At 34.8% G+C, this 60,948-nt stretch overlaps 1 protein-coding gene and 3 long non-coding RNA genes across 4 annotated transcripts; all 4 read left to right on the top strand.

Moving 5' to 3' along the window:
* The first annotated feature begins 495 nt into the window (after nt 1–495).
* Nucleotides 496–7,548, top strand: LOC100854575 (putative disease resistance RPP13-like protein 1). The gene is made up of 6 exons (XM_059741816.1): nt 496–4,937; nt 5,258–5,404; nt 6,087–6,204; nt 6,301–6,419; nt 6,548–7,384; nt 7,478–7,548. The coding sequence occupies exon 1, from the start codon at nt 538–540 to the stop codon at nt 3,796–3,798; it is 3,261 nt and encodes a 1,086-aa protein (XP_059597799.1). The 5' UTR covers nt 496–537; the 3' UTR covers nt 3,799–4,937; nt 5,258–5,404; nt 6,087–6,204; nt 6,301–6,419; nt 6,548–7,384; nt 7,478–7,548.
* Nucleotides 7,549–8,208: 660 nt separating this feature from the next.
* Nucleotides 8,209–10,255, top strand: LOC132254880 (uncharacterized). The gene is made up of 4 exons (XR_009467398.1): nt 8,209–8,300; nt 8,861–8,960; nt 9,102–9,238; nt 9,360–10,255. It is a non-coding gene; the product is annotated as an uncharacterized LOC132254880 (long non-coding RNA).
* A 32,137-nt stretch (nt 10,256–42,392) lies between these two features.
* LOC104881241 (uncharacterized) lies at nt 42,393–46,614 on the top strand. The gene is made up of 6 exons (XR_009467453.1): nt 42,393–42,980; nt 44,223–44,914; nt 45,001–45,090; nt 45,509–45,624; nt 45,713–46,072; nt 46,217–46,614. It is a non-coding gene; the product is annotated as an uncharacterized LOC104881241 (long non-coding RNA).
* A 1,108-nt stretch (nt 46,615–47,722) lies between these two features.
* On the top strand, nt 47,723–50,755 carry LOC132254976 (uncharacterized). Its single transcript, XR_009467454.1, has 2 exons — nt 47,723–48,523; nt 48,869–50,755. It is a non-coding gene; the product is annotated as an uncharacterized LOC132254976 (long non-coding RNA).
* Nucleotides 50,756–60,948: the final 10,193 nt, after the last annotated feature.

Here is a 60,948-nt window from a genome sequence, read left to right as displayed (position 1 = left end):
ATTTATTTATTTTAAATAAATATAATTTATTATAATTTATTTTAATTAATTAATTATATTTATATTAAATATAGTGCGTTTTAATAAAATTTAAAAAAATATTTTTATATCAAATTAAAAATATCAATTATTTAATTTCGTATATTATTATTTTTAAAATAATGAAATAAGTATATTTAAAATCAAAATAATATAATATTTTTATTAAAAAAATTAAAGTTATATATAAATATATATAAAGTTAAAACCGCAGTTGGTGACTACGACCACTACGGCTTTAAACTTAAAGTTAAAACCGTGGTTGGTAACTACGGTTTCTAACCACTTTAGAAAAATAAAACCGTAGTCACCAACTACGGTTTTATGATATGACAGCTTATGTGGCACAGACATATTAGATTGGGCATTATTTTGAAAACAACTTTATTTTTTGAAATTTTTTTTTAAAACACGCTATTTTGGGTCAAAACTCCCTTCTTTCTGCTTCCACTGCTTGATTTGCTCTCTCTCTCTCTCCAAACAAAGTACAAACCAACCATGGAAGCTGTGGGAGACGCTCTTCTTTCTGCTGCCATCGGCCTCTTGTTTGACAAGTTGGCCTCCACTAATTTGCTCGACTTTGCACGCCAACAATGGGTGTACTCTGATCTCAAGAAATGGGAGATAGAATTGTCGGATATTCGTGAAGAGCTTAATGACGCGGAGGACAAGCAGATCACGGATCGCTCTGTGAAAGAGTGGCTGGGCAATCTGAAAGATTTGGCTTATGATATGGAGGACATCTTGGATGAGTTCGCCTACGAAGCTTTGCAACGGGAGCTCACGGCCAAAGAAGCTGATCATCAAGGCAGGCCGAGCAAGGTACGCAAGCTCATCTCAACTTGGCTTGGCTTTTTCAATCCTACTGAGGTTATGCGTTATATTAAAATGAGGTCCAAGGTGTGGGAAATCACTCGCCGCTTACGAGATATTTCGGCTCAAAAATCTGAGCTTCGTCTAGAAAAGGTGGCTGCGATAACCAACTCTGCTTGGGGAAGGCCAGTCACTGCATCTCTAGGATATGAACCTCAGGTCTATGGCAGGGGGACAGAAAAAGATATTATAATTGGTATGCTGCTTAGGAATGAACCCAGTAAAACCAATTTTTCTGTAGTTTCCATCGTGGCCATGGGTGGGATGGGGAAGACCACACTGGCAAGACTGGTGTACGATGACGATGAAACCAAGCATTTTGATAAAAAAGCCTGGGTTTGTGTCTCAGATCAGTTCGATGCAGTGAGAATAACAAAGACAATTCTCAACTCGGTGACTAATTCTCAAAGCAGTGATTCACAAGACTTGCATCAAATCCAAGAAAATTTGAGGAAGGAATTGAAGGGAAAAAAATTTCTGATAGTTTTGGATGATTTGTGGAATGATGATTACTTTGAGTTGGACAGGCTATGCTCCCCTTTCTGGGTGGGAGCACAGGGAAGCAAAATTCTAGTCACAACTCGCAATAATAATGTTGCAAACAAGATGAGAGGACACAAGATCTTACATGAGCTCAAACAGTTACCTTATGATGATTGTTTGAAGATATTTCAAACACATGCTTTTGAACATATGAATATCGATGAGCACCCAAATTTGGAATCAATTGGTAGGAGAATTGTAGAGAAGTGTGGAGGTTCGCCCTTAGCAGCAAGAGCCCTTGGTGGCCTTTTGCGCTCTGAACTACGTGAATGTGAATGGGAAAGAGTATTGTACAGCAAAGTATGGGATTTCACAGACAAGGAATGTGACATCATCCCTGCCTTGAGATTGAGCTATTGTCATCTGTCTTCACATTTAAAGAGGTGTTTTACTTATTGCGCAAATTTTCCCCAGGATTATGAGTTTACAAAGCAAGGGTTAATCCTCCTGTGGATGGCGGAGGGGTTAATTCAACAAACAAAAGATAATAGGAAAATGGAAGATCTTGGTGATAAGTATTTTGATGAGCTATTGTCAAGGTCATTTTTTCAATCGTCGAGCAGCAATAGATCACGATTCGTGATGCATGACCTTGTCCATGCTCTAGCTAAATCTATTGCTGGAGACACATGCTTGCATTTGGATGATGAGTTGAGGAATGATTTGCAATGCTCCATTTCTGAAAATACTCGTCATTCATCATTCATCCGTCATTTTTGTGATATCTTTAAAAAATTTGAAAGATTTCATAAGAAAGAGCGCTTGCGCACATTCATAGCTTTGCCGATTGATGAATCAACTAGTGGACGTCATTCCTTCATAAGTAATAAGGTGCTTGAAGAATTGATACCAAGGTTACGGCACTTAAGGGTGCTCTCATTGGCTTATTACAAGATAAGTGAGATACCAGATTCATTTGGTAAGTTGAAACATTTGAGATACCTTAATTTGTCCCACACCAGTATAAAATGGTTACCCGATTCAATTGGTAATCTTTTTTACCTTCAGACATTGAAATTATCATGTTGTAAAGAGCTTATCAAGTTGCCTATTACCATCGGTAACCTAATCAATCTTCGACATCTTGACGTTGCTGGTGCAATAAAATTACAAGAAATGCCTATAGGAATGGGCAAACTAAAAGATTTGCGGATATTGTCTAATTTCATTGTGGACAAAAACAACGGTTTGACAATCAAGGAGTTGAAGGACATGTCACATCTGCGAGGAGAACTTTGCATTTCGAAATTGGAAAATGTGGTGAATATTCAAGATGCAAGGGATGCCGATTTAAAATCGAAGCGTAACCTTGAAAGCTTGATAATGCAGTGGAGTTCTGAGTTGGATGGTTCAGGGAATGAAAGGAATCAAATGGATGTCCTTGACTCTCTACAACCATGTTCGACTCTGAACAAACTCTGCATTCAGTTGTATGGTGGTCCAGAATTCCCACGTTGGATAGGGGGTGCCTTGTTCTCTAAGATGGTGGATCTACGTCTCATAGATTGCAGAAAGTGCACGTCTTTACCATGCTTGGGGCAGTTGCCATCGCTCAAACAGTTGAGGATCCAAGGAATGGATGTAGTAAAAAAAGTGGGTGCAGAGTTTTATGGAGAGACTCGTGTTTCTGCAGGTAAGTTTTTCCCATCACTAGAGTCTCTACAGTTTTATAGCATGTCAGAATGGGAGCACTGGGAGGATTGGTCTTCCTCAACAGAGTCATTATTCCCTTGTCTCCATGAGCTTACAATTCAGTGTTGCCGCAAATTGATTATGAAACTACCCACTTACCTACCTTCTCTTACAAAGCTCTCTGTACACTTCTGTCCAAAATTGGAGTCTCCACTTTCAAGACTTCCACTGCTGAACGAATTAGATGTAGGAGAATGTAATGAGGCGGTCTTGAGCAGTGGAAATGACCTCACCTCACTCACCAAGTTAACAATTTCTGGGATTTCAGGGCTTATCAAATTGCATGAAGGATTTGTGCAATTTTTGCAAGGGCTTCGGGTTTTGAAAGTATGGGCATGCGAAGAACTCGTATATTTGTGGGAGGATGGTTTTGGATCGGAAAACTCTCATTCTCTTGAGATTAGAGATTGTGACCAACTTGTATCCTTGGGATGCAATCTTCAGTCTTTGGAAATAAGTGGATGTGATAAACTAGAGAGGCTTCCAAATGGATGGCAGAGTCTAACATGCCTTGAAGAATTGACAATCAAGGAATGTCCAAAGCTAGCGTCATTTCCAGATGTAGGTTTCCCACCAAAGCTGAGAAGTCTTACTGTTGGAAATTGTAAAGGTCTAAAGAGTCTACCTGATGGCATGATGTTGTCTCCTTGAAAACTTGAGGATATCGATTTGTCCATCTCTCATTTGCTTTCCAAAAGGGCAATTACCCACCACCCTTGAGAGTCTGAACATATGGGCTTGTGAAAATCTCAAGTCTCTTCCAGAAGGAATGATGGGCATGTGTGCCCTTGAAGAGTTATCGATAAGATGGTGTCAGTCTCTTATTGGATTACCGAAAGGTGGGTTACCCGCCACTCTCAAGATACTCCACATAATTGATTGTCGAAGGCTAGAGTCTCTACCAGAGGGAATAATGCACCAACATTCCACCAATGCTGCTGCTCTCCAAGCCTTGGAAATCTCAAGTCTCAAGTCTCTTCCAGAAGGAATGATGCACTGCAATTCCATCGCCACCACCAGCACCATGGACATGTGTGCCCTTGAATACTTACATCTACATATGTGTCCCTCTATGATTGGTTTTCCGAGAGGTATCACTCTCAAGAAACTCCACATAAGTAATTGTGAAAAGCTGGAGTCTCTACCAGAGGGAATAATGCACTACGATTCCACATATGCTGCTGCTCTTCAAAGCCTGGCAACTTCACATTGAGGATTGTGAACACCTCGAGTCAATTTCAGAGGAGATGTTTCACTCTACTAATAATTCACTTCAATCTTTAATCCTCAGGAGGTATCCTAATCTCAAAACCCTACCAGATTGCCTCAACACCCTCACTCGTCTTACATCGCTTTACATTTATAATTGTGAGAATATCAAGACCCCCCTATCCCAATGGGGCCTTTCCAGACTCACCTCTCTTAAATACCTCGGTATTGGAGACATGTTTCCAGATGCAACTTCCTTTTCGGATGACCCCCACTCGATTCTTTTTCCTACAACTCTCACCTCCCTTGACCTTTCACATTTCCAGAATCTGGAATCCCTAGCCTCCCTGTCTCTCCAAACCCTCACCTCTCTTGAAAATCTAGCAATCTACGGTTGCCCTAAGCTCCGGTCGATTTTGCCAAGGGAAGGACTATGGCCTGACACCCTTTCACGACTGGATGTGTGGAGTTGCCCACATCTAACACAAAGGTACTCGAAGGAGGAAGGAGATGATTGGCCCAAGATTGCCCACATCCCCTGTGTGGACATACATGACTAATCCATCTGAGTAATAAAGAAGGTATTACATCTCATTCCCAACACATCATTCTTCCTCTTTCTCTTCTCAACACCACTTTCAATTTCTCTTACGCGCTACTGTAATTTTCTAATTGGACTTAATTTTTAACAAGAAAGCAGCTCTTGACATGGCTCCTGGCTTGGTATTTTCCCAGTGTCTAATTTTCTCTATAATCTGTCACAATAAAAAATATCTTTAAATATCTAATGTATCAAGACCTTTAAATATCTTTTACACAAAGGCCATACTAGAGGAAGTTCTAGTTTATTGACTTGGTTTGGTTTACTAATTATATGACATTATCACTTCACTTATTGTAGTTCTAATGAGGTCATTTACTGGAAAAACGGTGTCAATTTGAGAAAGGGGAAGAATGGCGTTATATAGATCTCATTCCTAAAATAGTGATCAATGAAGTGCTATTTTAATCAAGGTGCCACTCTGCCACTCTGCCAATACACAGTTAGGTAATTCTTTTGCGCTTAAACTTTTCTTTCTGTTTATTTGATTTAAGATTTTCTTTTTTCTTGAAGCTTCAAGCTTGAAACAAATGTTGAACACATTTTCATGCTCTGTTTTGATTTGGCAGTTTGCAAAAATTAAATGAACCATTTATAACTATTGAAAAATTAAGAAAAAAATAACGTAAGAACCATGGATATTTTGTTTGTTTTTTTTTTGGCAATTTTATTTTTTATTTTTTATTTTTATTTTATAATTTCTTATATAGTTAGCTGCTTTATTTATTCTAGTTAGGTGCTTTATTAGCAAGTCATTCAAATTGCTTTGTTTTTTTTCTTGCTTTAATATACCAAATTTTATGAACAACTTTAATGACTTGAATTTCAATGCTTTTAAATAATTTTATTTACAATTTCATGTGTTTGATTAAACTCATTTAATTGGAATTAAACATGGTTAAATTATCGATTTGATAACAACTAAAACATTTTTGGTTCCTAAGAAGTGTTAAATAAATTCCTCATAGATTTTTTTTCCCCCTCAAATTTCCCATAAACAATCAAACAAAAACAAAAAAGTTTACAAGTTTTTTTTCTTTACTTTCCCGTAAATTTTATGAGAACCAAAATAGTTTTATAATTGCTCATTTTTAAAAATTATTAAATTCATTTTTTTTTTTCATTTCAGTGTTCATTACAAGTAATCGGGATGAGCCTAGATGTTTGAACTCTCCTTTGGTTCAGCAGCTTGCACTGATTGGGCGTCCATGTAAAATGTGCTCTAACCAAGTGGATTTCTTCAAAAGGTAAGCAATAGGCATAAATCTCTTCTTGAGATAGTTGATGCACTTCTTTTTGTCTCAATTTTGATGATATTTTCTTCATGTTTTGACTTTTGCAAGGAAGTGGAATATGAAGAAAGGATAGATTGTTCAGATTTTGCCTGTAGAGGAAGGGAGATTGCTGGGTGCTCAACACTTGATGCTCATTGCTCTGTTCAAGAAGAATAAGAAACTGAGAGGTACAAGGTTCATCTCCCTATAATTATCTCTAAAAATTTTGATTAATTCTTTTGGACATTAATCAATTGAAGAGATTTGGATACTCTTCTGTTAAATATCTACTTGTGTATGTGAACTTTGATTTCAGGATCAGTTTCAGCCATGTCAGGACTCTAATCCATGGCAGGCTTTCTCTGAGGTAGGTGCCCAGACAACAATAGCAAGTCTGTTAGGACCCGAAATGGCCATCACAACAAACCAGCCACAGAAGCAACTTCTGGCCCTGAAACTTGGGGTTTTGGAACAGAGAGTTTTACAGCCACCCCTGGTGCCAGCTCTAATATTTCCAGACCCTCCATTGGAGGCAATAATGCCCAGCTGTTTGTTGACTCAAAGAAGATTGAGGGCAAGCTGGCTACTCAACCTGCTGGATGGGCTGGTTTCTAACTTATTTGGTGATGTTATATCATCCTGAGCACTTCTGGCCATAAGAGATGGGAATAGGTAAAAAAGCAAAACAAAAAGGGATTCATGGCTTTCTGGGCATGGTTATGCTAGTAAGTATTGAGTGTTTGCCTTATGCAATAGAATACAACATCTGCATATGTTCCCTGGTTTCCATGGACTACTTACAAATGTGTACTGTTCTGAATGCCTCGATTTTCAGGTGGGACAAATAATCATTTCTTTTAATATTGTCCTGTCTGTGACCTTATCCTTCTATTTTGCCATCTATTTTTGTTTAATCCATGAAAATCTTGTTTCATATTTCATTTGCATTTGTTACATGCATAAATCTCTTTATTAGATAGTTGATGTACTTGTTTCTGTGCCAATTTTGATGTTGTCTTCTTCTTGTTTTTTGGCTTGTCTTAGGTCTTGAGCCCAAACAACATCCACTGTCTCTTAAGACCATAAATGGTCATCGTAACATTTTATTTGGTATTGAAGTGGTGTCAGGTAGAGGGGTGGATTCTTCATCCAGGTTTTATGTTACTGCTTTTAGAAAATTATTAGATAAATGAGTTTTTGGACTGTCTTCAGCTATTTTTGACTATTTTTCCATATCTTATCTTAGATCTAAATGCATTAGCTGGACAATCGAATGGCGGTTACTTATCTAACAGATGTTGTTTTACTAGACCATGGGTGAGCTTTCTTACCAATTCTTATCTTTAAAGGGCTTCTATATATAAACTTTTAGTGTTTCATTGATGTTTTTAATCTTATTGCAGAATAAAAGAAAACTCAACCCTCTCATCCGTAATTCAGAACCATCTAAAGCCTGGCCATGGAATAAGCTCAAGCCTTTCTGTACAGAGAAGCTGGACTCTCTCAAATTTTTGATTTGTAAATATCCAAAGGTATTTCCTTTTCCTTGCTGATTGATAGTTGTTGACTTGTTGATTATCCTGAGATTCATGTTTGCCTCCCTTCACACAGCTATGATTTCAAAAGTCATTAAATGTGCCAATCCCCGTTGACCTCAATCAGAGCTTAAGGAGTGTGTTAGACTGTTACCATTGATCACCTCAGTCCAAAAGGCATTCCATTCGGGGAAGAGGAAATAGAAGAAAATGGCAGCTCTTGATGTATTTTGATTTTGATCAAGGCTTTCTTGATGTATACTCTGATGTTTTGCTCAAATTAATCCTGATGATTTTCTTGATTGGGTAGGTGACTTTTCCTCCAAGGAAGAGGACAGATTGTTATGATTTTGGCAGAGTTTTCCCAGTAAAGGAATTGAAGGAAGGGGAGATTCCTGGGTGCTGAACTATTCATGTTCATTGCTCTGTTCAAGAAGAACAAGAAACTGTGAGTAGAAGGTTCATCACTTCAGAATTATCTTCTGAACATTCTGAAATATAATTTACTCACCCGGGTTGAGCTCTAAAATTATGGTAATGGTTAGAAAGCAAAGCCCTCTTCCAGAATTTATGGTCTTGTCATTTTGTTTTCTCTCCAGTGTTGAAACTTTCCCAGTCTTCCAGAATTTGGTTGTTACTCCAAACAATGAATAGGATTCATTTATACATTTAATCAATTGAAGAGATTTGGATCAGTTTCAGGATAGTCAAAAGCATATGAAAAGCTGAAGCTGAAGATACCATGCACAAAAACAGGAGAGTTTCCATTGAAACCAGTCCAAATTATGGTACTCTTCGTTACCCAGCTTCTTAAGAAATTGCTGTTTCGCCCAGGGCAAAGTCAACAATCCCTTCAACCGTGAAACAGTTTTGGATAAAGTTGGCCAAATGATCAAATTCCACCAGTTCACTATGATTTGTAATATAACACCATCACCATATTCACTGACAAAATAGGAATGAAGTTATACATAGAAACCCCTAGAGTTCTTGTATAAATGCTATAACAAACACCACTGAAAATGCAGAATGATCCATTTCTGTTCCTTATTATTTAGTTTGAAGGAAACATTGATGAATCCCTTGCTTTGCAGATTGAACCTTGGCATTGAGCTGATGCTTCATAACGTGTTATTATAAGAGACATAGGCTGCTCGAGTTGTCTGAATATACCCCATAGTCCCTCTGATGCCTGTGAGTGTTCTAGTCTGGTTGATTATCAGAAGCTTTCCCAGTCCGAGTTTGCAACTTTGGCTGTAGAAGAATCATCTAAGAGTTATGTTCTGAGGGCTTTATGTCACAATGGATGATCTGTTTACTGCATTCTTCATGTAGGTACACAAGTCCTTGGGCGCCTTCAGAAAGGAAGCTTGATAAAGAGCCATTGTGCATAAAAAAGAAAAAAAAAAAAAAACCAGTAGTCAGTGTTCACCCTCATGACAGTAACGCAGCAACTGTCCTTGATTCTTATGGTGAGTTTGGCCTATCACATTCACTTCTGCTTTGAATTCTTTCTCATCTTCTCCCACCACCTTCTCCAACTTCTTTTCAGCAACAGAATTTCCAGAACCTGATGGTAATGTCCCTTTATAGACAGTGTCAAAGGCTTCTACCATCGCTTGTACTCAGGACTCTGTGATAAAGCTGCAGATTTTTGAGGTTCAAGTGGTAGAAAACTAGAGAAATTGCAGCCAGAGAAACGAAGAAGAAAAACGCAGAGGGGCCTAAGAGGACTGAGAGTATTAGAATTGCTTTATTTTGGTTGCCTCTGCCTGAAGTTAGTTCACTGGACTTCAATATCTTGATTAGAGCACTTCTGGAAACATCAGTTTGATCCAACCTCCCATTTGAAAGAGGTAGTCTTTTCCTCCAACAGCTTCCAGTTCCATTTGCAAACCTCAGGTCCTCAAAAATAGCAACTGCACAGTAGGCTCCAACACCAATCCCTGGGTTGGCAATATGGTATTAGTTGGGTGCTTGAAGCTCTCCCATATACTGGTATACAATTTCCATGTCCAAGCATGGCACCATGCACTGCTTCGCTGCTCACATTACCAGTCTTTGTCTTCATCTCTTAGCCTCTGGAGAACAAGTTGTCCATTGGTAGTAAGCTCAACTTTTGATCCTCTTGGCACCGGTTAACTTCCATTTGCAGTCCAGATAGCAAGAAGGATATTGATCCTTTTCACTTGGAGAGGGTCAGAATCCAAATGCAAAATCACCAGAAGGCGAACCCCATGTGGAGTTGTCATCAGAGACATAAAGAGATGAACCCAAGCTTATATTACTATAAGCTTGGCTGATGAGTAACAAGTAGAGGTAGAGAGACGATGTATGTAAGTTTGTATGTGAATAATTGGCCACCCGACTGCTTTTCTCTGCATGTTGATTAAGTTGAAAGAGTCTAGTGAATATTATTTTCTTCTATAATTGAACATTCTCCTGTAATTGAATAGTGTGAAAGCAATTTTTTCTTCTTCTTCAACAAATGAATATTGAGAGCATAGGATTACAATAAGTGACAGCTGATAAGATTTCCTACTATTGAACCTGATATATTTCAGAAGCTCTGTTGTCTTCTGCAATATCATGTTGATATATATCATGCTCACCAATTCTGGGAACATCTTAAACCTACTCAAGCTTTTCAAACTCATCCCCTTGATCTAGATCCTTCCAGGGTGATATATGTCAGAAACATATATGAACCTGGCATGAACATTCATCTGCCCATATACAAACCAGATGACAAAGGAGAGTATACTTTGCCAATCTCTAAGTATCACCAAGGAGACATGTACAAACCAAGCAGCTTATCCCCATGAAACAACAATTCCTAAAACACATTGAGTGGGAGTTTTAGGTCTTTATCTGCAATTTGACTCCAAGTTTTCATTGAGAACATCTTTCTTTCCTTAGTCTTTTAAAGCTAGTGATCTTGATAAAGCCTCTACAAACACTGTTTGGGGTCATTGTGGTGTAAACCAAAGTGTCCCCAGTTATATGAATGTAGGCCACCATAGCACCATAGATTCATGGAGTTTTGCATGTTTCTGCAATTTGGATCAAATTAAGATGAAGTTAATGGGCTTCAAGATGAAGTACAACACACTTTTTTGCCATTTTTTCTGTGATCAAAATAATTGCTAGCTGTAGAGGTTTAATGGCATTTGTCAAATGTAACTTCTTGGCGCCCATTTGGATGGTGCAGTTTGACTTGTATTTGTTACATATTTTGCCTTGATTGAATTATGATTAATCAGCATTGAACCGCCACCTAGTCATGTCCATCCTGAATACTATTAAAACTCATTCGATTTTTTGGGTCTTATAGGGTGTTTGGTAATCATTCATTAACTTAATAACTTAATTTAATTATTAAATAGATTAAATATATTTGATAAAATAACTTAATATTATATCTTAAAGTTACTTTTAATTTTAAGTGTTAAATCAAAGTAATTAATTTATTCTTAATCTCAATTTTATTTTGTTTCATTTATCTGCATCTAGTTATCAAATTAACGAAGATAAATATGACAATTTGATAATTTAAAATGACTTTTAAATTAATTTTATCAAATAACTTTAATACTTAAAGTAAATATTAAATAATAAATTTTAAGTAATTTAAATATAATCTAACTTAAAGTCAACTTAAGTTATTAAGTAATAAATATTAAGTTTTATCAAATAAGCCTTAATCAACAGCTTAAATATGGGATCTCCTCTACTTAGCATTGCAATTAATGTTAAAATTCTCTATTTATTTAATGACATAAAATTTTATGAAATAAGAATATTTACACAATATGTCTATAAAAATATTTCGATAAAGTTTGTATTATTCATTTCTTACTATTTTATACTCTTGAGCTATCAATTAATAAGGTCAATAATTTAATTTAGTGTAATTACTCATTACTTGAATTGTCCAAAAATATGACAAATTACTACATCTCAACCATAATATAAGTTTTTATATATAGAGTAAAAATGTTCATACAATATGCCATCTTTCGATGAATCTAATTCAAAAATGTAATCTTATCTTATAATTCACACCTTCTAATCTTTTTATTTTATTTTATATTTTCTAGGTATTAATTAATGAGATCCTTAATCTAAGCAGTTTTTTTTTTCTTTTTCTCTCTCTCTTTATATATATAACAAATCTAATCAAATTTTGTACATGGATATATAGAGTTTCTTTTTCTATCATTTATTTTAATTAATGTAACAAAGGTGTATATCTTTTTTTGCAGATGTTTAAGGGCTAATGGAGTTGTGTTTCATACTAGAGATAGACGGGCGACAAGGTTTAATTTTCACTTTATTACATGTACGTTCCTTTGTAAAGGCTTTGAGTATACATTAAGCCAAGTCATTTGAATTGAAACACTTATACAATACCTAAAATTGAAAGATACCTAATTTGATATTCCATATTGAATAAGAAGAAATTCATGATATTATATACATATGAGTTGCTCTTAACCATGTGGATGCAATTTAAAGTGATGATGATCCATTGAAATTAAAGCGGATAATATTTACTTGATTGGAAGAATCATTATACCCTAGTGGCACTTAATTGTTGAGCACTAACCCAAGCATTCTTCTATTAACTTCACGACAAGATGACTTCACGACAAGATGAGTACAAAAAATCAAACTACCCTAATTTTCTTTCTTTATTTTTCTTATATCCTTTGTTTGGTTGTGGAGAATGTGAAGGAACAATCAAAAGTTTTGGCATTAATTTTATATCCACAATAATTGCTTCACTACCTAAACTTAATAACATATATCTATATATATAAATGATTTTTAAGTTTTGATTTCATTCCTTAGTTGGAGGATTATAGCATGGAAAAGTATTTAAGTATATATTAGATGCATGGCACAAACTCTGGTCAATTAAAAGTTTTTTTACAAAATAATTAATTTTACCTTTAAAATAAATTAATATTAGATGAGTAATTTAATAGGATGAGACAATTAAAAAACTAAAGAAGAGAATCCAGCCATTTAATAATGTATGATATTCAATTTTCATACAATATTTTATTAAATATTTGAAATGTAAGCCATGTAATTAATTTTGTATTTTCTAATTTTTGTGGTATTTTTTAATCCTCAAATTCTATTGAATAAATAAAAATATTGATAACAATTAATATGACGACATCTCCAAACTACCTAATGTTATTGTTCACTGTCATGTCCCAATTAAAAAATGTTAACCTGATTGCCTTTCAAAGCTTGCACATTGTGCGCTATTAAACGGGCTTCCCCCGTCTCTTAAGATTGACTAACCCATGTGCAACTGTTGTTCACATGGAACCTTCCCATCACAGTGGAATTTCAAAGATTACCCGGACCTGTCAATCAAGGTTATAGACTCGTTGCATACATTAGTGTAACGCACATGTGTCTAAAACATCTAAGGGCATCACAAACCTATTATCACCTCAAACTTTCTTGGCCTAAGTGATCATGGTCCCTCTAAGAAGCTAGCTATAGAGGTTCACCTCCACATAGCTAGTTAGCAGTCCTTTTAGTATTAGGTTTTTTTTTTTTTTGGGTTTGAAAAGACTAAAGAGCCCATCATATGGTGACATGGCACTATAGTACTATTGGACTCACAAAAAGTGAGTAACTGCATAAACTCCAATCTACGTGTAATGCATGCAAAAGAAAATACATGCAACGTGTGTAAAGCCCTCTAGTTTTCACACCAAAACCTCTCTTAACAAAAATTGGTACCTAAAATACCACCTCAAAGAGTAGGCCATGCCTTAAAATCTGGAGGATAGTTTAGGTATTTGAGAGACTACCACAAATTTAGTAGCAAAATACCCCCAAAAAGTGCGCCATGCCATGGGTTGGAGGGTTTTTTTGGGATATGTAGAGAATAATGTGGGCTTAGCCACGGGTTGTCTTTTTGTATAAAGGAGATGATGCTTTGTAGAGAAGAATCAAAAGCAAAAATGGTGATTAGAGGGTCTCTTCTTGTGTTATTCTATGCTATTGTTCGATCAATGGCCCCAAATATTTCAAATATCTTTAGCTATTGGTCTTGTTCAACTTGCCATGTAACACCTTACGAACTTCCTGTTAAGTAAATCCTTTATTGGCAGTTGTCATAGGGAAATATTCTAGAAACTTTTACCATCTTACATTTAACCTCAAACATTGTGTTAGCATAGGAATCATCTGTTGTGTTGGAAACAACTTTGATACCACTTGTTATGCGGAGACAATTGAACAATAAACAAGAAAACAACAAAATAAACCAAAACATAATTAACATAATTCAAGAATGTGCTTACATCCATGGGAAGGGAAGAAATCAACTCACTGTTAACCTAATTTTTCTTTGCTTTCCAAGAGCCAAACCAAGGCTAAATTTATAGAATTTCCCTTTCAATTTAAGTTACAACATCAATTGATAGCTTACAAGAGGTCAACTCTAATATTTACACATAAGACTCATAGACAGTTTTGAGAAAACAATATTACAATATATGGAATACTCTTAGAAGATTTTAGAAATACCACTTATCATCACTTGCTATTGTTCCATTTGACACAACACTGCATGATTGGGATGCAGAAAACATGCACCTCCATGCACACACATAAATTTGGTCTTGCGAGGTTATCTACTATTCCTCTTACGATAGTTTCTTGGAGTGAATAGGTTGCTTTACTCCATTCCCAGAAAGACTAACCACTAGAAGGTGTCATAAATTCTTGAAATTATGGGATCAAAAATGGTTGCACATGCAGGCTATATTTGTACAATACGAAGTTTGAAAGAGTAACTAGTTCCAATTGATTGTTACCTCTAAAAGTGTTCCAAACCCATAAGGCAGTAGCTTGGAAAGACTTCCTTGGGATAATGGAAGTTTGTTTGCTTGGTTGATAAGAACTTATTTTCCCATTCATCACTGCTGGTCACAAGACCACAAGCATTGCAAAATGATTCCACATCTAATTCCTACAAGAATGCAAATGAAGTCTTCAAGGTTCAAAAGAAATTGGAACTTTGGATGACAAATTTTAGCAATTTAATGCTAGTAAATGCAATCATACCTTCATCATCAAGAGTTTGGACAGGTGTGCAATTGGATACGGATGAAGTTTGTAGCCACAATAATTTACACATGACAATGCCAATGCTCGAACCTTTTATGGTCAAAAGAAAACCAACAAAAATGTATATAAATAAGAAAAATTAAGAAAAAATAACGTAAGAAGTGTTCTTTGTTTTTCGTTTGTTTGTTTTTTTTCTTGGTTTTTTTTGTGTTCTCTGTTTATTTCTTATATAGAGGGCACTGAACAACTCTAGGGCATATTCTAGTTAGTTGCTTTATTAGCAAGTCATTCAAATTGCTTTGTTTTTTTCTTGCTTCAATATACCAAATTTTATGGACAACTTTAATGACTTGAATTTCAATGCTTTTAAATAATTTTATTCACAATTTCATGTGTTTTACTAAACTCATTTAATTGGAATTAAACACGTTTAAATTATCAATTTGACAACATCTAAAACATTTTTGGTTCCTCAGAAGTGTTAAATAAATTTGTCATAGATTTTTGTTTTCCCTCAATTTTCCGATAAACAATCAAACAAGAGAAAAAGTTTACAATTTTTTTCCCTACTTTCCCATAAATTTTATGAGAACCAAAATAGTTTTATAATTGCTAATTTAAAAAATTATTAAATTCATATATATATATATATATATATATATATATATATATATATATATATATATATATATATTTACTCTTTCTTTTCTCATGCAAGAAAAAGGAAATTATGTGTGCTAAATTTATCAAACCAAACTAATCATCATTTTTTGTGTTTTTTTCTTTTCATTTCAGTGTTTATTGTAAGTAATCAAGATGAGCATAGAAGATTTCTTATGATAAACAAAGTTTCGATTATGACCATGGAAGAAACATGTAAGGTAAACAACAATAATTTTATGTCAATGTTTTTTAGATATGAGATCATTTAGAATTCATATGAAGTATTTTATGATACTTGAGTTCGTCAAATTTTTTAGATGTTTGAACTCTCCTTTGGTTCAATTGCTTGTAGTGATTGGGCGTCCATGTAAAATGTGCTCTAACCAAGTGGACTTCTTCAAAAGGTAAGCAATAGGCATAAATCTCTTCTTGAGATAGTTGATGCACTTATTTTTGTCTCAATTTTGATGATATTGTTTTTCATGTTTTGAATTTTGCAAGGAAGTGGAATATGAAGAAATGATAGATTGTTCAGATTTTGCTTGTGGAGGAAGGGAGATTCCTAGGTGCGTAACACTTGATGCACATTGCTGTGTTCAAGAAGAATAAGAAACTAAAAGGTACAAGGTTCATCTCCCCATAATTATCTCTAAAAATTTTGATTAATTCATTTATACATTAATCAATTGAAGAGATTTTGGATCCTTTTTTGTTAAATATCTACTTGTGTATGTGATTTTTGATTCCAGGATCAGTTTCAGCCATTTCAAAAGCTAAATATACTAGTATTGTAAAGTTATATCAATTCATTTTCAATGATGGAAGTCAGTTACATCCTACATTTTATAATTTGAGCAACATAAAATGGTTTTCAGGTGAGTTATTAATGATTTTTTTTTGGCTGAAAGAATGGAATTTGGGTTTTATGTTGAAGGCTCAAAACATGTAGTGAATGGAGTTAGTGCTTGATGATTGCAATCCAGATAAATTATAACAAGAAGCAACAACTTGTATCTATCTTAATTCCTAGAAATCTCGAGATGTCCAAGTCTCATAAGCTTTTCCACTAGATAAAGTACATACCATATTTAAGCATCTACGTATTCATGATTGTTCAATTTTGTGGTCTATAGCTAGCTGAATGATGTATGATGACAACAATAGCCATAGGAATTATCCTCTTGAATCACTAGAGATCGAGGGATTTCCACCTCTCACACCCTTTCAAAGATACGAGTCACCCACTTCCTTTAAAGCAAATTAATAATATTTTGGTACAATCAAATGAGGCCAATTAGGAACAGAAATTACAGAGAAAATGTCATTTGAAGTCTTTCATAGTTGGCTAATTCTTTAATGATTGATGCTTATTTGGATTTAATCTTTCTTAGCTCAGCTGATTTTAACTCATTTACTAGAATTATTTTATTGTCTAGCCATCAAATCCTTGTGGAATTTTTAATGATGCAAATTAGGTACTTGTGGTGATGATATTCTTAAAAATTTTGGCGTCTTTCCCTTTGTGCTAAAATCAAACATGCTCATTCACTATATATAAATCTTATCTTCTTAGACATTAGCTTCATATTTTTGTTTTAGTAAAAGTTTTTTGTTTTAATGAAATTTTTTATTGTACGTGTAGTATGCCCAAATAGGTTGCACATCCTATTGGACATCCTATTGGAGCAGCAATGTCAAAGAAGATGTACATTATACAAATATTTGAAGAGAAGTATCTAAATCTAGAAACTACTAGTGTGTCTACAACATCAGAATTCTTCACTTAAGAAAATGTGGATCTCAAGTCCTACCTCATCAGATTTAGAGTCTCTCATCTCTTTAACAGCTTTGTGTTGTACATTGTCCAGGTTCAGGAATCCTTGGAGGAAACAATTTCATGAATACACTTGCAAGAGTATTAAAACCCCTTATTTTTGTGGAGCCTCCAAAGATTCACTTCTCTAAAAACTTAGTTCATTCATTTTATATTGTACATTGTTAAATGCAATTTCCTTTTGACAGGATTTCTTGCTACAACTCTCATTAATCTTTCAATGAAAATATTTTCAAATATGGAAACCTAGCCTCCTCCCTTGGTCTTCAAAACTTCATTTCTTTAACTTGTAGAGATTGAGGGATGCCTTGTTCTAGTCCTCCTTGCCAAGTGAAAGGTTGTCTTCTAAGTTTTATCAAACTTTGAAATCAAAGATGTTTCAAGGAGAATGATAGAGATTGGCCCCAAATTGCTTGCTTCCCCTAAAATGAGGATACATCATAAACTCATTTTTGAACCATAATAAATTCAAATTGCAAAAATGGGTGTAGAGCCAATTCAACCCTATCCTATCCTTACATTCATTAAGGTAACTCTTATTCTCAATACACATTTCTTACTCTTTTATCTGCATAGTACCTTGTAAATTTCTCATATTGATGTTGTGTTTTACCAGTGGCTCAACAATTTATGGAAGTCTCCATGGAGTTATGTTGAAAGTTTGACTAGGAAGCAAGTTTTGAGTACAATAGTTACAAACTTATGGGTGAGTATTTTGTTTCTTAATGATCTCTCCCATGGTCAATGTAAGCACCTTAAGTTCTACCTGCAATGAAATCTTCGTAATTTTCTTTTAGGTGCTTTTTAAGCAATCTTACTTAGAGATTTGACATGCAATCGTGGGACGTAAAATGACAAGGGAGAGTGTTATTTGACAACAGTTACAGATTGGCATGGATGCCTTCATTTCAATTAAGCATCTTTTGTGATACCCTTCTAATCGAATTTAAATATAATTTTCTAATTCAATATATAATGCACAAAGTTTACCTTAATGAGTGCACTTTATGTTAAAATATCAATCTTTCGTAATCAAGGAAATGACAAATTTTCCTTTTAGAAAGAATGATGAAAATTTTCTTTACTGTATAGTTATTTATGATCTCAAATCATTCCTTTAAGGTTTTCAAATTGTCAAAAGGAAGGATTCAATTTGCTATGTGTTTAATGCTCTTATTATGTTGACAAAATGAGAATTAGATTTCACATTGGAGACTAGAAGTTTGGCCTAAATGCAAGTAACACCTCTTTATTTATTTCACACATGATTAAAAAACTAAGTAGCAAGTGCATATGTCTAACTTCCATTTATTTATTCTACAGTTTCTACAACACACCACGTTCTTATGTCTCTTGGAAAATTAAGAACCTTGTTCAAAATATGGTATGCCTTCCATGCTAAGAAGTCTTTTGCTCTGTGATTGTGGTGGCTCGAATAGCAACTTGCATATGTTTTGATACATGGAGAACTCAAGACAACATATGGTATTTAGTGCCTTTCAAATTAGTGGATTTCATATTAATTTCTCAATCAATATGCAATGTGTTTTTCATGGAACATTGCTAAAAAATTTTGTAATTTTTTTTGTTTATAAATCATTACTAAATTTTGATTGCAAATAATTGTCAGGATTCATTAGCAGGAATTTTATCCAACATACAAGTTTTTAGGTGAGTGATATACACTGAAAATTTTTCTATTTTGTTTGGTTTGAAATGCTCTTCAATTTTAAACCAACATACTGTTATTTGTTTGCAACATGTTATATTTGTAGGAAATTATCTTATCTAGATTTATACTATGGATTTGAATAATGTTTGAGGTGAATGAGACTTTTTGGCATGTCCTGCTGTCTTGAGTTGTGCAAGTCAAAGGCTCGAAGAGCACAAACTCTTATGACTAGAGGAAGGACAATTGAGTTCTCATTCTATGGTGAGCTATGAGGATTCTATTATGAGTTGTATGGTATTCTTTGAATTGCACATAACCTTATTTGGCTTTCAAATACTTAATGCAATTGTGCATGGCCATGAATTGAACTCATACTTGACACAATTGTGAGTTGTATGGTATGCTTTCTTATTTTCTTTTTATTTTATGCATGGGTAAAAAAAGCACTCTTGGTAACCTGAGGAACATTTGGTTATTGCAATACTTAATGTTTTTTGGAAGCTGGTTAAAATATTCATGGGTGAAAAAATCTTTGTTTTTATAGTTTATTTTTTGAAAGTAGATTCATGACCTTTATCAATTCCTTACATATTCCTAATATTATAAAGCTTACTTGTTTTCCGAAATTGCTTATCATATGGTAGAAGTGAATGCATTAAAGATTGTTATTTGAAAGAAATAATTTGTTTGTAGCTAGAGATTGAAGATGAGATTACAACATGATCTCATGTCCTTGGTAATTTGTAGATTGAGGGTTTTCAAAAGGCTTTGCCCTAATACCAGTAAAAGAACTGCCACGGAAGCAACTAACATTAGTACCTTGTATCTCAAGTTTCATAGAGAGTTGATCATTGAATTGGTGCCCAGTCTTTTTCCTAAGATAGGTGTGTTATCCATGCCAAGGGGCTTTGGATTCCTTAATGATTGGAATGAACTCTGGAATTCTTGCATATTTCTAAATGTCATGTCACATCTTTCCAACAAGGCAACTTCCTTCAATGCTCCAAATTGTGGAGATCACGAGTTGCAAAAATTTGTGGTCTGCATTAGAGAAGGATTGTTTGATGCTTTCACAACTGGCTACATCTCTTGTCCTTGCAACTACATATCTTTTAATCCCCTTCAGTGAGAAAAGAATAAAGAACACAAACAAGTTGTCTATGATGACTCACATTCCTAATGTTCTAGTTGATGGTGTACCTTCCTGAGATTGAAGAAGGAGAAATGTCAAAGACATCCCTTATCTGAGAAAGGCTTTCACAGACTCATCACTCTTAAACAACTCAAGATTGATAGTATATTTAAGATATGTTTCTTCTTAGAGGACCAAAGCCTGCCCTTTCTTCCAATGTATCACTCATGTATATTTTCATGTCAAGATTCCAGAATCCATGAATTTCCTAAATCACCAAGACCTCACCTAAGCTCTAGTTGTATTTAATAGATGGAGAAATCCAACTTTGATCCATAATAGTTTGGATTCCAAAAATGGAAGCAGAGTGGATTCACCCTATCTTATCCATATATTTAGTAAGTTTCATCTATTCCCAACACAATTCTTACATTTTATCTTCTTGTTACAAGTATAAATTGTCATACTGTTAAAATTTTCTACAAGTTTAGCTACTAGAGAATCTCTACACTGAATCTTTTTGTTGAAAACTTGACTAGGGAGCAGCATCTGACAACAATTATAAGCTTTATGGCTTCACATTTTCTATTCAAAGTATGTTCCTCTTGCTGGTCATCCCATAGTCCCATGCAAAGATTAGTATTTTTATTTCTCCAATTTAAATTTTAACGCAATAATTTAACTGAGTGAATTCATTTATGTTAACAAGAAGTTCTGCTCGGTGTATTCTTGCAGGATTCTTTTTGTGAAAGGTTGTCTAACTTCCTATTCACCATGTTTTATACTTTATTCAGGTGTAGTGACATGCCAATTGGATATCTAGAAGTTATATGATGTAATGAATTAGAAGCTACCAAGAGGGTGCACAACTTTAAGTCTCTTCGAGAGCTAATAATTGATGGTTGTATGCCCAAGACACCTCTTTCCTAGGGACAGGTTTTTCATTCAATGTAAGAAGGTTGACAGTTCAAAATTGTATATAGGGCTTTGGGATTGTTATTGATTGGAATAATTCACATTCAAGCAAAAACAAGTCTATAGAATTCTTTCAAATTTCTAAATGTCCTCTCACGTGTCTCCAAGAGGCTAGCTTCCTACAATCCTAATGAAGGTGGAGATCTTGAGTTGCTAAAATTTGGGGTGTAGAGTAGATGAATGTTGTTGAATGCAAAAGAAGAATACTACTTCTCTTAAATGCTAGTATGCTGCTTGTCTCTATCTTTCACATCATTGCCAAGAAATGCCTTACCTAATCTTGAAACACCTTGGCATTTATGATTGGAATGATTCACAATTCAAGCAACAAGTGTCTGAAATTCTTTCAAATTTCTAAATATCCTCTCATATGTTTCCAAGAGGTCAGCTTCTTGCAATCCTAATGAAGGTGGAGATCTTGAGTTGCTAAAATTTGGGGTGTAGAGTAGATGATTGTTGTCGAATGCAAAAGAAGAATACTACTTCTCTTGAATACTGGTATGCTCCCTGTCTCTATTTTTCACATCATTGCCAAGAGATGTCTTACCTGATCTTGGAACACCTTGGTATTTATGATTGGAAAGATTCACAATTCAAGCAATATCAAGTCTTTGGAATTATTTTAGATTTCTAAATATCCTCTCATGTGTTTCCAAGAGGCCAACTTTCTACAATCCTAATGAAAGTGGAGATCCTAAGTTGCTAAAATTTGGGGTGTAGAGTAGATGATTGTTGTCGAATACAAAAGAAGAATACTACTTCTCTTGAATACTAGTATGCTGCTTGTCTTTATCTCTCACATCATTATTAAGAGATGCCTTACTTGATCTTAGAACCTTGGTATTTATGATTGGAATGATTCACAATTCAAGCAACAGAAAGTCTCTGGAATTCTTTCAGATTTCTAAATGTCCTCTCATGTGTTTTCAAGAGGCCAACTTCTTACAATCCTAAAGAAGGTGGAAATCCTGAGTTGCTAAAATTTGGGATGTAAAATAGATGAATGTTGTCGAATGCAAAAGAAGAATACTACTTCTCTTGAATACTGGTATGTTGTTTGTGTCTTTCTCATATCATTGTCAAGAGATGCCTTACCTCATGCTTAAACATCTTGGTATTTATGATTGTGGGAAACATGTTTTGTTTTTGAAGTTTATGTGTTGTGTTCCACTTCCAATGCTATCATTTGTTTGCGAACTAGCTATGGTGGTTGCCCACTTGGCCTCCTCAATTCCTTGCATTTTGGAAATATTTCGAAGCTTAATTCTCTTTCCAAATCACATGTTAGAATAGAGGTGATAGAATTAGAAATTGTCGGTTGCATATTGGCAATATTCCGAAGCTTAATTCTCTTCCAAAGCTTAATTCTCTTCCCAAATCACATAATCTCATTTCCCTTTGTAATTTGCAGATGAATGGTTTTCAAAAGCATTTTCCCTAGTATCAGTGGAGGAAGACAATTTACCTCAGAAATGACTAGCATCTTTGATTGAATTGGTGTCTCAAGTCTCCTAAAGAACTCAGAATTGAGTTGGTGCTCAAGACGGTTTACTTCCGCAAGATTGAATTAGGGTTTGTTCCCTAAGACAATTCAAAATTATAGCACTTCGATTCCTTACTGATTCGAATGATTCATGATAACACAAAACATGTCTATGGAATTCTTGCATTTTTCTAAATGTGTTGTCATTAGCTAAGCTCCATTTGTATTTTGCAAGTGGAACCATATATGAGAGACAGAACTCCTAAATCCAATATTGAGATATGGGCCAAAGATAGCCCACATCTCCTATGTGAAAACCGATGGTGAGATTCATTTTTTATCCATAATGGTTCACTGCAATAGCGGAAACGAGTTCACCATATCCTAGTTTCACACCATTGCAATTTTCTACAAGTGGAGCTATTAGGTGAATTTTCCACTTACCTTCATTGTTAAAAAACTTCACTAGGGAGCAGCTTTTGACAGTAGTTACAAGCTTTATGGATTTACATTTACTGTTCAATGTTTGTTCCACTTGTTGGTCCCTTCCACAGTCCTATGAAAGCATTAATATTTCTATCTCTCCCAATTCAATTTTTTAGGCAACTTTACCCTTTAACTGGATGAATTCATTTATGTTAATAAGATTTTCATTTTGGTGTATTCCTACAGGATTCTTTCGATGATGGGTTGTCAACTTCACTTTAGCTTCTAGTTCATTCAGGTGTAGTGATATTGGTAGTTGGATATCTACAATTCATATGGTGCAATATATAAGAAACTACCATGAGGGTGCACAACCCTAAGTCTATTAGAGAGATGGTTGCATATGCACAAGACACATCTCTTTCCCAGGGACATATTTGTATATATCTTTTGGAGTTGTTATTAATTGGAATGATTCAAAAGTAGTAATAGGCCTCTGTAATTCTTTCAGATTTCTAGATGCTCTCTTTCCATGTCTTCATAAAGGGCCAACTTCCTGCAATCTTAATGAAGGTGGAGATTCTGCGTTGCCCAATATGGAGTTCAGACTAAATGAATGTTGTCAAATGCAAAAGAAAAACATCACGTCTTTTGAATACTGGTATGTTGCTTGTATCTATCTCTCACATCAATGTCAACAAATGCCTTACCTAATGTTTAAAACACCTTGGTCCTTATGATCGTGTAAAATAGATTTTAGGTGGTAGAGGAGGGGATAATGCACCACAACGCTTTTCTTGTACATCTTACAATGATGCTCTCTCACAATGATAAAAAGAAACATAGTCAAAACTAAGCAATGATGTGATTTTGCCTCAAGGAGGAAGGAAATGGAGAGGAGAGGAAGCAACCCAATGCAAAGATGCATCAGATTGCTGTGTCTTGATAAGGGGATGAAGAAAAGGAGAATACAAGATACTGCTTATTAGTAACACGAAGTCCTTATGAAGACAAATTGTTTGTCTTAACCAAGAGAGGAAGAAACAGAAAAATGAACCTAAGGTTCATAAGAGGACACTGGTGTGACAATTCACCCATATAAATTTAAACAAGTAGCTCTATTGAAAAAGGTTCACATGACATACCCATGAGTGCTACATGCATTTTTTTAATTTCATTAAACTGTCATGCCACAAACTATGTGGATCAATATATTGTGCTATCATAGTATTCCATAATTGCTTCCCAACTTTACATGATCGAAGAGGAAAATATTCATAGGCACGACACCATTTTTGTGATTTGCAAACCTAATGAATACAATTAAATCCTAATAATAAAATCATTATAACTCAATAAAGAAAAACATTTTAGAACTGGTCTTGGAAAAATGGAACAAAGCAAATCAAAGGTCCAGAATTGCAGGATTATCTGGAATTGTTTCTAATTACAGTGATTCACAAGTAGCAACAGGTCTCTAGGCTTCTTTCAGATTTCTAAATGTCCTTCTCTTATGTCTTTCCAAGAGCTCAGATTCTAGCAATCCACCTTCAAGTTTAGACTAAATGAATGTTTTCTAATGCAAAAGAAGAAACAACACTTCTCTTGAATACAGGTATGTTTCTTGTTTCTACCTCTCACCTCATTGTCAAGAGATGCTTCACCGGCTGCTTAAACACGTTGATATTTGATTGTGAAAGAACATGTTTTGGTTAGTAGAGAAGGGGATAATTTAGCACAACACATTTATTGTAGACAAAACCATTGAAGATTTCTAATATTTTGTTAGTTTGGATGGAATATGAATTATAAAACTTTTAAAACTTATAATTAACTTTAATCATGCATTTAAATTTTTTTTAAAAAAATTATATCTTCTCAATTTTCTTAATTGTAATAAACAAATTACTTATTAGTAGAAGTGAGGATGACAATTTATGTTAATGGGTTGCGTTTGTGTTATATCAAAGGTTAGATCCTCCACTAAATAACTCAACCCAAACATGACATGAATAATAATCAAAATTTAAAGCATAAACTCAAACTCAATATAATTATTATCTAGGTGATACATTATAACCGGTTTAACCGATTTAATAATAAGGCGTTATTTCATAATCAAGTCAAGTTAAATGTTGAATGAAATAATATGGTTAATATTCTAATATGACATGTTTATGACCCAATTATGATATACTTATTGAAAAATGAATTTTACATGAGTCAAATATGAGTTCAATAAGTTAAAGTTATTATTAGGTTAATCAATACCATTATTAAATAAGTTAATTTGAGTCAAATGTGAGTTATCCAGATTGACCTAAAAATAATCTATTTATTAAACGGGTTATGTAGATTCATATGATTAATTTAATTTAAATATGATTTTACTCGATTCAAATCCTTAAAACATATGTTGGGTTTAAATTATGTTGGCGAATTACACCAAATTGGACCTACCTTAACTAGAAAGAAAACACTTATCATAGAGTTTTCCTCAACATCTTGCTAGAAAATTCTAAAAATATATCTAGGACATGACTCACGTGAAATGCATTCATCCTACTCTAAAAGTTTTATTCACCATTTTATTCACTTAGGGTCATAAACTATTTGAAAAAACAGGATATATTTATTACTCGTCTTTATGTAAAGCAATTCTTATAGTTACCCAATGAGATTTAATATCAATTTTCAATGTAATAACATCTCACATTCTTAGGCAATTTCTTGAAACGATTGTCACATCACCTCAAACCTCAAAAATTTGTTTCAAGATTCCACTATAATTTCCACATCTTTCCTTTCTCTTTTATGCCCATTGGGCATTGGATTGGTTCCAACTTTGAAAAATTACTATTTATCATATGATCAAATTTTCTCACTTTATAACTTTTCTCATTCCATGCCAATAATGTATATAAATAAGTGGATTGGATTTGGATTTGAATTTTTGGGCTCAAATAAATGATTTCATTTTAGTGAAATTGAACAAAAATCAAATCAAAAGATGTAGCAATTATGCAAGTGGGGCCTTGAATAGGACTAGTGTCATCACTTTATACTATTGGGCTTTGCTTTTAATATTTGGAAGAAGGCATAAGCTTTGGTCAATTCATCTCATACTTTTTATTTCATTCTTTTTTTAGTTGTGAACCCACCTCAACCTTATCTTCATCTTTACTTTTTATTTCATTTTTGTTTTAGATGTGGACCCACTTCAATCTTATCTCTATCTTTCTCACCCAAAGCAAAGTTAATTGGCCCTCCATCAATATAATTATAATTTTATTTCATAAAAATTATTTAAAGCATCTAATGAAAAAAGTGTGTAATGATAAAGTACAAGAAGTTAAAAGTTTTTTTAAAAAATAATTTTTTATCCTTGTATTGTTTTATTTATTTATTTTTATCTTAAATGTAAATCTCTCTCTTCGAAGAAATTAATATCATTACATACTAAAAGTGCATTTTGCAATTGTTTCAATGTATAAATTTTTTTTTTTTATTTTTCAAGTATTTAAAATATTAGAAATACTTCTTAAAATCATTGTCAAACGCACTCTAAGTACTTATTTTTTGTTTTTAAAAACAAAAATTGATAAAAACTTTCATATAAAGAATAGAAATTCTTAACAAAAAATATAGATTTAGTTCATGCCTTAAAAATTATTTTTAAAAAATTTAAAATTTAAGATAGTAAATCTCAATTTGAAATTAGGGTGATTCTATGGTATTGGAAAGTAATTTTTCTATGGAATATATATATATATAAAATAAATAAAAAAATAGGTGGTCCATTAAAAACAACCACATAATAAAAATAGTTTCATTTATAATTAATCTAAATTTTATTTATATGTATCTGATTCTCATTTATTAACACTTAAATATAATTTCTTTATGTCATGATTTTATTTTATTTCTCATAGATATGTTTTAGGACTCATTGGAATTGATTCTCATAGACTTGTTTATAGTCTATTATACTTCCATCAATAATCTCATAAAGACAAAATGTCTACTTCATACAATTCATTTTTTTTTTATCAACTTTTGTTTGATTTTAAATTTTCAATAAAGATTGGTCACCCAAATTGGCTGTTTTTTTTTTTTGGTTTTCTTTTCTTTAATTGTAATTAACTAATGATGATGTTAAGATTAATAAAAATGATTTGGTGAAAGAAGTTCAAGACCAACCTAACCAATAAAAAAATGTGTATATTTCACTTTCTATATTATTAGATTAATCAAAATAAACTAATTATATGGAGGTGTTTGATAAAACTTAATACTAATTACTTAATTATTTAAGTTGACTTTTAGTTAAATTATACTTAAATTGTTGACTTAAAACTATTACTTAATTTTTATTTTAAGTATTAAGATTGTTTGACAAACCTAACTTATGATTAATTCTAAATGATCAAATTGACATAAATTCTAACTAAGGTAAAGGAGGTCATGTAAAAGTAAAGGTCGTGGAATAGTAAAGGAGATTGTGAAGGTAATTATGGCAAATTGAGATAAAAAGGTAAAATAAAAATATGAATTTAAAAATAAGTTAATTTTTTTATTTATTATTTAAAGTTTTTTTATATTTTAAATCATACTATTATGTTTTTTTTTTACTAAACATACTTAATTTATTTAATGATTTAAATTAAGTTATTAATTTAATTTAATAAAGTATCCCTTAAAAGACCTTTTGTTTTCCTTTCTTAACAAATTCATGAACTTTCAAGAAAAATATTTTCTTTTCTCATTTTCCTTGATTAGTAAAATTTTCATTGTTTGATAACAAAATTAAGTATTAAAAAAGGAAGAAAATAAATTGGTATGGCCTTCAATAATTTAAATGCAATACTATTTCATTGAAATAAATTTCAAGTGGATTAAAATCTTCTTAATTTTCATTTCTTTTTATGAATTTTATTGTTAATCATTTTCTTTTTCCATTTTAATCTCTTTCTACTTTAGTATGTTATTGTAAAAGAAATTATATGAACATTCTTGATTATAAGTCAAAAATAGAAAAATATTAGATAATCTTTTATTTTGATAGTGAATTTTTATTTAATTTTTTTTAATTATTATTATTATTATTTTTAGGATTATAAATATTAACCAACTAATTAACATTTTTTTTTCTCTTTTCAATTGTGGCAAGATTTTGATTGAACTCAAGATTAATATAAATGATGTAACAAGTTTTGAGCTTATTTGATAACATTTGTGAAAATAATTCTTCAAAACAATTTTTGAAAATAGCTATTACCCGTTTCGATTTATTCTTCACAAAGGAATTGTACACTTAAATAAGATACAAAATTTTCCAAAATGTATATTATCTATATCTTCAATTTTTATTTAAATTATTGTGAAAAAATTTAAAAAAATTTCAATTTTGTTCTGAAAAATAACTTATTTTAAGAATAAATTCTAAAAATAAATTGTTTTATATCATAAGTTTGTCAAATGTATATTTCTAAGAGAAGAAACCCCATTTTTCATGTTGTTTTCAATAATAGTTTTTGAACAAGACTTTTATTTTATGTTTTTGTATCTTCAAATAAAAATTAATCGATTATTAAATCTAAAATTATATAAAGTTGATTTCATATAAATCTTCATAGTTGCATTAAATTACTTCATACAAGCAGAACCATCTAAGTACAAATATGATGTGAAAACACATTAATTGTCATATTTATATTTCTATTCGATGGCTAATATTATCTATATTCTAGTTTTTATTAACTAACAAAATTATAGAAAAATAATTATTTTCATTTCCCAAATCATTGAACACAAGTTTCTAATGAAATTGGAAACATGCATAATTGATTACATGACAAAATCCATCTTAGGAACAAAAGAAAAATGGAAACCTCAATTTAAAAGGATTAAAGGAAGAACACATGAATAAAGCAAACCACATATAAAGGTTAGACAACTACCAAGGCCCAGACATCTCACTTTTCCTGCTCTTTGTATCTCTATCATAAACCATGAATCATTTTGCTCCACTAAGTGTTTCTCATTCTTCTTCACATCTACACCCTTCCCTAGTGAACCCTCTTGTTCTACCAATGTCTCTCGCTCTTGATCACATCCTTTTTCATCTCTTCCATAACTTGTTCTCTTCATGTCCTAAAATATTTATAAATATATTTGTACTAGCTTGAATTTAATTACAATCACATATAAACTTTGGAAATATTCTATGTAATATTCTTTTCACAAAAAAAAATGGTATATTCTAATTTGGAATTTAAGACATCTCCTAACAATTTTTTATATCTTATAGTTAATAAAATTAACTAATGAAATATCAAATCGACTTTTGTTTTGACTCTTCTTATGATTATGGTTTGTATGATTCTTACTGATCTCAAGATTAAATTAAAAAGGATAGGTAAGATATCAACCTACTTTTAATTTATTAAACCTAAGTTAACAAAATTAGCCAATTAAATTAGTTTGTCGTCTTTCTCTTTTTAAAATTACTATTGCAAAGTTATCAAGATTAATCTAAAGGTTAGGTAAGAGAAATTGTGATTCATTAAATTTTAGTTAATAAAAGTAATCATAGCTTGTCGTCTTCTTGTTTTTATAATTATGGCCGATTTGGTTCTTATCAATATGAAGATTAAATTAAAAGATTAGGTAAAGGGTACCCACTTGCAATTGATTAATCTCAATTTAGTAAAATCAACTTAACTTATCTGTCTTTTTATAATCATGATTGGCAAAGTGCTTGTGAACATCAAGATTAATTTAAAAGATTAGGTAAGGGCACCCACTTGCAATCTAGTAAATCAACTTGACCTATTTGTCTTTTTATAATTATGGTTGGCAAAGTGATTGTCAACATCAAGATTAATTTAAAAGATTAGGCGGGGAAACTATTTGCAACTTGTTAAATTCTACTAATTTATAAGGTTATTCAAGCAAATCTACTTGTAAAATTTAAAATCAAAATCCACTTCAAAATAATAACGATAAGCTTTTTTTTTCTTGTTGCATTGAACTTATTGTTAATAGATTTAAACATAAATAAATCTAATTATTTAACTATTAATTAAATTATTAAAACTAATTAAAATTTAAATATCACTAATTAAATAATATAATATAAAATGTAATTAATTATTTTATATGTAAAATGTAAAATAAAATGTAATTATCTAATTAAAATTATTAAATACTTAAGCATCAACATATATACCTAAGATTTAAAATAATTTTTTATTTTTTATAGGTACAAATAAATACCAAAGGACATTTCAATTTAAATAAATAAATAATTTCATGGAAAATATAGAAGTGAAAATAATATTTATACATTGTAATATTATATTGTAACCTTGTATAATTTATCAATCCAATTTAAATTGATTTTTGAGAAGTCAAAAACTTAAAAGTTGAAGAAAAAGTTCTATGCTTATTTGAGTAGATGTGGAAGCCAAAATTTTTTTGCATCTTATAGAAATTCTATTTTTACTTGAACAAGTTCTTTCATTATTAAACAAAGTTGTGATTAAGGTTTGCAAGTGGTAAAAATGGGATGCATATAACTTGAGATAGATATGAGATTCCTTCTCCGTGAAATTTGAATATTTGAAGTTCATAAAATAACAAGTTCATCGTCCAACCAAAATATATATTATCTATATGTTCAATTTTTATTTAAATTGTTGTGAAAAAAATAAAAAAATTTCAATTTTGTTCTAAAAAATAACTTGTTTTAAGAATAAATTCTAAAAATAAATTGTTTTATATTAGAAGTTTGTCAAATGTATATTTCTAAGTGAAAAACCCCATTTTTCATGTTGTTTTCAATAATAGTTTTCAAACAAGACTTTTATTTTATGTTTTTATATCTTCAAATAAAAATTAATCGATTATTAAATCTAAAATTATATAAAGTTTACTGCATATAAATCTTCATAGTTGCATTAAATTACTTCATATAAGTAAAACCATCTAAGTACAAATTTGATGTGAAAACACATTAATTGTCATATTTGTCTTTCTATTTGATGGTTAATATTATCTATACTCTATTTTTTATTAACTAACAAAATTTTAAAAAAAATTATAGAAAAATAATTATTTTCATTTGCCAAATCGTAGAACACAAGTTTCTAATGAAATTGGAAACGAGCATAATTGATTACATGACAAAATCCATCTTATGACCAAAAGGAAAACCGAAACCTCAATTTAAACATATTAAAGGAAGAATACTAATATTAATAAAGCAAACCACATACAAAGGTTAGGCAACTACCAAGACCCAAACATCCCACTTTTTCTGTTCTTTGAATCTCTATCATAAACCATGAATCATTTTGCTTCACTAAATGTTTCTCATTCTTCTTCACATCTACACCCTTCCTTAGTGAACTCTCTTGTTCTATCAGCATCTCTTGTTCTATCAGCATCTCTTGCTCTTGATCACATCTCTTTTTCATATCTTCCATAACTTTTTCTCTTCATATCTAAAAATATTTATAAATATATTTGTACTAACTTCAATTTAATTACAATCACATATAAACTTTGGAAATATTCTATGTAATATTCTTTTCACAAAAGAAAAAAAATATATTCTAATTTGGAATTTAAGACACCTCCTAACAAATTTTATATCTTATAGTTAATAAAATTAACTAATTAAATATCAAATCGACTTTTGTTTTGGCACTTCTTATGATTATGGTCTGTATGATTCTTATTGATCTCAAGATTAATTTAAAAAGGATAGGTAAGAGATCAACCTACTTTTAATTTATTAAACCTAAGTTAATAAATGTCACACCCCCGTTTTTTTTTCAAACATAACAATTGATACTCAATCACAACATAAGTGCTCTCAAACAAAATATGGGGATAGAAAAATTTAAATGCTGAGTTCCTGCTTGATTTTGCACAGAAAGAGAATATGCAAAACCTGTTATAAAGAGTACATCCTGTATTAAACTTTGTAACTAGTAGTTCACAAAATGTGATTCGTTTCACAAAATAAAATTATACTACATTAATTTACATATACCAAAATCCCATGGTTCACTATGGGTAGCCCATACTACAAGTGTACATAACAAATATACATTACATCATTACTTCAAAAAGATTTAGTCTTTAATACAAAAGCAAAGCCTCAAAACACTTTCAATGCGAGCCAACAACATCCAATCAATAGAAAAGCAATGCTTAAGCATTATTTCCAGCATAGGTCTTCTAACTTGCATCTAAAGGTGGAAGGGATAAGGTGAGTTCACAACTCAGTAGGAAAGTTTATAACCATCCTAAGCATACCCTTAAAAACCTTAAATTAAACATATAATAGCATGCATGATAAACATTTTATAACCATTAACAAATATGTAATCATGTCAAACATGTATGCATGTGGTTGTTGGTTTCATCTTTGCTTTTCCTCATCCATCCTTTCACAACTAATAAACTACTAACCCCCACCAATCTACACATCATATATCAATGCTCCACAAGATACTCAGTCAATATAATAATGACTATTTGGGACATCACTCAAGGGTAAGTCATACCCCGTGTTTTCTGGGACTCATACCCAAGGACAGGACCAACCTCGTGTCTTTAAGGACTAAAACCCAGGGGCAGGACCAACCCCATGTCTTTAGGGACTAAAACCTAGTGGCAAGACCAACCTCATACACCCACATCAGAGTGTCTTCCTCGAGGGCTTTAGGGATTTTCACCCAAGGACCCACGACCCCACATAAACAATATATTAAAGGATAATGCCTGTAGCATCACATAAACACTTCCCACCAATCAATTCTCTAAATATCATCTATGATTATTCCATATCCTTCTTGCAATGCAACCACATTATGAACCATTTCCACAACATAGAACCATGAATCTTCATACCAATATACATTCCAATATCGTTGTAACATTTCAATACAATAAACCAAGATGCAATGACACATTAAAACATTTTATGAAATCATAGAAATGACATGAAATTCCAATAAATGTTTCCAGGAAAGAAATCAGATACACCATGGAACAACATAAAATTCTCTACCTTACACTGACTTTCCCTTTGTGATACTTCTATGTAGGAAATCTTTACATATTACAAGGAACTGAAATAAAACAACATAATTTAGGTTTCTTAACCATAAAAATTTATTCAATTAAAACTTATGAAATTTTCCTTTCTTACTAATTTTTAACAACTTACTATTATTAATTTTTAATTCTCATATTCTCCAATTAATTACCAAAGACTAATTGTTTTGATTTTTTTCCTAAAGCCTAACCCATTAACAAATCCCAGGTGTCTAAATAACCTAATTAATCACGTGTTTACTAATCTATTTTTCAATCAAACCAAACTAAACAAAGATTTATGCTGATCTCACCATTAATAAAATACTTAAGCTAAAATACTTTAATCCTTAATTAATTGTGATTTTTAACTAAAACATGTTTATAGCTAATTACACTCATCTTTTACACAAATTTTATCGTTAATTTGTTTCAACATACTATTAGGAACCAAAATAAACCAAATTACTAAATTAAACAACTTGCTTACCTCAAATCTTCACTTTATTTCTCTAGATCCTCTCTCTAACCCAAGCTGTTACAGGTGAAATGCTGCAAAACGAGCTACAGGCCCTTATAAAGGGGTTTCCATGCAGCTCAGTAGGAGGTGGCAGGCCACATGGCTGCCACCAACCCTAACTTTCCAATTTTGCACTTCAGTCATCCAAATTAACCAATATTAAGCCTACAATTGCCCATTAGTCCTCTAGGTTTTCATAACTCTAATAAGCCCCTAAGAACCTAATAAGCATGCTTAAGTCATTAACTAATCCCACTTAACCTTAATCAAAGTTTAATTCATAATTAAACAAGATTAGCACTAAACTAGTTTTAACATCTAATTAAGCATTTTTAAAGTAAGTACTAAGATAATCATTATTGCCTATTTAATTCATTAGTACTAGGTATTACATCCTCTCCCCCTAACAAAAATTTGGTCCTCAAAATTTAAAGAAGCGAACCGGTAAAGAGTTCCGAGTACTTGTTTCTCTTATCTGATTCCAAATCCCATGTATCTTCTTCCACTCCATGATGATTCCATAACACTTTCATTAGAGGTATGGTTTTGGTTCATAGTACTTGCTTTTTCTTATCTAAAATCTCTCTCGGCCCTTCTTCATACATTACATCTTCTTGCAAATTCAAATCATGTCAATCTAGTACATGTGTGGTATCAGGCTCATACTTCCGCAACATGGAGACATGAAATGTATCATGTTGGTAAGGCTAATTTGTATGCTACCTCTATGACCTTTTGAAGGATTTTAAAGGGCCCAATATATCTTGGAGCAAGCTTTCCCCTTTTACCAAATCGAAATACGCCTCTCTGAGGTGTTACACGTAAAAACACGTGATCTCCTATCTGGAACTCTAGGGGTCTCCTTCTATGATCAACATAACATTTTTTACTAAAAAAAAAAAACCTTTATTAATTAGGAATTTGGTATACATTCCAACATTATATATATATTTATCTATTTTGAAACTAAGTTGTAGAGGTGAATATTATTGAGTATCATAAGCTAGGATGCTTTTAAGTTCAAGCTATTATAAATAACAATCATTGTCATTGACAACTTTGCCTAATAGTGTGATATGCATATAAGATTAGAATAAATAAGAAAAAAAAAAATTTCCAAATCAGAAATTAAAAAATATCACATTTTATTTAGCTTTCTTACAATGAAATGAAACATATTGATGCAACAAAAACAATATATTTTATGAATTTTAATAAAAATTTCTTCATAGTTTTGATTGGTATGAAAGAAATATCATGCAAATAAAAATAATAATAAAAGAGGACTATATATATATATATATATATATATAGTTACATTAAAAGAAAAAGAAAAATTTATAATAAAATTGAGACATATTTAAATTACACAAATAATATATATACAAATCAACAGTGGCATTAAAAATGGGTGCATATAATAAATTCATAAAACAAATGTTTTATGAGTTTCTAATATTTAAAGCCTTCACAGAGCAGACCGCCTTCTTTCTGCTTCACTTTTTTACCCACTCCTTGATTTGCTCTCTCTCTCTCTCTGCAAACAAAGTACAAACCAACCATGGAAGCTGTAGGAGAGGCTCTTCTTTCTGCTGCCATCGGCTTGTTGTTTGACCAGTTGGCTTCCACTGATTTGCTCGACTTTGCACGCCAACAATGGGTGTACTCTGATCTCAAGAAATATGAGATAGAATTGTCGGATATTCGTGAAGAGCTTAATGACGCGGAGGACAAGCAGATCACGGATCACTCTGTGAAAGAGTGGCTGGGCAATCTGAAAGATTTGGCTTATGATATGGAGGACATCTTGGACGAGTTCGCCTACGAAGGTTTGCAACGGGAGCTCACGGCCAAAGAAGCTGATCATCAAGGCAGGCCGAGCAAGGTACACAAGCTCATCTCCACTTGTCTTGGCATTTTCAATCCTACTGAGGTTATGCGTTATATTAAAATGAGGTCCAAGGTGTGGGAAATCACTCGCCGCTTACGAGATATTTCGGCTCAAAAATCTGAGCTTCGTCTAGAAAAGGTGGCTGCGATGACCAACTTTGCTTGGGGAAGGCCAGTCACTGCATCTCTAGTCTATGAACCCACTAAAACCAATTTTTCTGTGGTTTCCATTGTGGCCATGGATGGGATGGGCAAGACCACACTGGCAAGACTGGTGTACAATGACGATGAGACCATAACCAAGCATTTTGATAAAAAAGCCTGGGTTTGTGTCTCAGATCAGTTCGATGCAGTGAGAATAACACAAAGACGATTCTCAACTCGGTGACTAATTCTCAAAGCAGTGATTCACAAGACTTGCATCAAATTCAAGAAAATTTGAGGAAGGAATTGAAGGGAAAAAAAAAATCTAATAGTTTTGGATGATTTGTGGAATGATGATTACTTTGAGTTGGACATGCTATGCTCCCCTTTCTGGGTGGGAGCACAGGGAAGCAAAATTCTAGTCACAACTCGCAATAATTGAAGAATTTGAAGAAAAATATGAAGAATTTGAAGACAAACTATGGAGGAACACCTCAATTCATTCTGTGATACCTTCCTTTACAATGAATGAAAGCATAAATAAATAGCCTACAAATATGAGACAATTCCGGAATGGAATTTCCCTTACATGGAAAGTGAATAAACTCTTACATGGGAAGTGAATAAACTACTCTTACATGGAAAGTGAATAAACTACCTTGATAGAATTACTCCTAAGGATAAACTCTTACATGGGAAGTGAATAAACTACCTTGCTAGAATTACTCCTAAATCAATTATAATAAAGGCTGTACATTACACTAATTAGGGAAGTAAACAAAGGATGCTGGCTTGATTTCCAACATTCCCCCTCAAGCCGCGTTGTAGATGTTGATCATTCCAAGTTTTTCTGTCAAATCTTCGAAGTTAACTCGAGCAAGAGCTTTTGTGAGAATGTCAGCCGTTTGACAGTTTGTCGGAGTGTAGCTGACTTTGAAAACTCCTTCTTCAATCTTTTCCTTGATAAAGTGTCAATCTATCTCCACGTGCTTAGTTCGATCATGATGAACCGAATTCTTAGCGATACTGATGGCAGCTTGATTGTCGTAGTATAACACCATGGGATGCTTCAATGGAACCCGTAATTCTTCTAACAGCCTGTTCAACCAGATTCCCTCGTAGATACCTTGTGCCATAGCACGAAATTCTGCCTCAGCACTGCTACGGGCTACCATTGACTGTTTCTTGCTTCGCCATGTAACCAAGTTCCCCCAGACAAATGAACAACAGCCTGAAGTTGATCTCCGATCAGTCATTGAACCTGCCCAATCTGCATCTGAAAAAATCTCAATCTCTTTCTTTGTTGTTCTTTGAAAGAAGAGACCCTTTCCCGGTGTCATCTTGAGGTATCTCAATATTCTGATCACAACAGTCATGTGTTTTTCGGTTGGATTATTCATGAATTGACTTACCACACTAACGGAGAAGCCGATGTCTGGCCTTGTATGAGAAAGATAGATGAGTTTCCCCACAAGACGTTGATATCTTCCTTTATCAACTGGCGCACTTCCATCACTTTCTTCCAGTTTGACAGTTGTATCCATAGGTGTTTCTGCCGGCTTGCATCCTAGCATTCCTGTTTCATTCAATAAGTCCAGAACATATTTGCGTTGTGAGACTGCTATACCTTTCTTTGACCTAGCAATCTCCATTCCGAGAAAGTACTTGAGGTTTCCAAGATCCTTGATCTCAAATTCCTTTGTCAGTAATTTTTTAAGTAAGTCAATTTTCTCTTCATGATCACCTGTCAAAATTATGTCGTCCACATATACAATGATAATTGCCAGTTTCCCTTCTGGGAAGTGTTTCACAAATAATGTGTGATCGGATTGACATTGAACAAATCCGTACCCTTTCACTACCTTAGTGAACCGTTGAAACCAGGCCCTGGGAGATTGTTTGAGACCATACAAGGATTTTCGAAGTCTGCAAACCTTGTTGAAATTTGATGTCGTCTCAAGTCCAGCAGGAATGTCCATGTAAACTTCTTCCTCTAAGTCACCATTGAGGAAGACATTCTTCACATCAAGTTGGTGAAGCGACCAATCGAGATTAGCTGCCAAGGATAAAAGTACACGAACAGTATTGAGCTTGGCAACTGGAGCAAAAGTTTCTTGATAGTCAATGCCATAGGATTGGGTGAATCCTTTGGCGACCAACCGAGCCTTATACCTGTCCACATTACCATCTGCCTTGTACTTTACTGTGAAAATCCACTTACACCCAACTGGTTTCTTACCTCTTGGGAGGTCAGTAATTTCCCACGTACCATTCTTTTCCAGCGCCCGAACTTCCTCATCGACTGCCGCCTTCCACTTAGGATACTTGAAAGCTTCCTGAATATTCTGAGGAACTTGTATCTCTGTGATGCTAGAAGTGAATGCACGAAACGTAGGTGATAGCTTATCATAAGAAATAAAATTTCCAATGGGATGCTGAGTGCATGATCTAACTCCTTTCCTCCAAGCTATGGGCATATTAAGAATATCATTTTCTAACTCGGAATCAACAGTACCATCAGGAGCGTTGTTACCTGGAAGTTTGCTTGGATTAGGACCCGGTTCTGCCTCATGGGTTTGTTGAGAAAGTGCTCTTTCCTCCGTTTCCTCTTGGATGTGCTCCTTATCCCACAAGTCAACAATGGACTCGGGTTGATTAAATGACTCTGGAGGAATGTGATTTTCAGTGGTGATGGGTGACTCACTGAATGACTCAAGATCCCAAAATTGATATTCCTGAGTTGAATTCTCCCCCTGAATATCGTTTTTGGGATAGTAAGGCTGGGTTTCAAAAAAGGTGACATCCATTGAATTGTAGAATTTTCTTGTGACCGGAGAGTAACACTTATACCCTTTTTGATTTGAAGAATACCCAAGAAAGATGCACTTGAGTGACCTAGGATCAAGTTTACTTCTATGTTGTTGATTGATATGAACAAAGACAGAGCACCCAAAAATTTTGGGTGGGACGGTGGAGATGAGATGAGTAGTCGGAAAGGATTTTAGGAGTGTTTGACAAGGTGTTTGGAATTTTAGTACCCTAGACGGCATCCTATTGATGAGGTAGGCTGCCGTAAGGACAGCTTGCCCCCAGAATAATTTTGGAACATTCATGGAGAACATTAGTGATCTAGCCACCTCTAACAAATGCCTATTTTTCCTTTCAGCGATTCCATTTTGTTGTGGGGTATCAACACATGAACTTAAGTGAACTATCCCTTCTTGTGCTAGAAATTCTCCTAGAATGGAGTTGAAATAATCCCTAGCATTATCAAACTTTAGAATTTGTATTTTTGACTGTAATTGGGTCTGAATCATATTTTTAAAATTTTTGAAAATTTGACTCGTTTCAGATTTTTCTTTCATGAGGAATACCCAAGTTAATCTAGTGTGATCATCTATGAATGAGACAAACCACCTTGTACCAGTTACATTTTTTATTCTTGAAGGACCCCAGATATCGCTATGAATCATTGAGAATGGACTAGACTCTTTATAGGGTTGAATGGGAAAATGAGACCGGACTTGCTTTGATAATTGACAGATTTCACACTCAAAGGATTTTGGATTTTTATTAAATAATGAAGGAAATAAATGCTTGAGATACATAACATTTGGATGACCTAAGCGATAGTGCCACAACCTAATTGCACTATCGTTATTTTGACATGAAACCGAAAAAGAATTACTACCAACTGTCATTTGAGGTTGTTCTTGTGGATCGTGGAGCTCCTTAAGGATGTAGAGTTCAGAGCATTCCTCAGCATTGCCAATCGTCTTCCTCGAATCCAAATCCTGAAATTCACAGTGAGTGGAGGAGAAATTAGTAATACACCTCTTTTCCTTAGTGAGTTTACTAATTGACAATAGATTACAGTCCAAGTTAGGAACAAGGAGAACAGAGTTGAGAGTAAGATCCCTTCATAGCACAACTGAACCTGTTCCGGCAACCTTTGATAGTGAACCATCTGCTATTCGGACTGTTAAATTATTTGGACATGAGCTATATGTATCAAAAATTGTTGCATCTCCCGTCATATGATCAGATGCTCCTGAGTCCACTATCCAAGGTTTTTTACGTTTCTTACCAGCAGTGAAGGCACTCAAAAAATTACCTTTGTGAGCCAAGGTTCCGGAACCAATGACCTGGTTGGAAGATGAGCCAGTTTGTGACTGTACTAACAAAAGAGGAGACAGTAGTTTCTGAAGCATCTCCATTTGCTCCTTATTAAAAGGGCTAGCTTCAGGTTGTGGCGATTGTTCATCGGTAGCCACATGATTGCCTCGTCCTTCTTTCTCAAGTGGTTGACGTGGCTTCCAATCTACTGGCTTTCCATGAATTTTCCAGCAAGTTTCTCTTGAGTGTCCCGACTTTCTGCAATGATCACACCAAGGTCTACCTCCTTTAATTTTTTTATGGTTGTCAAAAGGAGCGAATTGAGTCTTAAGAGCCGAGCTTTCTGCCATATTCAGTTGTTGATGGGATCCCATCATGAGATTTTTCCGACTTTCTTCGCGACGGACTTCAGAGAATGCCTCTCTAAGGCTAGGTAGGGGTTTTACTCCCATGATTCTTCCTCTGATTTCATCAAGATTTTTGTTCAAACCTAACAAAAATTTAAACACACGTTTCCCTTCGACAATCTTTTTATACAAAAAACCATCTGTAACACAATTCCAGTTATGAACCTCAAACGTATCAAGTTGACGCCATAGACGAGTAAGAGTATTGAAATATTCAGTTACCGTAAGGTTTCCTTGACGCAAATCGTGGAGGATGCCTTCAATCTGGATGATTTCAGATGTGTTTTCCTTGTCTGAGAAAGTTTCTTTTGCAGTGTCCCAGATTTCTTTGGCAGTATCAAATGACAGAAAATTTTCACCAATGTCAGCGGTCATAGAGTTGACTAGCCAGGACATGACCATATTATTTTCTGCTATCCACTTTTTGTAGGTTGATGCTGTGGTTTTTGGTGCCACCGAAGCTCCGGTGATGTAGTCATCTTTCTCCTTTCCCCGTATAAACATTAATATGGACTGAGACCATTGCAAATAATTTTGCCCATTCAGTTTATGGGCTGTGATTGGAAGATGAGAGGTTTCCATATGATGAGAGGATGAAGACGATGAGATGATGATATCAGAAGTAGAGGATGATGAGTTGGTAGCCATTCCAAAGGCTGGACCATATTTAGACATAAATTAGAAGAATAGAATTGAGTAAAAAAAAAACTGACTAAAGATGAAGACGATGAGACAGGATTAAACCTGCTCTGATACCATGAAGAATTTGAAGAAAAATATGAAGAATTTGAAGACAAACTATGGAGGAACACCTCAATTCATTCTGTGATACCTTCCTTTACAATGAATGAAAGCATAAATAAATAGCCTACAGATATGAGACAATTCCGGAATGGAATTTCCCTTACATGGAAAGTGAATAAACTCTTACATGGGAAGTGAATAAACTACTCTTACATGGAAAGTGAATAAACTACCTTGCTCGAATTACTCCTAAGAATAAACTCTTACATGGGAAGTGAATAAACTACCTTGCTAGAATTACTCCTAAATCAATTATAATAAAGGCTGTACATTACACTAATTAGGGAAGTAAACAAAGGATGCTGGCTTGATTTCCAACAATAATGATGTTGCAAACAAGATGAGAGGACACAAGAACTTACATGAGCTCAAACAGTTACCTTATGATGATTGTTTGAAGATATTTCAAACACAAGCTTTTGAACATATGAATATCGATGAGCACCCAAATTTGGAATCAATTGATAGGAGAATTGTAGACAAGTGTGGAGGTTCGCCCTTAGCAGCAAGAGCCCTTGGTGGCCTTTTGCACTCTGAACTATGGGGATGTGAATGTGAAAGAGAATTGTACAGCAAAGTATGGGATTTCACAAACAAGGAATGTGACATCATCCCTGCCTTGAGATTGAGCTACAATCATCTGTCGTCACATTTAAAGAGGTGTTTTACTTATTGTGCAATTTTTCCCCAGGATTATGAGTTTACAAAGCAAGGGTTAATCTTCATGTGGATGGCGGAGGGGTTAATTCAACAATCAAAAGATAATAGGAAAATTGAAGATCTTGGTGATAAGTATTTTGATGAGCTACTGTCAAGGTCATTTTTTCGATAGTCGAGTAGCAATAGATCACGATTTGTGATGCATGACCTTGTCCATGCTCTAGCTAAATATGTTGCTGGAGATACATGCTTGCATTTGGATGATGAGTTCAAAAATAATTTGCAACGTCTCATTCCTAAAAGTACTTGCCATTCATCATTTATTCGTGATGATTATGATACATTTAAAAGTTTGAAAGGTTTCATAAGAAGGAGCATTTGTGCACATTCATAGTTATATCAACACCAAGATTTATCGATACTCAATTCATCAGTAATAAGGTGCTTCGACAATTGATACCAAGATTAGAACACCTAAGGGTGCTCTTCTTGAGTGGTTACCGGATAAATGAGATACCAAATGAATTTGGTAATTTAAAACTTCTAAGGTATCTGAATTTGTCTAAAAGCAACATTAAATGTTTACCTGATTCAATAGGCGGTCTTTGCAATTTACAAACATTGATATTATCATGATGTAATCAGCTTACCAAGTTGCCTATTATCATGATGTTTCACTCTAATAATAATTCATTTCAATCATTAAGCATCGGGAGGTATCCTAATCTCAGAGCCCTACCAAATTGCCTTTACAACCTCACAGATCTATATATTGCAAATAATAAAAATTTGAAATTATTGCCTCTGATAAAAAACCTCACTTGTCTTACATTGTTTTCTATCTCTCACTGTGAGAATATCAAGACCCCTTTATCCCAATGGGGCCTTTCTAGACTCACCTCTCTTGAAAACCTCTCAATTGAAGGCATGTTTCCATATGCAACTTCCTTTTCAGATGACCCCCACTTGATTATTCTTCCTACAACTCTTACCTCCCTTCACATTTCTCAAATCCATAATCTGGAATCCTTAGCCTCCCTATCTCTCCAAACCCTTACATCGCTTAGAAGCCTGGTGATCTTCAACTGCCCTAAGCTCCAGTGGATTTTGCCAAGGGAAGGACTGGTGCCTGATTCCCTGTTAGAACTACGGATTTGGAGGTGTCCACATCTAAAACAAAGGTACTTAGAGGAGGAAGGACATGATTGGCCCAAGATTGCCGATATCCCCCGTGTGGAGATACATGACTAATCCATCTCTGAGCAATAAAACAAGTATTACATCTCATTCCCAACATCTTTCTTCATCTTTCTCTCCTCAACATCACTTTCAATTTCTTTTACCTACTATTGCAATTTTTTAATTGGACTTAATTTTTTGCTAAAATTTTCAACTAGAAAGCAGATCTTGACATGGCTTCTGGCTTGGTATTTCCTCAGTGTCTAATTTTCTCTATAATCTGTCATAATTTGAAATTAGCATTATTACTTCTATCTTGCTAGGTGCAATAAATAAAATTTTAATCCAACAATTTCAATATCTAATGTATCAAGACCTTTAAATTTCTTTTACATAGAGGCTATACTAGTGGAAGTTCTAGTTTATAAAATTGGTTGGGTTTACTAATTAGATAACATTATCACTCCACTTATTCTAGTTCTAATGAGGTCATCATAATGAAGCTGAATATACTAGTATTGCAAAGTTTTATCAATTCATTCTCAATGATGGAAGTGAGTTACATCCTGCATCTTATAATCTGAGACGTAAAATGGTTCCTAGAGGAGTTATTAGGATTTTTTATTTTTATTTTTTGGTTGATAGAATGGAATTTGGGTTTTATGTTGAAGACTCAAAACATGCAGTGAATGGAGTTAGCGCTTGTTGATTGCAATCCAAATGAATTATAATAGGAAACAACAACAACAACTTGTATCTGTCTTGATTCCCATAAATCTTGAGATGTCCAAGTCTCATTTATTTTTCCACTAGATGAACTACATACCATATTTAAGCATCTACGTGTTCATGATTGTTCAATTATGTAGTCTATAGCTAGTTGAATTATGCACAATGACAACAATAGCCATAGGAATTATCTTCTTGAATAATTGGAAATCGAGGGATTTCCACCTTTCACATCCTTTCAAAGATATAAGTCATCCACTTCCTTTAAGGTAAGATAATAATATTTTGGTACAAGCAAATGGGGCCAATTAAGAATAGAAATTACAAGGAAAATATCATTTGAAGTCTTTCATAGTAGGTCAATTCCTTACTGATTGATGCTTATTTGGATTTAATTTTTCTTAGCTTAGCCGATTTTAACTCATTTATTAGAATTACTTCATTGTCTAACCATCAAATCCTTGTGAAGTTTTTAATGATATTCTTAAATTTTAGGGTCATTCTCTTTGTGCTAAATCAAGCATGCTCATTCACTTTATATAAATCTTATCTTCTTAGACATTAACTTTAGATTTTTGTTGTAATGAAATTTTTTGTTGTACATGTAGTATGCTCAAATAGGTTGCACATCATGTTGGAGCAGCAATGTCAAAGAAGATGTACATTATACGAATATTTGAAGAGAAGCATCTGAATTTGGAAACTACTAGTGTGCCTCTACAACCTCAAAATTCTTCACATAAGAAAATGTGGATCTCAAGTCCCTACCTCATCAGATTCAAAGTCTCACATCTCTTCAATAGCTTTGTGTTGCACATTGTTTAGGTTCTGGAGTTCTTTGAGAAAGCAATTTCATGAATATACTTGCAAGAGTATTAAGACCCCTTATCTTTGTGGAGCCTCCAAAGATTCACCTCTCCAAAAACTCAGTTCATTCATTTTATATTGCGCATTGTTAAATGCAATTTCCTTTTGACAGTATTTCTTGCTACAACTCTCATTGATATTTCAATGAAAATATTGTCAAATCTAGAATCCCAAGTCCCTTTCCTTGGTCTTCAGAACTTCATCTCTTTAACTTGTAGAGATTGAGGGGTGCCCTGTTCTAGCCCTCTTTACCAAGTGAAAGGTTGTCTTTTGAGTTTTATCGAATCTCTAAATCAAAGATGTTTCAAGGAGATTGCCCACTTCCCTTAAAGTGAGGATAGATCATAAACTCATTTTTGAATCGTAATAACATCAAATTGCAAAAACAGGTGCAAAGCCAATTCAACCCTATCCTATCCTTACATTCATTAAGGTAAATCTTATTCTCAACACACATTTATACTCTTTTATCTGCACAGTACCTTGTCAATTTCTCATATTGATGTTGTTTTCTACCAGTGGCTTAACTATTTGTGAAAGTCTCCATGGAGTTGTGTTGCAAGTTTGACTAGGAAACGGGTTTTAAGTACAACAATTACAAACTTATGGGTGAGTATTTTGTTTCTTGTCGATCTCTCCCATGGTTCAATGTTAGCATCTTGAGTTCTGCATGTGATGAAATCTTGGTAATTTTCTTTTAGGTGCTCTTTGAGTAATCTTAGTTGGAGATTTGACATGCAGGCATGGGATAAAAAATGTTAAGGGAGGGTGTTATTTGACAGCAGTTACAAATTGGCATGGATGTCTTCATTTCAATTATTCATCTTTTGTGGTACCTTTCTAATTGGATTTAAATACAAATTTCTAATTTCAATGTATAATGCACAAAGTTTACCTTAATAAGTGCACTTTATGTCAAAATATCTATCTTCCGTAATCAAGGAAATAATAGATTTTTCTTTGAGAAAGACTAATGAAAGTTTTCTTTATTGTATAATTATTTATGATCTTGAGTCATTTCTTTCAGGTTTTCACATTGTCAAAAGGAAGGATTCAATTTGTTGTATGTTTAATGCTCTTATTGTGTTGACAAAATGAGATTTGGATTTCACATTGGAGACCACAAGTTTGGATTGAATGCAAGTAACACCTCTTTATTTATTTCATAGATGATTAAAAAAAATAAGTAGCAAGTGCATGTGTGTCTAACTTCCATTTATTTATTCTACAGTTTATACAACACACCATGTTCTTATGTCTCTTGGAAAGTTAAGAACCTTGTTTGAAATTTGGTATGCCTTCCATGCTGAGAAGTCTCGTACTCCATGATTGTGGTGGCTCGAATAGCAACTTGCATCTGTCATGATACATGGAGAACTCAAGACAACATCTGTTTTTTAATGTCTTTCAAATTAGTGGATTTCATATTAATTTCTCAATCAATGTACAATGTGTTTTTCATGGAACATTGCTAAATAATTTTATAATTTCCTTTTTTTTTTTTTTTGTCTATGAATCATTAATAAATTTTGATTGCAAACAATTGTCAAGATTCATTAGCATCAACTTTATCCAACATACAAGTTTTTAGGTAAGTGATAAACATTGAAATTTTTTCTATTTTGTTTGGTTTGAAATTCTCTTCAATTTTAAACTAACATATTGCTATTTGTTTGCAACATGTTATATTTGTAGAAAATTTTCTTATCAAGATTTATATTGAATAATGTTTAAGGTGAAGGAGACTTTTTGGCATGTCTTGCTGTTTTGAGTTGTGCAAGTTAGAGGCTCAAAGAGCACAAACTCTTATGACTGGAAGAAAGACAATTGAGCTCTCATTCTATGATAAGTTGTGAGCATTGTATGGTATTCTTTGAATTGCACATAGCCTTATTTAGCTTTCGAATACTTAATGCAATTGTGCATGAACATAAACTAAACTCATACTTGACACAATTGTGAGTTATATGGTATTCGTTCTTATTTTCTTTTTATTTTATGCATGGGTCAAAAAATGCACTCTTGGTTACTTTGAACTTTAACTTTAATACCCAAGGAACATTTGGTTATTGCAATACCTAATGCTTTTTGGAAGTTGGTTATGGTATTCATGGGTGAAAAAATCTTTGTTTTTATTTTAAGTAGATTCATGGCCTTCATCAATTCCTTTCATATTCCTAATATTATAAATCTTACTTGTTTTCCCAAATTGCATATCCTATGATAGAAGTGAAAGCATTAAAGATTGTTAATTGAAAGAAATAATCTATTTGCAGCTGGAGATTGGAGATAAGATTACAACATGATCTCACGTCCTTGGTAATTTGTAGATTTAGGGTTTTCACAAGGCTTTGCCCCTAACACCAGTAAAAGAAGAAGAGCTACCAAGTAATTTGTACTAACATTAGTACCTTATATATCCAGTTTCATAGAGAGTTGATAATTGAATTGGTGCTCAACATGTGGTCTTTGTCCCAAGATAGGTGCGTTATCCATGCCAAGCAGATGCCCTGTTCAAATTATAAGGCTTTGGATTCCTTAATGATTGGAATGATCTCTAGAATTCTTGCCTATTTCTAAATTTCATGTCACATCTTTCCAACAGACCAGCTTCCTTGTGCTCTAAATTGTGGAGATCACGAGTTACTAAAATTTGTGGTTTGCATTAGAGAAGGATTGTTTGATGCTCTCACTACTGGCTACATGTTTTGCCCTTGAAACTACATATCTTTCAATCCTCTCTGGTGAGAAAAGAATAAAGAACATAAACAAGTTGTCCCATGATGACTCACATTCCTAAGGTTCTAGTTGATGATGTACCTTCTTGAGATTGAAGAGTGAGAAATGTCAAAGACAACCCTTATCTGAGTGAGGCCTTCAAAGACTCCTCACTCTCAAACAACTCATGATTGATGGTATACTTTAAGATGTGTTTCTTCTCAGATGGCCTGTCCTTTCTTCCAATGTATCTCCTGTATATTTTCATGTAAAGATTCCGGAATCCATGACTTCCCTACATCACCAAGACCTCACCTAAGCTCTAGTGGTATTTGGCAACTGAAGGAGAACTCTGCCATGGTTCAGAGCTATACATCAGTTCTAAATCCAGTGATGAGACATCAATTCAAGATTGCCCATAGGTCCTATTTATAAATAGATGGAGAGATTCATCTTTGATCCATAATAGTTTGGATTCCAAAAATGGAAGCTGGTGGAGTTCATCCTATTTTATATATATATATATATTCAGTAAGTTTCATCTATTCCCAACACATAATTCTTACATTTTATCTTCTTTTTATGAGTATAAATTGTCATATTGTTGAAATTTTCTACAAGTTGAGTTACTAGAGAATCCTTACACTGAACATTTTTGTTGAAAACTTGACTAGGGGGCAACTTTTGACAACAATTACAAGCTTTAAAGCTTCACATTTTCTATTCGAAGTTCATTTCCCTTGTGGTCCCTCCCATAGTCCTATGTAAGCATAAATGTTTTTCTCTCTCTTAATTTAGATTTTCACACAATTGTTTAACTGAATTAGCAAGATGTTTTATTTGGTGTATTATTGTAGGATTCTTTTTGTGACAGGTTGTCTAACTTCCTATTCACTATGTTTCTTACTATGTTCAAGTGACATGCCAATTGGATATCTGGAATTTATATGTTGTAATGAATGAGAAGCTACCAAGAGGGTGCACAACTTCAAGCCTCTTAGAGAGCTAATAATTGATGGTTGCATGGCCCGAGACACGCCTCTTTTCTAGGGATAGATTTTTCATCTAATGTAAGAAGGTAGATAATTCAAAATTGTGTATAGAGGCTCTACGGTTGTTACTAATTGGAATGATTCACAATTCAAGCAATAACAAGTCTCTAGAATTATTTTAGATTTCTAAATGTCCTCTCATGTATTTCCAAGAGGCCAGTTTCCTACAATATTCCTAATGAAGGTGGAGATCCTAAGTTACCAAAATTGGGGTGTAAAGTGGATGAATGTTGTCAAATGCAAAAGAAGAATACCACTTCTCTTGAATAACGGTATGCTACTTGTCTCTATCTCTCATATTATTGTCAAGAGATGCCTTACCTGATGCTTAAACACCTTGGTATTTATGAATATGGAAAACATGTTTTGTTTTTGTGTCATGTTCCACTCCCAATGCTTCCATTTTTTTGTGAACTAGTTGTGGTGGCTGCCCACTTGGTCTTTCTCAATTCCTTGTTTATTGGCAATATTCCAAAGCTTAATTCTCCTCCCAAATCACATGCTAGAGTATAAGTGATAAAATTAGCCATTGTTTGTTACTAGGAAATCATCCATTTGTGTTAAAGAGATTGGAGATCGAATACCAACATAATCTAATTTCTCTTTGTGATTTGAAGATTAAGGGTTTTCAAAAGCATTTTCTCCAATATCAGTGGATGAAGACAAGCTGCCACAGAAACAACTAGCAGTTTTGATTGAGTTGGTGTCCAAGTCTCCCAAAGAACTCACAATTAAGTTGGTGCTCAAGACAGTTTACTTCCCCAAGATAGGTTTGTTATTGCATAGTTTAAAATTATAGCACTTTGATTCCTTACTGATTGGAATGCATGATAGCACAACATGTATCTGGAATTCTTGTATTTTTCTAATTGTGTTATGTTTGCTGAATAAGCTAGCTTCCTCTAGTGCTCTAAAATGTGGAGATTACAAGTTGCTAAAATTTGTGCGTCTATATATATTAGATGAAGATTGGGTGATTCACAAGAACAACTGCACATCCCTTGAATCATGTATGTTGCTCAGTCTCCACATCATGGAGACATCTGCTAAGCTCCATTTGTAGTTGGCAAGTGAAACTATATATGAGAGACATAACTCCTAAATCCAATGATGAGAGATGACCCAAAGATAGCCCACATCTCCTATGTGAAAACAGATGGCGAGATTCATCTTTGATCTATAATGGCTCACAACAATAGCAGAAGCAAGGAGAGTTCACCATATCTTAGTTTCATACCATTGAAATTTCCTTCAAGTGGAGCTATTTGGTGAATTTTGCAGTTACCTTTATTGTTAAAAAAAACTTCACTATAGAGTAGTATTTGACAGTTGTTACAAGCTTTATGACTTTACATTTACTATTCAGTGTTTGTTCCTCTTGTTGATCCATTCCACAGTCCCACGTAAGCATCAATATTTGTATCTCTCCCAATTCAATTTTTAATGCAACTTTATCCTTTAACTGGATGAGTTCATTTATGTTAATAAGATTTTCTTTTTGGTGTATTCCTACAAGATTCTTTCTACGATGGGTTGTTTAACTTCACTTTTAGCATAGCTTCTAGTTCATTAGGTGTAGTGAAATTGGCAATTGGATATCTACAAATCATATGGTGCAATATATAAGAAACCACTAAGAGGGTGTAGAACCCTGAGTTTGTTAAGAGAGATGGTTGCATGCCCAAGAAACATTGATCTCTTTCCTATGGACAAATTTGTATATATATCTTTGGAGTTGTTATTGATTGGAATGATTCAAAAGTAGCAACATGCCACTGTGATTCTTTTAGATTTCTAAATGCCCAATTTCCACATTTTTCCAAGAAGGCAACTTTCTGCAATCATAATGAAGGTGGAGATTCTGAGTTGCCCAAATTTGGAGTTCAGACTAAATGCATGTTGTCAAATGCAAATGTAGAACATCACTTCTCTTGAATACTGGTATGTTGCTTGTCTCTTATTTCTCGCATAATTGTTGAGAGATGCCTTACTTGATGCTTAAACATCTTGGTATTAATGATCATGGAAAACAGATTTCGGGTGGTAGAGAAGGGGATAATGCACCACAACATATTTCTTGTACATCTTGCAAGGATGCTCTACCATAATGATCAAAATAAACATAGCCAAAACTAAGCAATGAGACGAGGAGGAAGGAGAAGGGAAGGAGAGGAAGCAACCCAATGCAAAAATGCATCAAATTGTTGTGTCTTGACAAGGGAATGAAGAGATGGAGAACACAAGATGTTGCTTTTTGGTAATAGGAGGAAGTCATGAAGATAAATTGTTTTGCTTGACCAAGAGAGGAAGAAACGGAGAAAAAAGAATCCAAGGTTCATTAGAGGATACTAGTGCGACATTACACCCATGTAAATATAAACTAACTGTCAATGCCACATTGAATAAGGTTCACATGATATGCCTATGAGTGCTACACTTCTGTAATTTCATCAAACTGTCATGCCACAAACTGTGTGCATCAATATACCATGCTAATATAGTAACCCATAACTGCTTCCTAACTTTACATGATCAAAGAGGAAAATAATCATATCGTGATCTACAAACCTAATGAATACAATTAAATCCAAATAATACAATCATTACAGCTCAATAAAGAAAAATATTTTAGAAGAGCTTAGTGCACAAACCACCCTCGATCCTTCATAACATCAGAACTTAGTGCACAACCTTTAAGTTACACATGGTAGACTATCAACTATAGGCAAAAGTTGAGTGTCTGCCAAGTCCATCATGTTGTGGAAGAATCATGTCAATCTTCATTTCATACATCTCTTCCTCCTTTAGCCATCAACCCATCCATAAATTGAGTACTCTGTCCCTACCACCGGAGGCTACCTTCTCACCATCTGGACTCCAATCAACAGCAAAAACCTTTCCAGAGTACGAAAAGAAGGAAAACATTAATTAAACCAAGTACAATGTCAAAAGAAGAATATTAAGTAGTACTTAAGAGGAGAAAAATACCTCATCTTCATAGCCTGGAAGATCTTGTTTTAACTTTTCTGTCCGGATATCTCAAGCCTATACGATAAACAATATTAAATCGAGTTCATTGCTATGTTGTTGATGTTAGCATGAATAAGGAAAGCCACCTTGGCAAAACAGAAGCACTCACATTCCCTACTGCAACCATAATTTCCCACCTACTCTAAAAATTCTAACCCGAAATTAGTAGACATGACCGTCCTTAATATTAGTAATTGGTTTCTAACATATTTGCAACAATTTAGAACAGCTACAAGGCTTGGTGTGATGGGAGTGTCTGTGGTGGTCAGGAGTGCAGGGGAAGATTCATAAGAAATATCCAAAGTAGAATACATTCATAAGATTTTTTATTTTACTATGTTTTCATAATACACTCTCCCGAATTACTGTTTAAACTTGGAAGAAAAAAATGTCGATGTGACTATATCTAACTATAATTTACCACAATAAGACTTCATAAGGAAAGAGTATACCTGAAATCAGGACGAAATATTTTTCCTAGTCCGACCTTTGTTTTTTTCTTTTTTAGTGCCTTGAAAAGTTATAAGGAAGCAATAGAATCATTCAACTATATGATAACCCCATCTATACCACAAAAAGACATAGTTCCCACAATTTACCTTCAGTATAGAGTCTTTCTTTCCACTCAAAAGAAGCCTACCATCAACAGACCAACTATAGGGCAAACATGAAACAAAATGATTGACTATGTAAAGAAAAAAAAAAGAAAAAAAGAAGGGATTGTCTTAAACAAGAATAATAGAAGTGATTCAAACCTTATCTGATGGACAGGCTCGACATGGCCACAAAAAACAACAACAAATTAATGGCATTAGCATTGAGAAGTAGCATCAATTCATTTTTCTTTCAATCCTCAAAGTCAGCTGCCATTATGTCTTCTCATTTGTATGAACATAAAATGCTTTGGACTTTAATTGATCAAAATCTTGCATATCTGAAATTATACTTCTTTCTTCTGAGTTTTTAGGTTGCTAAAGGATGGAGTTTAATTTCTGATCAATATGTGTACATATAAATGCCCTTATCTGCATTACTAAATTTTAATGTTTTGAAGTTTGTGTCCTGTTCCAATTCGATTACTCTAATTGATTTGTCAACTAACATTCTAAAGCTTCCTCATCTTCTCTGACAGCATGCATCCAGGAAGACATCTGTGCATGGAGAATGGAGATTTAGGATTATAGCCTTTTCCTCGATACTAGAAGAAGAAGAGCTTCCACAAAAGCAATTGGCATTGCCACAAAAGCAATAATTATGTTTGTTGTACTGTTAAGATAAATTGGAATTCAAAAAACCTTCATTTGTCAATGTTGCGCATTCGATGAGGTCTATTACTATTAGACGATGCTTAATTGAATATTTTAATGGACTATTGATGTTGACATTCTCTTGTCCCAACTTTGGTTTGTTTTTCTATTTTCTTTTGGGCTATACTAAAGATTTAATGGATTATTGATGTTGATGTTCTCTTGTCCCATATTTGATTAATCTCTTGCTTTGCGTTTTAACTATTGATAATATTTTTTTGTAATTATTCTTAGGGTCACATATGTTAATTGGTATATACACATTTGTTTTCCTATTATATTTTTATTGTCATTTCTTTCTATCTATTTCTAGAAGTATTCACTTATATATCTTTTCTGAAATTGTAATTGATTTTAGTTTTTTGTGCATATAGGTCATTTTTTTGGGAAATTAACATTGTAGTCGGATAAGCTAGCATGAAGGAGTATGTTGAAGACCAAAGCACAATTAGGTTGCATGTAAAGAAAAAATGGACTATGTTAAGGGACTAAACATTAAAGTTGTGACTTTTTTTTTTGTTATTTTAATATATTTTAGCTTTTTGTGTTTCTTATTTATGAAATAGAAGTTCCCTATTTGTGATTAAATATTGCAATTTGGAAATGTATTAGTAGGTGAAAAATTAGGTGCAACAACTGATTTCATTGGTACATAATTTTTTTTCTTATGTGTATGCATTATTTCAATAGCAAGTGAAAAATTAGGTGCAACAATTATTAAATTAAAACTAAATTTAAAATTAAAAAATTATCTTCCTTGATGCTTTTACTAAGTGTCAAGGAATGAGAGTAACCACATGTAGTGTGAACAACTAACAATGACACTTTTTTAAGTGTCAAGGATCTCTTCAATGGTGCTTTCTAGAAGTGTCCTTATAGTTCGATATTTGAAACTGCTAAACAATGACACTTATAGAAAGTGTCAAGGTTTCTTCTACTCAACAATGGCGCTTATAAAAGTGTCAATGTAGTTTGATATAACTAATGATGACACTTTTTTTAAGCGTAAAGGTTCTCTTCAATGGCGCTTTCTAGAAGCGTCAGTGTAGGCAAATACTTATTATGACAGGCTACTAGATGACGCTTTGGGGAAGTGCCATTGAATGCATTTCTTGACACTTAAAAAGCGTCATGGTTAACATTTTTTCTTATAGTATACTAAAAAAGCCTCAATGTTTCCTAGATATTTGGTAATTGAATTGGTCCTCAAGACTTGGTTTCTTTCCACAAAATAGGTTTTTGATCCATGCTAAGTAGGTGTTTCATTCAAAATTAATGGGCTTTAAATTTTCTCGTGGATTCTGAATAATTCATAACAACTCATCTATGGAATTCTTGCATGTTTTTAATTGTCTCTTCATGTCTTTCCAACAGGTCTGCTTCCTCCCATGCTCTAAATTGTGGATCACGTGTTGCCAAAATTTGTGGTTTATACTAAATGAGGGTTGTTTAATGCACAAGACTAAGTGTAAATCCCTTATATACATCTATGTTGTTGTTAGTCTCCACTTCCACATCAATTTCTGGGGGGTATATTACCTGCCATAATTAAATACCTCCATATTTATGATTGTGAAAAGCAAGTTCATTTGTTGGAAGTCAAGAAGATGTGCACTAATGCATTTTGAATATCAAGATAAACAATAATCCCCAAGCCTCCAAAGTTCTCTAAGACTACTTTGCATGACTCGAGGGAATTCAAATCTGCCTACCTCCTTTACCAATAGTTACCTCACTTAAGTTCTGTACAAACCTCTCGCATCTCAAAATAAGCCCCAAAGATGATATCAATAATGGATAGACGCCTCCTCAAGTGCTAAAGTAACAAAAGCCCTCTCTGACGAGATAACCTTCTCAAGGTAAGGATCTCTAAACCAGTGTCTGTGGGGTAGATAGTGGGAATGATGTGACTATCCTCCATGTAATGAATTGCGAAGGATCACCACTCAGGGTGGAGAGAATATGAAACAAAATAAGCGATAGATAGGATAAGGAAGAAGAGATGAAGAACACAACCAATAAGATACGATGGAATGCAGTAATGTGATGGTAGGAAAAATAATGAGAGAAAGATGCACCTATAGGTCCAAGACTCATGAGACTCCCAAACAATGCATGCATACACTAAAGGGCCCCTATCCCGACGTAAAAAGTGATCAAGACAATAAGAAAGAAAGATTATAATGCACATGTGAGGCTCAATGGGCTAGCAACGGTCTAAATATCAAAAGTGAACAACAAGGTATATGGCTAATAGAAATGATGACTACCCATCCTGCGACCATGGTCTCAAACATAGTACCTTTTTAGCTGATCCACATTGGTCGGTTCTGAGAATCGATTTCCATCTATATCCATCAACCATGCAACGCCCTCTAGGGTCAACTCCCTGATGAAATAAGGTCCGCTCCAATTGGGTCTGAACTTCCCTTTAGGATTTATGATCAATCCCCTGATGACCTTCAGAACCAAGTCACCTATCCGTAGTGGTCGAGGCATGACCCGCTTCTTAAAGCACTGGCCATCTTCCTCTGGTAGGCACGAACATGGTCTGTTGCCCTCAATCTTCTCTCATCTAGGAGATTGAGTTTATCAAATCGAGTCTTAGCCCAATCTGCCTCGAGAATCTGCTGCTCCAATGCTACCCTCAATGAACCCATCTCAATTTGAATTGGTAACACTGCCTTTATACTGTATACCAAAGAGTAGGGTGTGGCTCTTGTAGAAGTGCGAAAAGAAGTCTGATAAGCCCACAATGCAAATGGGAGTTTCTCTGACCAATCCCAAGAAGTCTCAAACATCCTCGGCAAGATCCTCTTAATATTCTTATTCACGGCCTCTACTGCCCCATACATTTGCGGCCTGTATGCAGACGACCTATGATGCCGGATGCCATATCGCTGCACTAAGGTGTCAACCTCTACTCTTAAATGTACCCCTTCATCCAAAATCAACTCGTGAGGGACTCCATAACGATAGATAATGTGTGATCTGATGAAACTAACGACTTCAGATGATGTCAATCTCGCATACGAAGCAGCCTCCACCCACTTAGTGAAGTAATCGATGGTGACCAAGATGAACTCATGACTACTGGAAGATTTGGCGAAATCTTCCCAATGATGTCGATACCCCATACTGAAAAAGGTCACGGTGACCTCAACGCATGTAACTCTGAAGGTGGCTCATGAATAAGGTCCCCGTGTATCTAACACTCTAGACATCTATGAACAAACTGGCAATAATCTATCTCCATGGTCAACCAAAAATGGCCAGTCCTCATGATCTTACGAGCCAACATATGTCCTCCCATATGTAGTCCACAGACTCCCGCATGAACCTCTCTCATAATTCGATCGGCAAAGGCACGGTCCAAGCATAATGTCTCACCATAAATCATGAATCGGACATCCAACTGTCTCAATGCTCTCTTATCCTTGGCTGTGGCGGCCTCAGGATATACTCCAAGTCTCAAAAAGTGATATATGTTGTGATACCATGGCAAACCATCATCTAACTCTGTATCGTCGATCACACAAGAGTAGGTAGGAACAGGTCTCGACTCGATCAATAAAGGATAAATAGTGGCATCAACAGGAATGTCAATCATGGAAGCTAGAGTAGCTAAGGCATCAGCAAACTGGTTTTACGCTATAGGCAAATGTGTATATCTCAAATCATCAAATCTCCCAACCAATAGCTCTAAATATGCATGGTAAGGCCTAAGCTTCACATCTCTAGTCTTCCAGTCACCATGACTCTGTCTCAATACTAGATTGGAGTCCCCAAACACCTCCATTTGTTTAATCCCGAGCTCGAGAGTTGTCTCTAATCCCAAGATACAAGCCTCATACTTAACAATGTTGTTCGTGGCAGGATGTCGATCCGAGAATGCCAAACGAACAGATCTAGGAATGTGATCACCACGAGGGGATATCAACAAGACGCCTATCCCGTATCCAGAATGGTTGGCTACACCATCGAAGCACATGCACCAACCTGACAAACTAGTCACAACAGCGACATCCTCATCTGGGAAGTCATCATCAATGGTTCTACCATCAAAAACTGGTAATGAGGCTAAGTGATCTGCAACAATGCTCCCTCTAATGGACTTTTGAGTGACATAATGGATGTCAACCTCAATCAGAAGTACTGACCATCTCATGAGATGACCGACCAAAGCGGGCCTATCAAACAAATATCTCAGAGGATCTAGACGGGATATCAAGTGCATTGAATACTCAGTCATGTAATGTCTCAATCGACGAGTGGCTCAAACCAATGCCAAACAATAGCGCTCAATCATGACATATCTTGTCTCATAGTCTAGCATCCTCTTACTCAAATAAAAAAATGGTTCACTCCTTGCCCGAATCATCGAGCTGAGCCAACATGCAACCTAAAGCCACGTCTGAGACTGACAAGTATAGGAGTAAAGGACGGCCTGGTGTAGGAGGCGCCAAGACTGAAGGTGACAACAAGTACTCTTTGATCCTCTCAATTTCCCACTAACACTGATCATCCTAAATCGTAGGTTGACTCTTCCTCAAGAGTCAAAAAATGGGCTCACAGATGTCTGTCAATCTAGCAATGAATCTGCTGATGTACTGAAGTCTACCCAAGAAGCCTTTGACCTCTCTCTCTGTCCTCGGTGCAGGCATGTCAAGGATAGCTCTAATATTGTTTGAATCTACCTCTATGCCTCTCTTATTGACCATATATCCAAGGAGCTTCCCAGAAGTCACTCCAAAAGTTCACTTCTTGGGATTCAACCTCAATCTGAATTGCCTGATCCTGTCAAAGAACCTCTTCAAAGCTGATAGGTGATCTGATCTATATTGGGATTTTGCTATCATGTCATCTACATAAACCTCGACATCCCGATGCATCCTGTCATGGAAGAGGGTGGTCACTACTCTCTGATAGGTGGCTCCTGCATTCTTCAATCTAAATGGCATGACTATATAGCAATAAGTACCCTACTCGGTAATGAAGGACCTTTTTTCCATGTCCTTTGGAGCCATCAGAATCTGATTGTACCTGGAAAATCCTTCCATAAATGACAACATCGAATGGCCTGCTGTGCTATCAACTAACATGTTGATGTGTGGGAGAGGAAAATCATCCTTAGGACTGACCTTGTTGAGATCTCGGAAATCAACACAAACTCTCACTTTGCCGTCTTTCTTGGGAACAAGGATAACATTGGCCAACCACTTGGGGTACTCGACCATTGATAAAAATCCCACACTGAGTTGCTTCTAGATCTCCTATTTCACCTACAAGCTCCAATGAGGGTACAATCATCTCAACTTCTGCTTAACCGGTCTTGCATGGGGCAGGAGTGGCAAACGATGCTAAACGATAGATGGATCAAGGCCTGGCATGTCCTCATAGAACCAGGCAAAAACGTCCAAGTATGATCTAAGCATCTGGATGAGGCTGTCCATCTCATCCGTAGATAAATCCGATCCGATCTTCAACTTCTTGGGCTGGTTTGCTGCACCAAAAGCAACGATCTCTATGCCTCCTATAGCAGGCGAAACTCTTTAATCCATGGGGTTTGGATCAGAATCAAAAAATGAGTCATCATCTGAATCAGGCTGCGCAATCTCATCATCAATATCAAATATCTGTGATGTGAGTGAAGAAGGTGCAGATAAAGCAATATCACGAGAGACAGGCAAATAGTCGAAAATGCTCAAATCCATAAATGAAGAGTCATAAACATCGTCATGATGGGAGACAAATCTCGATAAAACATCAAAGGAAAGAGGTTGGTCCACAAAGTCAAACGCTCCTTTAACTAGGCCAACATGGTCATCAAATAAACCATCAATAACTATAACATCCTCGGCAATCTCTGGAGTAGGGGCAGTCTGGATCTCCTCAGCGATCTCGATGGCAGACACCCCAAAAAGATCAAATGGTGAAACAAGCTCAAGCTGGGCTATCTCCTCAATCTGGCTCAAGCTCATCGCGAGCATCTCATCAACGTACTCGTCATGTGGCACAGTTCCGTCCACTATGTCTCCGATCTCGGAAAATGTCCTGTGCTCATCGATCTCATCCGGGAAACAAAACGTCATTAGGCTCAAGTGATCTGGAAAGGGAGGGGCGGTCAACGCAGAAGTCGAAGTGCCAAGGGCTCCGTCACTCAATCGCAACTGCTGGATGAGGCGCTGAAGCTCGGCCTCCTGAGTAGTGCTGAGTCCCCCAATGATACCATCCGATGGTGTCTGTGGCTCCAATGCCCTCACGAAGTAACTTGTCAAGCTCAAGGTGTACGGGCAAAAAGGATAATCAAACAGCGTATGAGTTAGTAAAGCTCTCACCCTCTCCTTGTGCAATCGCACCATATATCGATAATTGACCTCAGTGGGAATGAATCCGAGTCCAAATGGTATATCATGGTCTGGGAAAGCCATGAACTCACTTGGCCCATGCTGGTGCTGCCCCAAATCCATGCCAGGAAGATAAGACATGCCCCTTATCATGTCGAGCACCACTATGCTATTGTGATGATCAAACGACATGGCCATAAAGTCTCGGTAGAAATCCTTTATCTCTAGGGTCTGCACCTCTTTAAATGTGAATTCGGTCAGAAGTAGGTCATCATCACTGTGACTGATTTGAAGTACTGGCTCTGCAGAAATGAACATATCTCTCACAGACGTTACCATGACGACTTGGTCGTATTGAATGAACTTCACCTTCTGATGAAGGAAAGAAGGAATGGCCCCGGCTCTGTGGATCCAAGGTCAGCCCAAAAGTAGGTTAAAAGATGTAGGAATCCTCAAAAGCTGAAACAAAGTGACAAAAGTGGTCGGACCTATCAGCAGCTCAATCTCTAGAGTTCCCATAACCTTCCTATGAGTACTGTCATATGCTCGAACGATCTGAGTGGAGGAACCAAAATCAGATGGTGCGTAACCGAGAGCGATGGTCGTGGCCAGATGACAAATGTTCAAGGCCGAGCCATTGTCCAAAAAGACTTATGGAACTCGACGGCCTGAACAACCAACAGATATATAGAGTGGACGTGTGTGGCTTGAGCCCTCCGGTTGCAAGTTGTCGTCCGAGAATACTATGCTTGTGGCTCTACCGGCCATCATCATATGATCAACCCCTCCGAAGTGGTAGCAGTCTCAACTTTGATCTAGCTTAGGGATCGAATCAATGCATTTCTATGAGTGTTGGAAGATGCTAACAAGCTCTAGATAGAAATGCGAGCCTGAGTGCTCTGTAACTACCTCAAAATCTCATCATCCTCTCTCTTGACCTCCTCTTGGGAAGACGTCCCCTTCAAGGGTCTAGCGACTGAGGGGGGCTGTTGTCATACCACTCTACCCCCGCGGATAACATACTATACATTAGAAGTGTGAACATCATCAACATATTGAGCCTGAACCTCATCGACATCTGGAATCAAAATAAAAGGCCTCTGGACACTGTAATGCAGGAAAGTCAATGGCTCGACAATGGTCGTCTGTACTGATGCCACCTCGGGAACTAATCTGAAAGGAACGGGCATCCGAGGTCCCAAAGTCACCTCGCTCATCTCATAAATCTCATATGATATTATGGGCTCTAGCTCCGACTCATCCCAACTCAGCGTGTGGATGTCGTCATCAAACTCAACAAAATCGATGGAGTGCATGCTATCGATCAGAGGGGGAACCGCGTGTGTAGTGTGAATCAGTAATGGGTTCGTGGTTACACTTGGCTAACCCAAGTGAACCAAACCCTGGTAGATCAGATCCTGGATGGCATGTCTACGAGTGGTACAGCGATCGGTCTCATGTCCAGGCCCTTAATGGTATGCACAGTGCAGCTCCATCCTGAACTAAGGTGGAACAGGCTAAGGTGGCGGCCTAGGAGTGAGAGCAGTCAATAACCCAGCCTCTATAAGCTTTCGAAGAGTCTGGCTCAACGACATGCCTAACTGTGAAAATTACCTCTACGTCCTCAAAGCAAATGGAGTAGAGGTCTGCTGAGCTTTGGGCCTGGGATGGGAATATGTAGGTCTCGTAGTGAACTGTGTCGTATAACATGGTTGTCCTGTGGCCGAATATGAAACAGGAGGTCTCTTTGTGCCCTTGGTGGCATAGTAAGGCAAAGCTAGTGTCTGAGACATGTAAGTCTGATCATAAGTCGGACGAGGTGCCCGTGGCCTATATTGATAAGGCGTATAAAAAGGATGAGTCTTAGGAAGCCGTGGAATTGGCAGATGACGCCTATGAGGCCTCTGACTGGTAGAACCAATAGCACTCACATCAACTGATCTCTGTCCTCTGAATGGTTTCTTCCCCTTGACATCACTAAGGGAAGAGTCTGTCCACAAACCTCTGAAAATA

The sequence above is a fragment of the Vitis vinifera genome, chromosome 13 (genome assembly GCF_030704535.1).
Source record: "Vitis vinifera cultivar Pinot Noir 40024 chromosome 13, ASM3070453v1".
NCBI classification, from domain to species: domain Eukaryota; kingdom Viridiplantae; phylum Streptophyta; class Magnoliopsida; order Vitales; family Vitaceae; genus Vitis; species Vitis vinifera.
The sequence above is the reverse complement of the archived record's forward strand: the minus strand, read 5'-3'. Positions and strand labels throughout refer to the sequence as shown.

Coding starts and splice junctions, on each gene's coding strand:
- LOC100854575 (XM_059741816.1), top strand. CDS start 538: ATGGAAGCTGTGGGAGACGCTCTTCTTTCTGCTGCCATCGGCCTCTTG.